We start from the raw sequence: 63,368 nt of genomic DNA, 5'->3' as shown, positions 1-63,368 counted from the left end.
ACAACTCACGTACAAAATACTACGGTTTGAGGTTAATCGTATGGTTTATATTCGTTATATGAGTCATATATGAGTTGATGTTCACAGTTCATATAAATTGCATATATGAGTTGATGTTCACGGTTCATATAAATTGCATAGACCGTGTGTTGTGTAAGACTAACTAGAAGCGACTGACTTGATAGCCCACGCCATTGAAAAAAGGATCGTATAATTGTATATATGAAACTTAAATAATGTTTTCTAATTGGAAATGATATTGCTATGCAGTTGATCTTCTGGTTCAATGACATTGAGTGATAGTTAATGATTGAAATGAGAAACCTAATGATTTCAATTTAAAAAGAGAAAAGAAAAAAAAGAAGATATTGGATTCAAGTTCTACATGTAACAAAAAAATAGAGGGTTTCAAGATATGTTAGGTGGTTTTCTCATCTATGATGAGTTTTCTCGTGACGATGGTCTCATATAGTCATGGAATAGAGATTTGTAATTACCCATTAATGGCCCAAATTTGTAATTCGAATAAAGTATATTACAAATATTATTCTTGAAAATGGTGTTTTGAATTGTTGAGTTTCTTCCCACTTTTCGCCGTAACAAACCACGATATTATCAATTTCCTCCTATATTGATGTGCGGGTTCAAAACAACAAGAACATGACATTTATATACACCCAACAACTTCAAAACAATATTGTAACGACTAGTTTAGACTATAAAGTAAGGAGACGAGTAGATTGTTATGTTAAACTAGCCAAGACGAGTTAGTTACTAATTAACTACTCGTATAGGAATGTTAACAAGGTAAACTACACACGATGAGTTAGCTACCAATAAATTACTCGTATGAGTAATGTAAATCAGGTAAACTTATCAGAACGAATTAATTACTAATAAAATACTCGTATCGGGAATGTAAACAAGGTAAACTAGTCACGACGAGTTAACTACATATGAACTACTCGTTTGCGTAATGTTTACCAGATAAACTTATCGAGACGAGTTAATTACCAATAAAATATTCGTATAATGAATGTAAAGTAGTCGTTGACCAATATCTACTCGTAACGACTAGTTGACCAAACAAACTAACCATTCCGGTTAGTATTTTGTAAAACAAACCAGTTAGATGCATGTGGTAATCAAACTTATCGTCGTGGTTAGTTTAATAAACTACTCGCGACTCTTAAGGTTTTAGAATATGCTCGTCGCGACTAAAGGATATCTTATTTACTCGTGGCCGTTTATTTCGAGGCTTTAAACTTATTTAATCTTTACAAGTAGGTGATTAGTGAAACTGATCGTTACGGTTTGTTTATAAACACGTGACAAGTTTTAATTAGTTATACAAACTACTCGTGGGTAATCATATTCGTCACGACTAGTTTATAATACTTATTTTGAGAATTTGTTGGAAATGACACTTAAAACCTAAAAAAACGTATTCATAAACGCAATTTTCCATTTTTTCATTATGGGATGATGATGTACCGTTAAAGCAAGGTCCTTTTTGGTATTTTAGTAGGCCGCCTTTGGAGAAAGAACGTGGGTGTTGAAAAGGGTGGTAGGTAAATGACGTTAGTGTCCCTGTAAGTAAGTGGCGGAATAAAATTAAAAGGCCAATGCACTTTGAAAAATTTATTATTCCAGAAAGGGTCAATAACACTTGTACATTGCTTTATTAAAGTCGTACTCTTATCTGTAAAAGTATATATGCTTCCTCTTTCAAGCGAAGCAAGAGTGACAACGAGTGGATAAGGTTGATCTCAACGGTCGTATTTTCCTTTTTATATTTTAGCTTTTGTAAATTTAACTTGTCACAATTTTAATTAATACAAAATAATAATCGTTATTAGCCATCACAATTCACAAGCTAGCTCAACTTGGTTAGAAGGTTTTCAAAAGGTTTAGTTCTTAAGAGTATGTTATTTTTTAAGGAGAATATCGTTGTAAGAGAATTCAAACTCGGGTAAAGAAGGATTAATATATGAATTTCTTTTTGTAGATCTGTCGGTTGGACTAACGTCACAAAAATTCATTATTATAATCCCAGTTTTAAATTGTTCAAAATTATAGTTATTATCGTAACATTATTACTACTAAGATAGTTAATCTAGTTTATTAGCTATTGTAGTTATCACTAGTTTATTCTATATTTAATTTTAAGTTTATTTGTAAGTTATTATTACTAGGGCTTAAGTGAATCGTACGTTCATATTTGTTCAGTGAGAAGTTCGTTTATGTTTGTCTATTTAATAAATGAATCGGGCGCGGACAAAAATATTTTGTCCGGTAAGCTTAATGGACGAACACAGACAAACGTCACTTTCGCTCGACAGTAACGTTCGTTTAATAGTATTTTGTATGTTGAAATTTCTTGAAGAGTGAAGAATTTGAAGTTTGTTTCTCATAAAACACTAGAATTTTGTGGATATTGAACACCAACACAATATTTTAATATGTTTATGTGTTTGGTTACTATGTAAAGTGTTAATTGTTTTTGGATATCATGCGGTGTAATGTTTATTAGTGTTTATGTTAAGTATTTTGATATGTTTAATTGTTTATGTTTGTTTGTCCATTAGTATCAGTTAGAGTCCGTTTGCAATATTAATGAACGAACACCGACAAACATAATTCCATAATGAACAGACACAGACATGAATTTCCGTTCGTTAGGGTGTTCATGAACCGTCCGTTTGTACGACAAAAACTTAACGGGTGAACACAGACAAGGTCTCGTCCAGCTCGGTTCAGTCCGCTTACAAACCTAATTATTACATCTCAAGTTTTATGATTATCGTTAGTAAAGTTAGTTCTATTATAAAGGAATATATTTTCGGCACGTGATTATCTATGTCGGTTCAACCTTCGGTCACCATCACTCATAAGACAACCATTGCATAACAACCCGCCCTTTGTATTGTATACATTTGTTCTATCAATCTAACATATAATATAAACATATCATCTATCTATAATATATATAAACGAATACATAAAAATCCTATGTGTCGCGATGTGGTCGCTCTCCCTTTTTTGGAGTTACCAGATTTCCTTGATTTTTAAATGGAGGATTCTTATGCATTTGACCCGAATTAATGGGTATGGGTCTAATCAAACCCATAATTTCTTAAACGGGTTATAACATCTCATTAAATTAAAAACTAATCTCACTAAATATTTGATATAAAAATCCTAAAAAGTAGGGATATACTAAAAATTAATATCTAATTTATTTAAAAAAGATATATATTATTTATAAATAAAAAAACAATTTTATAGTAAAAAAAATAAACGAGTCTTGGGTCTAATCAAACTCATATAGCTTCGGGTTATAATATCTCATTTATTTGTGAAACAATTTATCATCAAATCATATATATTATTAACTTTCATAAAATAAAAAATAAAAAATTCAATAAATAAATAAATATTAGAAACAAATAACCGAATCGACTTTTTACACATGTGTAACTAACGTTTAAACTTGTGTAATTATCAAAAATACTTATTCTCTCTCCTGCTTCATTTTTGAATTAAATTTAATCTCAGCCACATATTTCATATCATTTAATTAAATGTGTGGTTCAAAATTGAGTTATTAAAGTTCTTAAAACTCACTATAGTTCTCAAAATAACCCTCCCCTAATCGGATTATGTTTATACAAAGTTCAACAAAGGAAACAACAGACGAACCCTTTTTTACATTAAACCCCTTACTAACATCCATACAAACATTTTCTAGCTTTTTTTCAATTTTGAGGTCGTTTTCTACAGTTGACATGTTTGTCAACGTCAGTATAAACGGAATCCTTCTTATACTTGAATGACATGTAAATATAAATGAGCGAAATGTGGTCGCTCATCCTCTTTTTGGAGTTACCAGATTTTCTTGATTTTTAAATGGAGGATTCTCATGCATTTGACCCGAATTAATGGGTATGGGTCTAATGAAACCCATAATTTCTTAAACGTGTTATAACATCTCATTAAATTAAAAACTAATCTCATCAAATATTTGATATAAAAATCCTAAAAAGTATGGATATACTAAAAATTAATATCTGATTTATTTAAAAAAGATATATATATTATTTATAAATAAAAAAACAATTTTATAGTAAAAAAAATAAACGGGTCTTGGGTCTAATCAAACTCATATAGCTTCGGGTTATAACATCTCATTTATTTGTGAAACAATTTATCATCAAATCATATATATTATTAACTTTCATAAAATAAAAAATAAAAAATTCAATAAATAAATAAATATTAGAAACAAATAATATAAAACAACCTCCGTAAATAAATGAAACATTTAAAAGCTCTATGTTTGTAATTTACATTTACTCAAGCCATCATATTGTTTTATTTGTAAATGAAAACTTTTCATGCATTTACCTGAATTCACGGTATGGGTCTCATCATACCCAGATAACCTTAAACGAGTTATAACATCTCACTGTTCTAAAAATAAATCTCACCAAGTATTTGATATGCAAATCATATAAAATAGGGATATACTAAATATTTATATCCAATTTTTTATAAAAGATATATTATTTATAATAAGAAACAATTTTATAGTAAAAAAATAAGCGGGTCAATCATGGGTCTCACCAAAACCATAGTTTATAAACGGGTTATAACATGTCAGCTATTTGTGAAACTATTTCATCATCAACCCTAATATATTATTAACTATTTTTATAGTAAATAAAATTAAAATGCAAAAAAAAAATATGAATATTAGACACGTAAGAGAAGCACAACCACCGTAATACGGGGATAAAAACTAGTATAGTATATATTTTGACTTTTGTATATAAACGAGACTTTTTCGTCAGTATATATTTGGTCACTTTCAAGCATCTAAGCAAAACATTAAGTTACTTTCGTTTCTCTCAATCCCCTATAGTAAGTTAGTCACAATAAAGCAAAAATGAACATATAAGAAAAGTGAAGTAAACTTTTGTATATGATTTTAGATTCAAAGGTTGAGAAGACAAATGGGTAAAGGGCAGTAATGAGTCCGTGTGTTTTTTTGTTGCTTCAATGAAAATGCTTTTGTATTAAGCAACTCCCCTTCATTCCAAGAAAATATTGGAGTGGAACTCGTGAGTTCGAACGTTTTAGCTTGGCGAGACATTCAAAATCGGTTGTCTGCAACTAATAATTTAATAAAAAGAAACATATTTTCCGAGCCAAATATTTGCAACTGTTGTATGCCGTCGGTTGAATATGTGGATCACATGTTTACGTCATGTTATATCGATTTGATCGTTTGGCAAAACATAAGTGTCTGGTGTGATATCCCCCATTTTTGCCTTCTCTACCGAGGACATTTTTTATCTCAAAAGTCATGTTCCGGATACCGAGTACAAGGGAAAATTAATTCGTTCCATAATTATGGTTGCGTGTTGGTGCATTTGAAAGGCGCGAAATGACATAATTTTCTCCAATAAACCCATAATGATTAGGAACATCCTCGATGATATAAACATGTTAAGTTTTTCTATGGATTAAAAATAGGGCTAATGTTTGGATAATGATTGTGATAAGTTGAAATGTCTTATATTGTAATTTGTTGTTTTTGTTTGTAAACTTTGCTGCTAGCTCCTTGTTACCAAGAGTTGGTTTTTGTGAGTTTATTGAAAGTGTGTCACACCCCGACCAAAGGCGGCGGAACATGCCGAGGTGTAACGATTGCCCATAAGCGCATGATACTAATTTAAAGCGACAATATTTAACAAACTCATTTCATTTCACAACATTGAAAATGTCACATAACAATATTCAAGAGATAGTCAACAACAAGATATAACAAAATATAGCAAATCAAATATTGTTCATTTTTGCTAATAACTTAAAGGTCTTGACTTTCGTTTCCTCCACAATCATCAAATCAACTTAGATGTAAACTTGTAGCATTTCATAAAATAAAGTTTGTCAACACAAAGGTTGGTGAGCAATTCATAAGTTTGAACAATAGATATATAGTATGAAAAGCCACAAAACTAGTATACGAAACCATAAATAATAGCTAAAAACTTGGATAAAATAGTTATCGCTAACAAGTTAGCGACACCCAACTATAAGGGTTGCCAAATAGTTTAGGATTTTATAGTTATCGTTAATTGCATTACGTTAACGACACCTTGCCATGAGGGGTTGCCAAATGGTCTAGGATTTATAGTTCCACCATCCAAAAGCGATAAACACATAGGCAAATAAGCATAGAACACCAAATAGAGCAATTATTCAAGTAAAGTATACAACAACGTTTGTGGTTTAAGACCTAAGTATAAAACATTTAGTTTAGATAAGATGAAATGTCACCCGCAAAATAAAAGATAGAAACGGGGTATGAAGTTACTCACGTTCAAGTAATAACTTGAAAGATTGATTATTTGGAGATTTGCCGGAAAGACGAGTTAACGTATGAAGCCTAAAATAAAAGAAGTCTTGGATTTAGAAAGGTTGTCTTGAAGATCTTTAAATAAAATAATTGTTGCAAAAAGTAAACAATTTAAAGTTCAAGGTTTAAAATGTAACTATTTAAAAATTTATAATAATAACCCTTTAAAAATATAAGTTTGCTCGAAACCGGGTTAAAGTATCTAACCTCAATATTTACTTAACCCAAGTTAAGTAATAAGGTGAGAAAAATGCTAAATGCAAGTTCCTTTGGGACAAAGTGTCACACCCTCATTCTAGGCCTAGAGGTATGATCCATAGTTGGTACCATGTTTGTAAATAAATCAGAGTAACGGGTTTTAGCGGAAGTCTTTATGAAAAACAAAGGATCGGTAATATAAAATATTTACATTACAAAAGACGAGACAAAAGTCGTTTAATATTTACTTGTTTATATGTTTTACAAAACCATCATATTTTAATATTTACACAAAATTATCCGAGCCATCGGATTCTTGAGCTTCTTCGTCTTGCAAGCTCTAACCTTGGTTACCTGCAAAATGTTATTAAAATACGTCAGCAACGAATGCTGGTGAATATGCTGACGCTAAAATATTTTCTTTACTTAATTACCCCTCGAGACCACGTAAGTCTCGGCCCATCTTGGCTTAGGAATAATCAAGTTAAAACAATCATCATAAACTTGAGTCTCTGCACTAGGTCACCTCAGCGAAACACCGCAACGTTTATGACATAACTTAGGTACCATAAATATACACATGGCCATTCCCCACTCGGACGTAACTTAGGTCCGGCCCATCGTGGCTGGAGGTCGTGACCAAGCGTGGTGCGATGTGCCCACCGCATTCCACATATGTAAGGATCCAGACAAAAGTATACCATAGCTTGAGGGCTGGCTTATACTCTTATTTATAATGTTTTTAGAGACACGTAGCCTCATGTAAAGTTTTACACATAACACGTTTGTTTGTTTGAAAACAAGTTTGTAAAAGTGGGGCGTATTCACCTTTTCAATGGGATCGGCTTCCAACACCGTCCGTTAGTCTTTTCTTCGCTATCTCGCACCTATAGTACGGGTATAACATTCATTATTCGGATACACGATCCGGCATAAGACCTTTAGTCTTATTTATCTCGATGAACCTTTAGTTCATTATTTCTTTTACTCAAAAACCTTTAGTTATAAAGTATTCTTTATAAACCTTTAGTTTATATTTAAAAACCCGACGTTTCTTCTTCTATAAGAAACGTATTTCTTTTATTATTTAAGCATATTCATAATACTTAAATAATATATTCTATAACAAAAGAATAATTATATACTTATATATATACACTCGTATATATATTTATTTTCTTTTCTTTCTTTTCTTTGTTATTTATTTTTTCTTTTTATATTCATCGAGTATAATTTCGACTTAGGCATTAAGCCTTTATAATATTTTAATATTATTTTGGTCGGGCATTTTGCCTACCTTGCTTGGCTTAGAAATACCCTACACACTTGGGCAGCACTTGCCGTTCAATAGATACTCTTTTCTTTTCAACTCCTTCTCCTCACTTGGCGCGCTTATCGAGACACCAATACTTTAGGCACGCACTTCGAGGAAATAACCGGGTCGTCAGGGCAGTACTTCCTTCTTGTTCAGGATGTCGGGGAGTGGCACGGAAATCGAGGTAACTGGCACGAAAAACGAGGTAACGGTACATGGTTATCGAGGTGGATCGTGGGCACGCTTTACGAGGTAGAGAGAGAAGCTAGTGAGAGAGTAAAGTGTGTGTTTTTGGTGTGCAAATGGGAAGAGCCGGAGCTCGCTATTTATAGGGCTGATCTCGGACCCCATCGCGGTACGCGATGGGTCACTTAGCAAGCCCATCGCGTACCGCGATGTAGGCTTGCTGAGTCAGTGCCTAGACCTGCCACGTGTCGACACGTGGTAGGCACCGCTTACACGTGGCGACACGTGGCGGTCGTGATGCCACGTGGTGACACGTGGCGGCAGACGCTGCCACCGTGTGCCACGTGGCACACGTGTTGTAAGACCCCGTTAGTGGTAGTCCTACTTTGGTGTTGGATTTACTCATAGACACAGTTCTACAAATCAGAGTTAATTAAAACTTTCGCGGAATAATATATAACATCAATCATTCGTTACATATATCCATAATTTGTCTTTCAAAACATAACATAAATCATAACATTTAAAACATCATGACAATCTTCGGATGCCAGCCTCTTCAATCCTGCCATGTGTCCATCTCAAACTAGCTGTCTCAATCTGTTAACCTGCGTGCATACTAAAAGTCAGCTACGCTGAGTGAGTTCTAGTTAATCACATAACTTATTTTACATACACATACACGTGCCCGAAGGTACGCATTATATACTTAACCTGTCCATCAATCTCTCATACACATACATAACTATCCTTACGTTATAAAGAGCATTCGCCCTACATACCTCGGATATTATTAGGGTCCGGTACCCTCCATCCTCGGTTATTATTAGGGTCTGGTCACCTTTCATCCTCGGATATTATTAGGGTCCGGTCACCCTTCATCCTCGGATATTATTAGGGTCCGGTACCCTTCATCCTCGGATATTATTAGGGTCCGGTACTCTTTCTTCCATACCTTTTTAACATACTTTTCTATATACATAATCGTAAGTTTCATACATGCATCATTCATTCTTCATCTTACAACATACATATAACATCAACCATTTCCTGGCAATACATGCAATTCCGAAGATCGTTCATGTATCGACAAGAAACCATTCATACATTTCACATAATACATATATGGCATACACTTATCACTTAGGATAAGTGTATTAACTAATCACATCGAGTATGCGCACAACCCCGAAAACATAACAAGGAATGGGGCTCGAAACTCACCTGAAGTCGGTTACGTTCACCGTTAATGGTAATTCCTTTCTTGAGCTGTGCGCGGCTAACTGTATAATATTTACATGTATCAATTAATTATTCTATCTCATATCATATTTCTATCTTTTTTATAACCCACAACGAACAGGGGTCAGGGGCAGCACCCCTGGCAGCGGGGTCTAGGGGCGGCAGCCCCTAGCAGGGTCCAAGGGGCAGAGCGCCTGGCTGGGGTCGAGCTGGCAGGTCAGCTTGGAAAAATTTTATTTCAATTAAATGTCGTAACACATTTTCCATTAAGATTTTGAATCATTAATTAATTTGCTAACTCAAAAGTTCAAGGGCCTAATTATAATTAATTCATTCTTTTATATGTCTAGGGACCATTTTGCCATTTTATTAAACTTCTAATTCGTCCCAGTCCTTTAACGAATGGGGTTCATAACGAATGAACCCATTCGTTACCTTTTAACGAATCAGACCTTATTCATTTGGCCTGGTTAACAAATTGAACCTTATGACGAATTGAACTCTCATAACGAACTGGACCTTATCAGTTCATGGAACGAATTGGACCTTCCAATTCGTTATCTTCTTCTAACGAACTGGCTATATAAATCAAGGGTAATTCGTTACCCTTTTCTCTTAACGAATTGGATACGAATCAGGTCTAGTTCGTTAGGCTTCCTTATGCTAATCAGCTAACGAATCACCCTCCGATTCGCTAAGCTTCCATAGCGAACTAGGGTTAGGTCAGGGAATGTCAGAACATTCCCTGACATGACATTCCTTGTATTAACTTTTCCGGCGCCGTCATTGCCGGAAAGCCGCTGGAAAACCGCGAGCTCACTAGAAAAACGAGTTTTAACTCGTTTTTCACCGTTTTTTCGCCCTGTTCGATCCAGATCTGAGCTAGGGTGATCCCTAAGTTCATCATAGGTTCGGTTTATACCCGATTCCACCCGGATCTCGTGATTTAAACGGTTTAACGGTGTCGGCTCGTCGTTTCGCGACTATATCTAACGGGTTAAGCTCATACAATATTAAACTATTGTTACCTCGGGCCGGTGCTCGGTTTCCTTCTTGGTTTCGGCTAGAGAGAAAAGAGAGAACTAGAGAGAGATCTTAAGTGTATGTTTTGGTGGTGTATGGAATATGTGAGAATGAATGAAAATTGGGTAATTAAGGTTTATATAATTATGGATCATGGGCTTAAGCCCATGGTCTTTCCTTCTTTCTTTCCTAACCCAAGTCCATAACCCATATCCATTTACCCAACACTAGCTCAACGTGTAATCTATTTATCTAAACCGATAACGACCCACTATAAAATAAACGAAATTTATTTTATTATTATAACCAAAAGTAGGATGTTACAAGTCTTCCCTCCTTAAAGAGGTTTCGTCCCTGAAACCTAACTATTACCTAAACAAATTCGGGTAAAACTTGCGCATCTCATCCTCCGCTTCCCAAGTAACATCTGCCCATTACGATGCTTGCATATCACTTTCACTAAAGGTATAACCTTGTGTCGAAGTTGCTTCTCCTTGCGGTCAACTATCTTCATCGGTTGTTCAATATAGTTCAACTGTTCATCAACCTCAATATCCATTAATGGCACATGAGACGTGTCATCAGCTAGGCATTTCCTTAGGTGAGAAACATGGAAGGTTGAATGAATTCCTTCTAACTCTTCCGGCAAATCCAACTTATAAGCCACTTCACCCACACGATCTATAATCTTAAACGGTCCAATGTACCTCGGACTCAACTTCCCCCTCTTTCTAAAACGAATAATTCCTTTCCAAGGCGAGACCTTGAGCATCACATTATCACCAACGTTAAACTCAATCGGTCGTCGCCGCTTATCAGCATACGACTTCTGTCTGTCTTGAGTAGCCTTCATTCTTGCCTTGATCTGATCGAACTTCGAAGAGGTTTCTTGCACAACTTCTAGGCTTCCCATCTATTTCTGACCAATCTCTCCCCAACACACCGGGGTCCTATATCGTCTGCCGTAGAGCATCTCAAACGGTGGCATACCAATACTTGAATGGTAGCTATTGTTATAGGAGAACTCTGCTAGGTGCAAATGATCATCCCAACTTCCTCCAAAGTCTAAAACACAAGCACGTAGCATATCCTCAAGGGTTTGGATCGTCCTTTCAGACTGTCCATCGGTTTAAGGATGATACGTCGTACTGATGTTCAATCTCTTTCCCATAGCTTCATGGAACTTCTTCCAAAACCTCGAAGTGAATCGAGTATCTCTATCAGACACGATTGATAACGGCACTCCATGCGTGGCCACAACCTCTTTTATGAACAAATTTGCTAACGTTTCTGACGAGATGGCCTCTCGTAAGGGCAGAAAGTGAGCACTCTTGGTCAAACGGTCCACAATCACCCAGATGGTATCATATTGCTTAGCTGTTGTAACACTCGTCAATTTCAGGTTAACTCCGTTAATCCGAACTCCGTTAATTCAAACTTAAGATCACACGAACTGTAACGCATATCTCATTACATTTAAATTAGGGTTTTAAATGACGCATGACAATCACTACACAAGTAGTCTTTCGGAATTGCACCGAAACACACACGAGTCGACTCAAACCATTGGTGAACAAACGAAAAATATCAAAACAATAATTATTTGATATTTATGTGCTAAGTCTATGTGTTACTTGATATTTATATGTAAGACATTAATTCAAGAAACAAAAGTCTATTGTTTATACTAGAAATTGATTTACTAGAAGTTAAGGGGGCTAAGTGTAACAAATTAATAATTATAATCAGATATTAACTAACCCTAATCCCCTACCCCCTACATACGATCGTTTCCCCCTCCCTCTCTTCCTCTTGGCAGCCGTGACCTACACACACACACATACAATCTCTTTTCAAGTTTCTTTGAAGGAATCAAGGTGCTAGCTAGGTAAATTATATCCTATCTAGTCTATTTCATTGATTTAATTGCATGATTAAACCTGCAATCATAAACCCTAGGTGCTAAAAATGTTGTTTGTTGATGAACTAGGGTTTACATGCATGATTGTTAGTCATAGATTAATTGTATGTTGAGTTTTGATGAAAACTTATGCTGGACAGATTATTGAATTCGTGTTTGGACGACTGTAACTCGATGTTAATATTATGTTTTGATGCGATTGTTGATTCTATAATATACTAGGTCGAGTCTAGTTTCTGAGAAGTCCTAGTTTGTAATTTTTGGACGTATAAAAGTTTGTTTTTATTATTTTACAAAACTGTTGTGCAAGGCTGATTTGGGAGACCTGCTGTTAGGCTGTTTTGCGACTAAAATATCTCATAAACTACAAGACCAAATGGATTGGTTCCACTTCTGGAAGAAAATAAATTGAGTTAGAAACCTAACCCAGTTGGTCTTGCATTAATTGGATTTTTCATTTAACGGGAATAACAAATAACATTCTGTTACGCATGATAATGATTGTTGTGTGTTTGCTGTGATGTTTTGATCTTTGTGATAAAACCATATATGATAAAAATATAATAAAAATAGGTATAGAAACCTAACTCACGTGTGCTTTTGTGATGATTTTTGGTGATTTATTTGACTTGTTAGAATTTATTAATAAGAGTAATCTTGTCTAGTGAAAATCTGCATGGATAATTTAGCTGCTGTATTATTTAAATTGTCATGAAAAGTGCATAACCGATCGATGTTTGCTAAGTTTTGACCAAATTGCCCTTGTGGGGGATAATTGCTAGTAATGTACAATTTTAATACTTGACACTTAAGTAGTTGTTCACACATGTAACGTATCACCAACGTGTTTGTCGAGTCGCACTTATTTCACAAACGAAACACGAAACGCATCTCATACATAATTTGTATGTGCTGAGTCTAGGGACTCACTCGTAGTTTAAATACTTAGAAAATCTCGTTTTTGTTTTTAGAAAACTAGTGAGGATTTTCTGTGATGCACACCTTTTTCTCGGATCTTTTTGGTTATCTTCGCAAACAGTGAGTTTCACGTCCCCTTTTTACTCTTTTTAAACGCTTTTATTTGGGGGAGATAACATACTCCAACACTGTAGATTTTGTTTAGTTTTTATATATCACTTGTAAGGCTAAGTGGCAAACAAACCAACCAAAGTTCTTCATAACATCGAACCGGTTAATATTTGGATAATAGCGAGTCACTGTTGGGTAGTACTACTGGGTTTGACAAACCCCACCCAACTCTAAACTCGACTGTAGATCGAGTGGGTGTAATTTTGGCTAACACATTACCAGGGTCGTGGTTGACATGGTGGCAAGGCAATTGATAAACAGTCAGCTTCGGTGTCGAACACTTAGTAATACTTGTTGATAGGTTAGCTACCTATTGATATATAAATTGACTTAACACTATCTGGTAACGCAAACGCAAACGCAAAACGTAAACGCAAACGCAAACGCTTTATTTATATAAACTTATGAACTCACCAACCCTGTGTTGACACTTTTAGTATGTTATTCTCAGGTAGCCGAGACGGGCGCGCGGTTTAGGACATGCATTCGCTAAACATCATTGTTTTAAAAACTGCTTTTAATTTCTGTCTTGACAACTTGTGTTTTTAAGTCGTCCTGTGTGGCGCAACTGTTTTGGTTTACGATTTACGCTTCCGCATTTTTACTTAAGACTTTATGTCTTGGCTGTTTGAAAACTTTATTTTTGGTGTTTGATTATAACTAATGATTCTGATCATGTTAGTTCACACTCTCTGACGGTAAAACTCCGTTAGTGGATTTTGAGGGTGTGACAGCTTTACGGGGTAGCTTAGTTATGAAATCCATGGTGATGTGTTCCCATTTCCATTCGGGTATTTCAAGCGGTTGCATCTTTCCATAAGGTTTCTGATGTTCGGCTTTGACCTGTAAACAAGTTAAGCACTTACTGACATAATCTACTACATCATTCTTCGTTCCTGGCCACCAGTAGTCCCTCTTCAAATCTTGGTACATCTTAGTAGCTCCTGGGTGAATCGAATATCTTGATTTATGAGCTTCATCTAAGATTCGACCTTTGAGATCTCCATGGCGTGGGATCCACATACGGTCAAACCTAGCCTTAACACCATGAGTGTTTTCCATCAACTCGTCTTTCTGACCGAAAATCCTTTCTTTCTTCACTAGCCCTTCATCTACCAACACTTCAGACTATACTTTGATGATTTCATCAAACAGACTTGAATTCATAATCAACTGGTATGACTTCATCTCGGTTGGCGCGAGGCGATACGGAGCTTTGGCGATTGGAACAGTACCAGGAATGAGATCGACTCTAAACTCTACTTCACGATCGGAAGGAATGCCGGGGAGTTCGTCAGAAAATACATCGGCATAATCGGAAACAACAGGAACGTCTTTGAGTTCTTTGGGTTTGGATTCCTCAGTGACGTAGGCCATGAATGCTAAGCATCCTTGATTTAAACATTTGTTAGCCCTTATCACGGAGATTAGGGTAACTTGGCCAGCGTCCTTATCCCCTTCAATTCGAATAGTTCGTTTATCCGGGGCTTGAAGTTCAACAGTCTTGCTATTGCAAAGGATACGAGCATGGTTGTCGGATAACCAATCCATACCCAATACAATATCAAAACCAGCAAGAGTCATGTGTAGCAGTGAAAGAGGTAAAACATAACCGGCTAACAAGATTTTTCCGTTTTCTAAAGCTTCGGTAATTTTAACAGTTTCGCTGTTAGCGGTCTCGACTCTTAGAGTTTTATTGAGTTTGATTAAAGGTTCGTTTAATAGACTACAAAACTTATAATCTATAAAACTTAAGTTGGCACCCGAATCAAACAAGACTCTAGCATAAGCGTTGTTAACAAGGAACGCACCGGTGATGGTTTCCGGCATGTCGGCCGCTTTCTTTGTGTCTAAGACAAAGACCCTTGCATTGTCCGTCTTGGGCTCATTCTTCTGACCGCTACCACCCGCACCACTAGTCGCGGGTTTGTTCTTGGGACAATCAAAACTAAGATGTCCCATCTCCTTACAATTATAGCATGTCATCTTCTTCTTCCAACAATCGGCCGTAGCGTGGCCAGTTCTATTACATGATTCACAGACTCGTGAAGCAAGGTTGCATCTACCTCTATGATATTTCTTACAAGTTTTGCATTGAGGGATGCCGAGGTTGGAGCTAGATCTTCGTTGATCTTTACCCTTGAAACGGGTATCTCCACCTTTCCTTGCGTCATGTGTCGTTACCACCTTTCTGTCTTCCTCTTTATTGCGGATCATTCCGCCCATCAAGTACCCAGCCAACTCCATCGCGGAGTCAGCGGTTTGTGGTAAGTGCGATCTCACCATATCAAGAATCTCTCGTGGCAATCCCCATATGTAACGCGTGACTTTGCTGGACTCGGGGTAACCAGCTGGGGAACCAAATGACAGTATTCATGAAATTTTGTATTGTACTCACGAAGGTTTGTTCCAACAACCTTGTGAGCCAAGAACTTGGTTTGAATTTGATCTGTCTCGTGCATCGGACAGAACTTCGACATTAATAATTCCTTGAACTCGTTCCAAGTCAAACTATACATCACCTCCCTACCTCTACTCATCATCAGCGTGTTCCACCACTCGAGTGCTTCGCCTTTGAACATCAAGGCGGAGTATTGGATCTTCTCTTCATTTGAACACTTGCTCGTAATCACAATCGTTTCCATCTCTTCAAGCCACCTCACCGTATTGATGGCTCCCTTGTCACCGTGAAATTCTTTCGGTCCGTAGTACTTAAAGTCTTTAAAGGAACATCCTCCTATCTTGAGTTTCTTAAATTCTTTACGAACCCCTACATCAGCGTTTGATTCATGTTCGCTCTCTTCCCCTCGTGAAGGTCGAGTACGAGGTTTGGAAACACATTTTCGAAAAGGATTTTCAGATTGTGAGTGTTTTGTTTGAGAATGTCTTGTTTGAGATCTAGATATTGATTCTTCTCAAACCGCATTTTTAACCATTTGTTGGATTTGTTTCAGATATTTATCGGGAATTGGTTCCTCTTTCTTGGGACCTTTTCCTTTCACTTTGCGTCTCTCGGCTTCCTTTCGGGAAAGCTCTCGATTATCACTCTGTCGAGACATATTTTTATCTTTTATTCTTTTTATCTGAAATTTTAACACATTTCTTTTCTTAATATACAAGTTTATTTATTTCACATTCATATACATATCATAAACGATATGTATATTAGTTTACAACAACTCCTATCCTTATTACATCGTATATTACACATAACATACAACTATTTTACACATATAAACTTTATTTTCTTGAACACACCATCTTCATTTTCTTAATCCTTCATAAACTTCTTCACAACTTTGGTGAGCTTGTTGCGTTTGCGAAGAATCTTGTCTCCCATCTTCTTCTTTTTCTTCTCATCCACAGCAATCTTTTTCCTAAGGTCATCAGTTTCGTGCAAGGCTCGGTCCAAATGCTCCTCCTGGGATTGAGGCATGTCAGTCGGGTACCCATATCTTGGAGGTGGGTCGCGGTAACCCATCATCACAGTATCGTAGTAGTTCTTAGGATTAGGGTATGGAGTTTTCCGTCTCATCAGATTGGTAATTGAAGAAAGCATTTTCAGCCTCATTTTGTTCTTGTATTTCTTTTGCTTGCTCTTCAAGAGATGGAATCTCACCTTGGTATGGTGGGAAGCTTGATGACGCCTTACCTTTGAGTTCCTGGAGAAATTTCATGTATGGATCCACAGAACCATAGCTTGGGGTGGAGTGTTGCTCTTCTTCCGGTGTGGTTACTTCATTTGGATTGTCCGGATATTCTTCCTCGGGGTCGGTTTCCTCTTCCCATTCCTCTTCCGATTCTTCTTCTGGTTCCTCTTCTGGTTCCTCCTTGGTCATTGCCGGCATATGTATCTTCTCATATGGCATCGTCACTCTTATCTTGGGTTTGTGAGAGGGTCCTTCCTTGTTGACATGGGAATTAGCAGTATCCATAGTTGAAGTGCCGGTATGCCACCTTCGTTGATCGGAGTGGCATTGCATCCAGTCGGATGAAGAAGATTTCGGTTCCTCCTTGATTGGTAAGTTAGAGAGGAAAGTGTATGAAGGATGAGGATTTGGTGGTAATTGTGTTGAACTTCCGGATGGATGATAGGTGGGAATTTCAGAAGGATGGTATGTCGGTATTTCGGATGGTTGGTACATCAGAAGGCTTGATGGATGATAGCTTGAATGCCTTGGGGGTTGGTATACTTCATGTGGAGTGTTGTCTAAGTGATAGATTGGACTTGGATTGGGGTTTTGGTTATGCTCTTCGTTGAAGAATGATTCAAAGTAATCTTTGCTCATGATGCCTCTTGGAAACTTGTAGTATTTCCTTGCTTTTCTTATTTTATTATCATAATACTTCATTAAATTCTGGTAAGACATCTTGATGGGTAGTTTAGATTGTGGAGAGGGAAAGAAAAGGTTACCAACCAATCTTATCCCTATTCAAATATACAAATAAATATTTCATATGCTTGGATCGAAGCTTGGGTATTGTTTTATGATATCCAATTCGCTAAGATCGATGGCTCTGATACCAACCTGTCACACCCCCATTCTAGGCCTAGGGGTATGATCCATAGTTGGTACCATGTTTGTAAATAAATCAGAGTAACGGGTTTTAGCGGAAGTCTTTATGAAAAACAAGGATCGGTAATATAAAATATTTACATTACAAAAGACGAGACAAAAGTCGTTTAATATTTACTTGTTTATATGTTTTACAAAACCATCATATTTTAATATTTACACAAAATTATCCGAGCCATCGGATTCTTGAGCTTCTTCGTCTTGCAAGCTCTAACCTTGGTTACCTGCAAAATGTTATTAAAATACGTCAGCAACGAATGCTGGTGAATATGCTGACGCTAAAATATTTTCTTTACTTAATTACCCCTCGAGACCACGTAAGTCTCGGCCCATCTTGGCTTAGGAATAATCAAGTTAAAACAATCATCATAAACTTGAGTCTCTGCACTAGGTCACCTCAGCGAAACACCGCAACGTTTATGACATAACTTAGGTACCATAAATATACACATGGCCATTCCCCACTCGGACGTAACTTAGGTCCGGCTCATCGTGGCTGGAGGTCGTGACCAAGCGTGGTGCGATGTGCCCACCGCATTCCACATATGTAAGGATCCAGACAAACGTATACCATGGCTTGAGGGCTGGCTTATACTCTTATTTATAATGTTTTTAGAGACATGTAGCCTCATGTAAAGTTTTACACATAACATGTTTGTTTGTTTGAAAACAAGTTTGTAAAAGTGGGGTGTATTCACCTTTTCAATGGGATCGGCTTCCAACACCGTCCGTTAGTCTTTTCTTCGCTATCTCGCACCTATAGTACGAGTATAACATTCATTAGTCGGATACACGATCCGGCTTAAGACATTTAGTCTTATTTATCTCGATGAACCTTTAGTTCATTATTTCTTTTACTTTAAAACCTTTAGTTATAAAGTATTCTTTATAAACCTTTAGTTTATATTTAAAAACCCGACGTTTCTTCTTCTTTAAGAAACGTATTTCTTTTATTATTTAAGCATATTCATAATACTTAAATAGTATATTCTATAACAAAGAATAATTATATACTTATATATATATACACTCATATATATATTTATTTTCTTTTCTTTCTTTTATTTGTTATTTATTTTCTCTTTTTATATTCATCGAGTATAATTCCGACTTAGGCATTAAGCCTTTATAATATTTTAATATTATTTTGGTCGGGCATTATGCCTACCTTGCTTGGCTTAGAAATACCCTACACACTTGGGCAGCACTTCGACGCCGTTCAATCGATACTCTTTTCTTTTCAACTCCTTCGCCTCATCTATCTTCGGTCTCCCTCTCTTCTTTTTCGTTTTTCCGGCGACCGGAATTCCGGCCGCCATGGTCGCTCCGTCCTCAGCCCTCTCTCTGCTCTCCGTCTCCCTCTCTCATTCATTCCGGTCTCTCTCTCTGCCCCGTCTCTCCCTCTCTCTCTATCCCTGTCTCTCTCTCTCTGCCTCACTCTCTCCCACGGCCTCTCTCTTTCTCTCACGGCCTCTCTCTCTCTCTCTCTGGTGGAACATTCTGCGACGACCGTTCTCGGCTCCGACATTTGTTCTCGGCCAAACATCATGGTAAGGAAATTTATAGTTTTAATCGTTTTTGTGTTTAACTCTTAACTAGTAATCGAGTCGCGAGTTCATTTTCCCCCTAAACCGACTTTGGAGAGTATTTTGTTGGGATTATTATTATAAACCTCATCACTAATTATTATTATTAACTAGATTATTATTATTATCATTATTATTATTAACTAGATTATTATTATTTTAATTATTATTATTATTAACAAGATAATTATTAGTATTATCAATATTATTATTAACAAGATTATTATTATTATTATTATTGTGGTTACTTATTATTATTACTATTTTATCAACAGCACTTTAAATTTATACCAAGATTTTATTCTTTAACTATTATTATTAGTATTATTAATAATAATTATTGTTATAATTATTATACGATATTAGTATTATTAGTAATAGTTATTGTTATTATCATTAATTTATATCTATATATATATATATATATATAACGTGTTATAAATTATTATTATCATTACTATCCTTATTATTAATAATATTATTATAAACTTTAATATCAATTCATTTTTATAAAACCAAACTCTTGATTTAGACCCGTCTTGTTTCTATTTAATATTGGTTTAGTTATTTAAAAGCCCAAATAAAATAAAATTATTTTATTTTAAATTATTAATTAAGTACGAGTCCCTAATCATTAACAAACTAACCGGTAACCCGATTAGCAACCGAACCTTCTCGTCCAATGTTTCAATGTAATTTCAACTAAAGTTCAAGTTCATTAATATATTACATTATTTATTTTTAGCTAAGGTGTTTATCGTTTCAAGTTGGATTCGTTCGTTTTGTTCACAAGCTTTCTATATGTCCATCATTAATTAGTTCTCAATTCATCAATCGATGTGAGTACTTTCATACCCCTTTTCCATCTTCCGTTTTGGGGTGACATTTCATACTTATTAAACTAAATGTTTTATTTACTTGAGTCTTTAAACCCACAAACGTGATTGTACTATACTTAATAAATGCTCGATTTTGTGTTATATGCTTACATGCTTAAATGTTTATTGCTTTGGCGGGTAGCCACACTTGAATGCTAAACTTTGAATGCTAAGGCAGGTTGGCCTCACAAAATCCAATCTATTTGGCATCCCCTTATAGACGGTATCGCGATCCGAATCGAAATCCCGAGTCCATTTGGTATTCTCTTATGGAGGGTGTCGTTAAGGTATTCTTATTAACGATAACTATTTTAGCATGAGGCGGGTAGCCTCATGGACACTATGATCCGAGTATACTTGGTTGTTACCATTTAGAAAGGGTTCGAACTATTTATCTTTTGCATATCTAAATTGTTGCTATTATTTATTGTTTTGTATACAAGTTTTGTGACTTTTTATTACTATATACTTATATGTTCAAACTTATGAATTGCTCACCAGCCTTTGTGTTGACAAACTTTATTTTATGAAATGTTACAGGTTTGACTTTTGTTGACATGAGGATTTGACGAAAACATTACCAATACCATTAGGATATTAGTAAAACGAACAATATAATTGTTACTTGTATTCAACTTGTTTGTGTGGATGAGACGTGTTGTTTATTTGATTTGTTTAAATAAAATGAGTTAAATAAATATTGTCACTTTAAATAGTGTCTTGTGTATTTGTTCAATCACGTTGCACCCCGGCATGTTCCGCCGCCTTTGGTCGGGGTGTGACACTACAACTAAAAGGTCAACAACAAGTCTTTTTAAAAAAAGTTCGGTTTGGTTTCCATCTCACAATGAGTTCATAGATGGTCTCCACATACCCAAAACTTGTAAATGTGACTAACAAACTAAAATGAGCAGAAGTTAGGCATAAATGATATGTATAAATAAGTTATGTGTGTGTATATAGATATCAAGAACACGAAGTCCTCCATGAAGCCTTGCCTTATGACGTTCGAAACTTAACCAACCGGAGTTGATGAAGTAACTAACAAAGGAAACAAGGGGTGTGTATTATATATATGTTGTACCACCATATTCAAGAGTTAGTAATGTTAGATGAACAAGTTAGAATTAAAGATAAAACTCAGTTTGACTTTTAGAAGTCAAACCTTCAAGAACACAATGAAAATAACCTTAAAATCTTTGAATTTGAGAGAGAATTTGGAGTTGTAGCAGAGATTAATGGATGGAAAGGGTGGTGTATATATAGGGTAAGTTGAAATGGTCAAGAATAAATGTTCTTGCATGAAAATGGGGTGTTTTGGTCATATGTTTACATAAAAATAACCAAAAAAACGAGTTGCTGATCTGGGTGTTCGTCGCGCCCCGCGACCGGAATAGGGGTCCCCCGTCGCGCCCCGTGACGGGGTTATTTTCCAGATTTTTAATATTTTCAAAAATGGCAGTTTTGGCCCCCGAAGTTCGTTTTAAGTGATTTTTAAGCATTTTAAAGACCGAAATGAATGTTTTCAAGACCCAACAGGTGTAAAACAATATTGTAACATAAAATCCATCATTTTTATTATATCAAAGGTTTCGGTTTACAAAACGGGTCGGTTTACATCAATAAAGTTTACAAAACAAATACGAATCGAGACCCGAATTTGACGAATGTCACAAGGTGGTTAAAAGAAGTGAAAAATAAATACCAAAGTTTTAAATAAATTGTTATGAAAATCGATTACACATTGTAAGGTTATGGCCTATGGGGTGTGCCTCGTGAGTGTGAGTGCGGAGATGCCATGTTGGCTCACACTCACCAGTACACCGCGCTTCGTGTGGTGAGTGGAGCGTAAGCAACCTCTTAACGAGTGCGGCATCATCCATTGATACAATATATTTGTTTTTTAGTCAATTAGATATAACAAATATGTATTTTTTTAATAAGTACATATAAAATATGTTTGATAAGATCGGCTAATTTATGCACAATAAATCAACAAGCTGGAACAAAATGGAGAAGACCCTATCTGCAAGATTTAAATAGTTAGCAATAAACGATATTATGATTTTTTTTATAAAAACAATCAAATCAACAAACTGGCATATATTCTTCAATTACGTACTCGCAATAAAATATATTAATAAACATAACGGTAATATAAGTATCTTACTATTCTAATAAATAACTACTATTATATGCCACTTGTCACACTCTCATTAATTCTCATATTTTTAACTCATTTTATTAAATATGGATACTACATGGGTCATAAATAACTACTACTATATGCCCATTTTATTTGTTATTCAAACATTCTATTCTTTTAAGTGACTTTCAATATACTTTTTTAAGTGACTTTAAATTATAAATGTCATCACTTAATTTTAATCAATATCTAAAATTAATTTTAATCTGCTTAACTTATTTTTCGGGTCTGTGTTATCTATCTATTATTATAAAAGACTACAATTTTTACTACTTGTCAATACAATAGCCTTCCTCATCTTTTTTTTCAACCAATTTCATACATGGTTCCTATCTTTTAAGTCATTTCAATATATGACATTAAAATTAGGTTTTTCCCAACTAAATCCATTACTACATATAATAAGTAATCTCCATATGTATTGACAAGAGACGATTAGTGAATTTTGAAGTGTTAACTAAAATGCTTATTATGGTTTATATTCAAAATAATAAACAATAAACATTCTATTCATAATATGCGGAAACAATCGACTTTGATAAATTCTGATAACGTCAGTGGCTAAGGCTTAGTCTTTGATACCTAAAAATACATATGATTTTAAAACTATAAATTTTCGAGTTGACCCGAAACCTAGAATTCGGACCCAATAAGCAACCCGAATTACTTCGGTTCATGTTCGGGTTAGTATTTTATTGGGTTCGAGTTTCTCGGGTCGGGTTAGTTTGGGTTCAGGCACGGGTTTTTCTTGGGTTGGGTTTCATGTTATAGGTAAAAGTGGCAGCCCTACTTTCAACGATTATAAGTAAGAATCACTACCTTCACTTTATGCAACTTTAAATCTTCTAATACTTCTAATATTCTTCTAACTCGGAATAATCACTATTATTTGAATATGGTTTTAATATTAGTATGTATTTTTCATTTTCCTGACAATTACATTCATATGAAATAAACAAATCATTTTGTTATTTTAAGTTTTCGGTTGTTATGTTGCTTGATTATACAATTTTTAATTGTAAAATATAAAGTCAATTAAAAATTTGTCATAAACAGAATATTAATGACAATAAATTTATCATGATCAATCATTTTTAAATTGTAAAGATATTAAGGATAATTATATCATCAAAGTTCAGGTATATGGTTTTTGGCAATTAAAAAACATGTATTTTTCATTTTCCTGGCAATTACATTCATATGAAATAAACAAATCATTTTGTTATATTTAAATTTTCGGTTGTAATATTGGTTGATTATACAATTTTTAATTGTAAAATATAAAGTTAATTAAAAATTTGTCATACACAGAATATTAATAACAACAACAAATTTATCATACTCAATCAATTTCAAATTGTAAAGATACTAAGGATGATTATATCATCAAAGTTCAGGTATATAGTTTTTGGGATAATCATGTTTTTATATAAACATGAGCAGATGTTCTCAAATAACACCATATTATTAATTAAAAGCTATGATATTTTATGTGTATCAATATTTTTTTTATTAGTATCATGAATATATATTATCGTTTATCTAGAGTTGTATGTACTTGGAGAACCTTTTTTTGTCATACGGACAACTATATATGGTTATATCAAGAGTTATAAGCAGATCTATATGTTACTTTATTAATAGTTACAAGCAGACATGAACTAAAAATTTTGATTTTTGATAAAAAAAATGTATACTTGCTAATACAATCACAAATGTAGTGTAAAAGGAAGTTTTACCTATTTGTAACATATATGTGTAATATTAGTTATGTAATTTCTGTAATTTTAATTTAATTGTAATTGTATTAACAATATATGATCAATTTGTTGACTGTATTTCACTTAATAATCAAAGTTTAAATTTTTCAACAATTAACCGTGTAATACACGGGCCTCAAACTAGTTATGAATAAATGAGACATTCAAATCAAAATATAAAAAGCAGGTTGAAAACAACGAGAACCGTACGATAAAGTTATATTTTTTTGCCATACGTATGCTAATTGCATAACCGCCTACCCATAATCTCATGTAAATTATCAAATCACTATGTACAAATGCTTTCTGTAGTTCGTAGTTGTTAACATAAATTTAGTTTCAAAATGAATCTGTCCCTATCCCTATGAGTACATACCAATATTAGGTGAAACAGCATTTGTAAATAAAAAGGTATAAATGAGAAAATAAATGTTGTCTAAACGTAGAGTTAAAAGTAATTTGAAAGTATGGTAATATTAAACTTTGAACCATGTGTCATTTTAGGATTAGATAACCTTAAATTCCAAAACCAGGAACAATAAGTTTTTTCTTATTTGTTTCCCAACTTCAAATGTTATAGGAACTTCAAATGTTATAGGGTGTTTAGTTGAGTTTTTGTAACTTGCTTATTTGTTATTATGAAGAGCAAAAACAGTTTGAAAAAACTTCATTTTAAAGCTTTTCAACACACATCAATTTCCGTTATCAAACAACCTTTTGTTTTCATAAAGCAAATAAGCAATTTTCAGAAGCTCATCCAAACACCCACCTCATAAAAAAATTCTCTAATAATTTGATTAAATGTAACTCAAATAATTCCATTCAAACTTAAACGGGTCAAAATTAGCACTATAGAGAATAAATTATTTTAAGTTGTCAACCGAGTATATGTATTGCACATTTTTATGTTTTTTTAATAAGCTCTAAACTTCAAGCTAATGTAATGTGTATTTGTATTTTGTTATTTTTTTTATTTAAGTTTGGATGTATTTGGATAGTATTTATTGATTTTGTGCAACTTCAGAATAAATATATTTTTTATGTGGATGTTATATTCATTTCAATAAGCATATTAGTTTCGTTGCAAAACAACTAAATGATTTTAGAATTATTATCCGGCCCCACACTTGATATATAATATTTAACTTCTTACTTGACTCATTCTAATTCTTGCTACCATCACAATCTAACTTAGGTTATTTTAAGATAAATTGTGTTAAGTCCTAACGAGGCAAAACTGTAAAACTAAACATGAGCCAAACCGTTAGTAACGGTTTCATTTTAAAATTTTAACGTTTCAAATTTAGTTATAAATAATACAAAACCATTACTAACGGCTTGACTCATGGTTTAACCTAAAAACAAGACAGTGAATGACCCTAGGCTTTGCCTTAATTTAGTAGATATTAAAATCTATATTTGTAACTTTTGCATCTCTTTTAAAATCCAAATCTCTTGTAGGATCTGTAAATGCATCAATGACTTTATTTAGTCTGGCGCGAAACGAGTTAAACTTGGTCAGATTGTTCTCTCGAGTTCTTAGTATCGCCATAAAAGATATATGCAAAATGTGCTTTGCAAAAAAATATATTTAATAATAATATATTTATTAATAATATTAACTATGAAGTACTATTCGTTTGATACGTTTTATTACTTTTTTCATATTTTTTTATTATACTCATTAAATTTAGCTTACCTCGAATCAATCGGTAATGTAAGCCGGTCGAAAAAGTAGAATGAATCATATATGTTGATTTAGGTTATATTATATGTTCTACTTTTTTCTTGATTTTGATTGATTAATTTGCTATTTTTATAATATGCTCAGAACGTGAAGAACTTAAAATTAAAGATTGTAGCCATTCTTCGAGAACTAAAATAATGTAAGAAAATGAAATCAAAAGATACAAAGTGGATATTTGCATGTATTTTATACAATTTAATATCATATATCCGTTGCAAGAACAAAACAATAAAAATGATGACATGAAATATATGTAGAGATATATACGGTAAAGTTACATATAAAAACTATAAATGTTGTATACAAAGAAATATTTAGAGATTTAGAAATTTCTATATAAAACTATATATATAAAAAAGTTAAAATAAAATTAAAAAATTTCATAAGAACGATAAAAAGAACATAAAATTTTGAAATTAGAAAACTATGTGAGTTTATCTAAAAAACTACTGTGAACTATATATTTATATAAACAATTTAACACATTATTTGTGTTTTATATTGTTTTGTTGTTGAATAAATTTATTTATTCTAACCCGTGTTGCACACGGGCTTCTAACCTAGTTTGGAAATATGGTAATATTAAACTTTGAACCATGTGTCATTTTAGGATTAGATAACCTTTAATTCCAAAACCGGGAACAATAAGCTTTTTCTTATTTGTTTCCCAACTTCAGATGTTACAGGGTGTTTCGTTGAGTTTTGTTTACTTGTTTTTATGGAAAGCAAAAGCAGTTTGAAAAAACTTCATTTTAAAGCTTTTCAACACACATCAATTTCTGTTACCAAACATCCTTTTGTTTTCATAAAGCAAATAAGCAATTTTCAGAAGCTCGTTCAAACACCCACAACTCATTTCCTTTTAATCGTGTTATATATGAGAAGCATATCCCTAATTTTGTAACATTAACTTCATATTTTGTATTTTTGGTTCTTACTTTGGGTCCAACACCTTGATTTTTTTTATCACAATGCCTAACTTGTTGAATGGTCTCTCGACCCTTGGTTCTCTTACCAATCTTCATGAGATCGAACGTCTTCATTGATGTTGACTTTTGATTAATACAACTTAGCTATACTAAATTACTTGTCAAAAAAAACATATGAGATAGATACATGAAGTCATCATGAACTTACTCATTACAAGATAATTTTCTTTCTCTTTATTGTTTATTGTAATATAGTGTGTGCGATAATATCACATGTAACATAAAAAATTCGTACCCTTATTATAGAGAAAATGTCATGTTTGAGAATCTTTTGTACTCCATGTTTTATTTCGTTCAATGAACGAAATGTTAAAAAAAAAACACCCCACATTGGTTTAATTGGAGAAAATATTCAAGTAACAATAAAGATAACATATCATGGCATGTCTCAAGGATGGGTGAGCCATTACTTAGCTGCATGTTAGATGCAACAATCTAGGTTGAGCACTAATTCACCCCATGATAAGGCAACAGCCAATAGTTGTTGACTTGTGCCATGAAGAAGAGCCACCTGTTAATAACCTTTGTATTTAAGCACAAGGTGTAAATATCACAAACTTCTTTTCTTATTTTATTTTTTTTCCTAAATGAAGTGAAAAGGCATACAAACCAAACACAAATGCTTGGTCGTAGTCATGCTTGGATGGAATGAGCATTCAAGACTCTCGAGGTTGGACGGACGTGTCTCTTTTTGACCGGAATGATTGTTAGTTCTGGTGATAAGATTTGTGATGTTTGATCTAAGATATTTGGAATCAAGATACGGATAGAATTGTTGGCTTTTTCAATAACTTTCTCGGCTACAAATGGACTCATAAGCAATAAGGATGACGTTCCATGTTACAATTGCAAAATTTATCAGTTTATAATTGCAAAATGATAAAAATTTATGTTTTTCCCAAGGTCATACATTTTTAGCTTACCATTATAACCAAAAAAACGGGATGAAACTTTATGATTATCTTTTTAGTAAACAATACGCATGTATACACCCAAGTTGCATTTGTTTAAGAGGCTACAAAACCATATTTTTCATGAAAAATGATGGTTCGTAGTTCACACACGCATAACAAAAATGTGAAATTAGTGAATAATGATTTTATCTGTGCTATATTAATAACATGTTTGATTTAAATCAACATAATAGTCTATAAAAATATTCATTTTTTACACACTATCAAGGCCAACCCGAACACAAGTCTTAATTTTAACTTAGGGGTGTTTGGGATTCCTTATTTTACCTCCTTATAACTTTTTATTAAATTAATAAGTTACAATATTGTAACTTATGAAACATTTTCTCTTATAATATGAACAATCCCAAACACCTTAGTCATTTTTAAAAAGTTAATAAGTTATAAGTTTGTGTCCCAAACACCCCCTCATATTCGTACCTATTAAGCGTATTCGGTACATAGCATCATGACCCGTGGTATTTGGTATAAACGGGTATGGGTCATACCGATAGAGGTATACTGGAAAAAATTAAAATTAAAATATTTCTATAAAAAAATCAGTGTATTATTGTTTCGAAAGTCGATATATTTCTTCCCGGATCAATCAAACAACTCATCAGCTTCGGTTACTTAAATCAGTCGGTACGACGTGATCACAACTCCGATCACCTATTTATTTCAATCTCACCGAAACCCAGGTGATCACAGCAGCAGGAAGATGACTGTGCCGGTGGTCAAATTCCCATTATTCGTATGCGTACGGGTTCTAGGTCTACTTGTGGCTTCATTGGTTCTCATTTGGAATACTCGCTACCGTGGAGGATTAGCTCTCATTTCAGAAGACAAAAACCTCATCTTTAATGTAATTTCATTAATCTTTTATTCAATTGAAATACCTGCTGCATGTAATTAGGGTTTTGTTTTTATATCTAATTGTAACAGAGGGATTAGGGACAGGCACCAAGTTTTTAAGAAAATCGGGATCCGGAGTACTGATACCGAACCGTGTATTTTTGGTACCGGTACCGAGTTTTTGAGAAATTCAGGATCAGGGTTTTCGGGATCCGTACTGGTATGGTACGGAGATCATCCCTAATAGGGATTAAGAGTCTTCATTAGTTGTTAAAAGAAAATGTTGCATACTGTTTGAGGAATTTGTGATTTATAACAACTTTTGTTGGATAAGTTGCTTAATCCTTTACGTTAAACTTGTAAAACACCCATATTTTTAAGATAACTTTCCAACTTGATTTAGTGCGGAATTAGGGCCCGGAATTTCTTTTCTTTAATTTGTACCATCCAAACTATCGTTAGGCTGGTTGTTGTGGAGGGGCTTTAAAGCACCACGTCACGTTAAAGCCCCACCCCTTTAACACCATATCGTGCTTTAGAAATTGTGGTCCCCACCACTTGTTGAAGATATTCCTTTGCTGCCCGGTAATGCATTGAAGCCCCTCTCGATTTAATCCATGCCACATCACTTATTCACTTTGCAGCCCACGACGACCCGTCTCATGATAATCTTTCAAAATCGTGATCCAATAGTAGTTTACTAAAAAGATAATCATTAATGTCAAGTTGTATTGTCTTTGTATTAGCCTTCATCGGGAAAATTCGAGTCATAATATCTTATTAACTTTATAAGTATTTTTCTCATACAAGCTGCTTTTACTACAGGTTCATCCTGTTCTAATGATACTTGGTCTTGTTCTGCTGAACGGGGAAGGTGACTGAATATTGACGTTATTATATATATATATCATTGTTGGTTCTTCAAGCTTTATATAGCTCCTGGAGTGTTCTTTAACCGTATTCTAATTTCTAGTTCTTGATGGATGCAGCCATGTTGGCATACAAAACAGTATCAGGAACAAAAAGTTACAAAAAACTCATCCATCTTTCGATCCAGTTTCTTGCATTTTGCTTTGGGATGATCGGTTTATGGGCTGCTTGGAAGTTCCACAATGATAAAGGCATCGACAATTTCTACAGCTTGCATTCATGGTTGGGCTTGGCCTGTTTATCCTTATTCACCGTTCAGGTTCTCATTTTTTCTTTATTATTTACTTTGTTCATAGAAAGTCAACTATTAAGCCACAAATGTTTGAACTTTTAGTGGGGAGCTGGATTTGCAACATTCTGGTATCCAGGCGGTTCTAGAAACAGCAGGGCTGCATTGCTGCCATGGCATGTGTTCTTTGGAGTCTACATTTATGTGCTTGCGGTTGCTGCTTGTGCTACTGGCCTTTTAGAAAAAGCTACATTTCTTCAAACCAACAACACAATTTCACGTTATTCTGCAGAAGCGATGTTAGTGAATATTTTGGGTGTGTTGATTGTTATCTTGGGCGGTTTTGTTATTCTTGGCGTCATATCACCGCCAAATGGCAAAGGCGACGTTCTCAGAGGCTCAATAGAGTAAACACGAGTCGCATTTTATCCAGTTTCCAGAGTTGTTACCGAGAGGCAAAGCTAGTTATGTAAAAGTACTGATCCAATAGTAATCATTACGGGATATTATAAGTGTTTTTTGATTGTGTAAGGAAATTGTGTTGCAATCATCTTTGGGTAATTTTCTTGTGTATTCCGTATGTTGTTATTGGATCAAAGTTAGATTAGTCGTATTTTAACACTTCAAAGATTATAATTTCAAGCCAAATTCCTCTAGAGTGAGGTGGACAGTCTGATTGTGTCCCTCCTTGGAGATAACGCTGTCCGCCTCACTCTAGAGGAATTCTGAGTGAAATCATAAGCATCCCAGGAATACTTTCAGCCTGCACTGGTCCAGGTTTCACTATAAAACTACAAGATTCCACTAATGATCAAAATCAATTTTAACTGAATAAGATTATGCTATAAAAGTTCATCAGAAACAAACCTTGCCAGTTTTTATCAGAGCAAGATCATCCATGGTTAAAGTTTCCCCATTTAGGTTTCACCGGTTGATGAGCCGTGGCACGTGTAATGGGTCAACTGGTCAAAATATTATCTAAACATGAAACAAGGTTGAACATATCTCACAAGTTATGCCTTTGTTTTCCGTTTAAAGTGTTTCAAGAAATGTACGTGCTATGCCTCTGTGTTATCAGGTGACTTTCAGAACAAGAAAGATTCATGTGAGCAACCATGCACTAAAATTATATGTCAATGTGTACACAGAAAACAAATGTAAACAGATTTGAAACAATTGGATTGAAATGAAATCATTTTAGATTTGGCCCGCTACAATACTTCATGTTTTCTTGTTGGTAGTATTGAAAATCTTCTTTTTTGCTTACAGAAAATAAAATGCGTTTGTAAATGTGGCCAAATACAGGTTTCTTGCTCCGGTTGGATTTCTCACTTGTGGGTTCGGCTTGTTTAAGTGGTTTCAATTTGCACCTTTACTTCGGCTTGGTATCTTAAACTGTACCCTCAGTTGTGCTAGCAGACGCGAACATGTAGTGCAGCCCAAGCAACAAGTTTCGGACCGAACCCAGCCACCAGGTCAGAAGAAACAAGTGAGGACTGAGGAGTGCTCCACCCTCATAAATTATTCAACTTTAACATTCCAACACCCGACTTCAGACATCGATATCTCATTCATCTTATGTCCGTTTTGAACACGGTTTGGTTTGTTGCGAAGCTTTCACAACATAGGTAGCAAACTAAATATTTGGCAATTATAATAATCCCAGTTACATATGATTTAACTATGTCCAAAATATGAAAACTACATTTTTGGGCAAAGATGTTAGCTTGATCAAATCTTTATTTGTGCAGTTGCTACTGTTTTAGAATTATTAACTCTTTATACTGTGATTTTTGTGTAATCATTAAAGAATGATATGGTTTGCAAAAAACAGTTGAAGTACAATCCGGATTCTATACAATATTTCGTGGTATGGGTTGGCGAACCAAGATTTTAAAAGGGTCAAGCTCGGGCTCGAGTCATTGGGGTCACCGAAGGGCAGTATCATATCGTGAGAGAGATGTAAGTGACGGAGTTTGGGAGGACCCGCATAGTAGGTTGAGGGGACAATCTGAGTGTACGCCTCTGTTGTCCGTGGTTCTCCCATACAGTTCAAACGATCACATGATACGAGAGCAAACCATGAACATTTTAATTTAGAATACTTTTTTTTATGTAAAAAAACCAAAGCTTCAAATGTTGGATAACAAAAGTTTAATAGCTATGACTATTACCCAAAGTCCCAAAGCACACCTCTTGATTTCCTTTTTGATTGGCACATATTTGTTGATTATTAACTATTAAATCTACATTCAATGCTACAGTTTGAGTTTATCTACGATTTTTAACTGGTAGGTTCACAAAGGTTTACAACATTTTAAAACTTTTGATGTGTTGGCTTGGTAAACGTAAGTAAGATCAAACAAAGTTACCACTATTGTAGATGTAAAAATTATCGCCGTTGCCGGGGATCTAACCCGGGTCAACCAGGTGACAGGCGGGAATACTTACCACTATACTACAACGACTATGTTACAATTAAAAGTTAAGTCAATTATTATTTATAACAAGGAATTGCGTTTTCTAACACCATATCCATATTATCTCAAAACATAGTTATCACATGTTTACTTTGAAAATAAACCGGCTCGCCTTTACAAAACTTTGGTGGATATCAGATCGTTAAGCTTTCTTTGAATCAAAAGCTGATTTTCTTTCAAAAATATTGATTGAAAAGATTAGTATAGTTTCAATTGTAATTGTTGCTTTGTTGTTTTGTTTGATTCCTAGTGTCTTGCTAGTTTGTTCTTAATAAAATTTTCCGTTCAAAAAAGAGAAAAAAACATGTTCACTTTGTTCAATGATCAGTAACTCAAATCATTTTTTGGTTTTCCTTTCAAATTGCGAGAAACTTTGTTTGACTTATTCTTAATTTGATTATTCAATTTATTCCAACGCATGATTGTTTGATATTAATCAATCTTTATAATTTGGGGGTTCAAAGCTAATTTCTTTGACTTATCTTTTTTATGTATTGTTTGACCTAACTAATGCAAGCATTAAAATGTTGGATAGATGTTTGTTATATTGATTTGGATTCGAGTATATATAATGTTACGAACTTAGTCACATATCAAATTGGATGCTAATTTCATTGCAAATTGCTTTCATTTTTGCAACAGTTTAATATTTGTACTTTAAGGTTAAACTAGTTTTTACTTTTTGCTATGTGTGAGATTTACTAGATATGGTTGTTAATATAATAATATAATTTTACAACTTATTTTCATTTTTTATCTAGACATTTATAGTTTTACACCTACCAAACCATATTTTGACAAGGATGGTTTGACTCAACTTACCACCCTCATACATGAAAAATTTTTCGATGTAATTGACAACCACCTCAAAGTTCTTAATGATTAGAAAACAAGTGTTACAAATCCTATCAAACGTATTGGCAAATCGGCTCAAAGTGTGATGAGGGAGGTGATGTGGGTTCGCTATCCTGACTGCAGGGGCGTAGCTAGAGGTGCACAAAAAACCCGAACCTGGAACCGGACCCGAAATAAATACCCGGAACCGGTTTTTCTAATACCCGGGTTTTTAATACCCGAACCCGAACCCGACCCTACCCGTAGGGTACGGATAGGGTATGCATTTTGGCACTAAAACCCGAACCCGAACCGGACCCGATTTGTACCAGGTAATACCCGAACCCGGAACCAAGGTTTTCCAATACCCGAAACCGGGTATTTCAAATACCCGATGTATACCCAAAAAATACCTTAAAAATACCCGAATAATACCCCTAAAAAGTGTAACCTTTTAAAAAAAATCCAATCTATATAAAAAAAATACCGGAAAAAAACCCGAAAAACCCGTAAATAGAGTTTTTTCAATACCCAATAGGTATTCAAATACCCTGTTCTATACCCGACCCGCACCCGATGCATAGGGTATGATTTTTAGAGACAATACCCGACCCGAACCCTACCCGATTATTACCAATACCCGGTCATACCCGTACCCAGTTCTATACCCAAACCCGTGTATTTAGAAAACCCGATTTGTGCACCTCTAGGCGTAGCTACTAACAAGTGCGGGGTGTCCCCCGTCCCCTGTGAAATTTTTTTTAGTGTTAATATACCGAAAATTCTTGACCGATCCCTGTAAAATTTTGGCACCGACCCCCGTGAAACTTTGAAGCCGTACCCTGTATAATTTCGAGACGACCCCCATGAGATTTTGAGACTTATAACCCTAACAAAAAATACAATGACAATTTTATAAATATCTATAATATATATAAACGAAAACATAAAAATCCTACGTGTCGCGATGTGGTCGCTCCCCCTTTTTTTGGAGTCACCAGATTTGCTTGATTTTAAAATGGAGGTTTCTCATTCATTTGACCCGAATTCATGGATATGGGGTCTTACCAAACCCAGATATTCCTTAAACGGGTTATAATATCTCATTAAATTAAAAATTATTCTCACCAAATTATTGATGTAAAAATCCTATAAAATAGGATATACTAAAAATTAATATCTTATTTATTATGAATTATGTATTTATGGTGACTCTCCACTATTATATTGTGACTCTCCATGTACTTAACTTATCTATGTGTTTATTGTGTAATCAATGTAATGAGCCTATAAATAAAGAGCTCATACTCCATATTAAATATCAATAAGAACTCATTCTCCAATCTTCTCTATATTGCTAATAGGTTTATAATACGTTATCAGCACGACTCTTGAAAGTTTAATCCACATTATCATACGGTGAGTATGCATATCTTGAGATGTGTTAGAGATTTTATTGTTTCCATATAATATGTTATATAATGATATTATTTAGATAAGTTAACAATTTAACTAAATGATTTTGATGCGTGTGATAATAATTTTAGTTTGGTGAATGATAATTGGTGAAACCACTATAAACTGTTTCAATATTTATCTAGATTCAATTGATCAAATACATAATTTCATAACATCTTTTATATTAATTAATTAAATCGAAGTTAATGATCATTATTTATAAACCTCATGAAAAGTCTAACGAAAGATACTTTTGAATATTTTTTATGGATGATTTAGATAGCATTATATCCATTCGTTAATTAGCTTACAATAGATTTTTGAATGTCTTTTTTCATTCCTTTCTTAAATAATTCGCATTCACTTATTTAATTTCGAATTTTACGTACATGTTTGAATTTGATCTATGTCAATTTTTTTTTGATACAATCTCATTGTCATCATACATGCTAGAATAATTTTGTTAGAATGATGCATTATTATTATTTTTACGTGACCCATTTGTGTTTTTTTACACAAAACCGATGGTATATATTGTCATCATATTGCTATGTTTCTCTTTCATAATAATCAAAATTGTAACCAATGGTGTTCCGACATTGACGTGAATATAACTTGAATTTTTAGCTTTGGACATTACCGGAAAGAATTATTTGTCATGGGTGTTGGATGCGGAAATACATTTAAATGCCAACAATATTGGTGACACAATTAAAGAAGGTAATACAGCATCCACCCAAGATAAGGCAAAGGCGATGATTTTTCTTCGCCATCATATCCACGCCGGCTTAAAAACCGAGTACTTAACGGTTAAGGATCCACTTGACTTGTGGACCAAATTAACAGAAAGATATGACCACCAAAAAACAGTAATATTACCAAGAGCTCGTTATGATTGGGTCAACTTAAGGTTTCAAGACTTTCAATCAATAAGCGAGTACAACTCGGCTATGTTTAGAATAACCTCACAATTGATTTTATGTGGGCAAAATATTACTGATGAGGATATGATGGAAAAAACATTCTCCACATTTCACGCATCGAATGTGATATTGCAGCAGCAATATCGTGAAAGGGGTTTTACAAAATATTGTGACCTTATTTCATATTTACTTGTGGCCGAACAAAACAACGAACTCTTAATGAAAAATCATGAGACCCGACCGGTTGGCACCACCCCATTCCCTGAAGCGAATGTGGCAGCATATAATGATAAAAGTGGAAGTCGTGGTCGTGGTTACCATCGGGGTTGGGGTCGTGGTCGTGGTTGTGGTCGTGGACATGGATATAACCGGGGAAGTTATCATGGTGTTCAATTTAAGAACACAAGATCCCATCATAAAGGGCAAGAACATAGAAAGAAGCCCAAGTATGAAAGTGATAAAAAGACAAATGTAACCACATCAAATGCATGTCACCGATGTGGAAGTAATAACCATTGGGCACGTACTTGTCGTACACCAAAACACTTGGTGACGCTCTACCACCAATCAGTCAAAAATAAAGGAAAAGGAATGGAAACAAACTTTGCATATGGCAACATTGATATCCCCAATGGTCACAATGAGCATACTAATACAACTGCTCTTGATGTGGATGATTTCATTATTGATCCAATCGATATGAATTCCGGTGATATCATGGATGATACACCCAAGTTTGATGCTTCCAATTTCCATTACATATGAATGATTGGACTATAATAAATGTTTTTCTTTATGTTATGTCTGGATGTTTTGGTTTTCTTTATGTTATGTCTAGGCATTTATTTTGAAATAATATTTTCATTTTAAGAATATGGGATATTTTGGACTTGTTGTGTTTGAAACGCATAAGCCATTTAATTTATGAGATTTTTTTTGTTATTGTTTTGAAGTGTATGGAGCATTTAAAACGTCCTATTAATGATGAAGACATATGTCTAATCGATAGTGCAACCACGCATACAATTTTCAAGAAAAGACATTTTTTCTCCAATTTAATTATAAAAGAGGCAAACGTTGGTACTATATCGGGTAGTTCAAAATTAATTGAAGGCTTTGGAGAAGCAAATGTTGTATTTCCTGGTGGAACACGTTTCAAATTTAATAATGCATTGTTTGCCCCATTGTCTCAAAGAAATTTAATAAGTTTTAAAGATATTCGTCTAAATGGATATCATCTTGAGACAACATGTGAGGAACATGATGAGTATCTTCAAATCACAAGTACGATTTCGGGTGAGAAACATGTATTGGAAAAGTTACCCGCACTTGCCTCCGGTTTGTACTATACTAAAATTAATATAATTGAATCAAATATGGTCATAAACCAGAAGTTTATGGACCGGGAAAATTTTATTATTTGGCATGATCGGTTAGGCCATCCCGGATCAATTATGATGCGAAAAATTATTGAAAATACATGCGGGCATCCTTTGAAAACACAAAAGGTTCTTCAGCCTAAGGACATTACATGTGCTGCATGCTCGCAAGGAAAATTAATTACTCGTCCATCACCGGCTAAGGTGGGGACCGAATCTCTTAGTTTTTTAGAAAGAATACATGGTGATATATGTGGGCCTATAAATCCCCCTAGTGGACCACTTAGATACTTTATGGTCCTAATTGATGCATCAACTAGATGGTCTCATATGTGCTTATTATCAAGTCGTAATATGGCATTTGCACGACTACTTGCTCAATTAATAAGGTTAATAGCACATTTCCCCGATTACCCCATTAAGAAAATTCGGTTAGACAATGCTGGTGAATTTACATCCCAAACATTTAATGATTATTGCATGTCTATTGGGATAAGTGTGGAGCATCCTGTACCTCATGTCCACACACAAAATGGGCTTATTAAGCGACTTCAAATGATTGCAAGACCAATGATTATGAAATCAAAATTACCAGTTACTGCTTGGGGGCATGCAATTTTACATGCAACAACACTAATTCGAATCAGACCAACAAGTTACCATACTTCCTCCCCATTAAAGATGGTTTCTGGTCAGGAACCAAATATCTCCCATTTAAGGATTTTTAGTTGTATATGTTCCAATAGCTCCACCACAACGTACAAAGATGGGACCTCAAAGGAGGTTAGGAATATATGTCGGGTATGAGTCATCATCTATTATTAAGTATTTAGAGCCAACAATAGGAGATTTGTTTACGGCTCGTTTTGCTGATTGTCATTTTGATGAATCAGCATTCCCAAAATTGGGGGGAGATGAAAAGCAGCTAAAAGGTGATATATGTTGGAATGAATTATCATTATCTCATTTGGATCCTCGAACTAAACAGTGTGAACATGAAGTTCAAAGAATAATTCATTTACAAAGATTAGCAAATCAATTACCAGATGCATTTACTGACCCAAAGAGAGTGACTAAGTCACATATACCAGCTGCTAATGCTCCAATTAAAATCAGTGTTACAGAAGGACCACCACATATTGGTAATGAATCTAATGCACGCCAAAAACGTGACAGACCAATTGGTTCCAAAGACAAAAAACCTCGAAGGAAAAAAGGAGCAAATAATGGGCATAGTCAAATCGAGATAGCAGTAATGCCAGAAAAAGAGTCTCCTAAAGAGACACTAGACATGATGGTTCAAGACGAACATAAGGTACCTGAAAATGAAGAGATCTCAATAAACTATATCATGTCTAGGAAAGTATGGAACCGAAACCAAGTCGACGTCGATGACACCTTTTCATATAATGTAGCGCTAGAAATAACGGAAAACAATGAGGATCATGAACCAATATCTGTTGATGAATGTAAATAGAGACATGATTGGCCAAAATGGAAAGACGCAATTGAAGCAGAATTAAATTCCCTCACGAAACGGGAAGTCTTTGGTCCTGTAGTTCAAACACCTGAAGGTGTAAATGTTGTTGGTTATAAATGGGGTTTTGTGCGAAAACGTAATGAAAAGAATGAGATTACACGCTACAAAGCACGATTGGTAGCACAAGGATTTTCGCAAAGACCTGGAATTGATTATGAGGAGACGTATTCTCCTGTGATAGATGCAACGACTTTTCGTTATCTTGTTAGTCTGGTAATACAACAAGGGATTGATATGCGTCTAATGGATGTTGTGACAGCTTACCTTTATAGCTCACTTGATACAGAAATTTACATGAAACTACCTGCAGGATTCAAACTACCAGAATAATGTAAATCAAGTTCTCGAGAACATCTTTCAATTAAACTAAACAAGTCATTATATGGGCTAAAACAATCTGGGCGTATGTGGTATAATCGCCTTAGTGAGTATTTGTTGAAAGAAGGTTACAAAAATGATTCTGTTTGTCCATGCATTTTTACAAAAAAATCAGAATCTGAATTTGTTATAATTGCCGTATATGTTGATGATTTGAATATAATTGGATCTCCTAAGGAGCTCCAAAAGGCAATCGAGTATTTGAAAAAAGAGTTTGAAATGAAAGACCTTGGAAAGACAAAGTTTTGTCTTGGGTTACAAATAGAACATCTTAAAGGTGGGATACTTATGCATCAAGAAACTTACATAAAAAAATTACTCAAAAAGTTTTACATGGACAAATCACATCCACTGAGCACTCCAATGGTTGTAAGTTCGCTTGATGTAGAAAAGGACCCATTCCGACCACCAGGAGACGAAGAAGAAATTCTTGGTCCAGAAGTACTGTATCTGAGTGCAATTGGTGCATTAATGTTCCTTGCGAGCCATACACGACCAGATATATCATTTTCATTAAATTTGTTGGCAAGGTATAGTTCATGCCCAACAAGGAGACATTGGAATGGGGTAAAACAAATATTTCGATATCTCCAAGGAACTAAAGATATAGGATTGTATTTTACTAACCGATCAAAAACAAGCTTGGTTGGTTTTGCAGATGCAGGGTATTTGTCAGATCCTCATACTGGCCGATCCCAACAGGATATTTATTCACACACGCAGGCACTGCAATTTCATGGCGTTCCGTGAAGCAAACAATCACAACCACTTCATCTAACCATGCAGAATTATTAGCAATCCATGAAGCTAGTCGAGAATGTGTTTGGTTGAGAACTATAATACAACACATTCGTGGATCTTGTGGTATTTCTTCTGCTGACGAGGGACCAACAGTTTTATATGAAGACAACGCAGCATGCATTGCACAACTCAAGGAAGGATACATCAAAGGAGACAGAACCAAACATATCTCGCCAAAGTTCCTTTTTACATATGATCTACAAAAGAATGGGGATATTATCGTTCAACAAATTCGTTCTAGCGAGAATTTGACAGACTTGTTTACTAAATCACTCCCGACCTCAACATTCAAAAAATTAGTTCATGGGATCGGGATGCGTCGACTCAAGGAGCTAAAATCATCAGGGGGAGAATAATATGCGTTGCACTCTTTTCCCCTTAGCTATGGTTTTATCATACTGGGTTTTCCTAGCAAGGTTTTTAACGAGGCAACATAAACAAGCGTATTTCAGCATGTGGATAGTCAATGGGGAGTATTATGAATTATGTATTTATGATGACTCTCCACTATTATATTGTGACTCTCCATGTACTTAACTTATCTATGTGTTTATTGTGTAATCATGTAATGAGCCTATAAATAGAGAGCTCATACTCCATATTAAAATATCAATAAGAACTCATTCTCCAATCTTCTCTATATTGCTAATAGGTTTATAATATTATTTATTTTAAAAAAGATATATATATTATTTAAATTAAAAACCAATTTTATAGTAAAAAAAATAAACGGGTCTTGGGTCTCATCAAACCATAAGTATATTATTAACTTTCATAAATATTATTTATAATTAAAAAACCAATTTTATAGTAAAATAAATAAACGGGTCTTGGGTCTCATCAAAATCATATATCTTTTAAATTGGGTTATAACATCTCATTTATTTGTGAAACAATTTATCACCAAACTATAAGTATATTATTAACTTTCATACAATAAAAAATATAAATACAAAAAATAAATAAATATTAGAACAAACAATATAAACCCCCCCCCCCCCCCGTAATACGGGGATAAAAACTAGTAATTATATAAACGTTATATAAACAATTTTTCCAACTAAATTTGACTTTAATGTTAACAAGTCCATTAGTCCAATATCAAATCCAACTTTTAAGCCCAAAACCCAATTCAAACCCTACTCAATTTTTAGCCCAAAACCCAAAATCCCATTCTAACTTCTAAAATTTATTTCTTTGACTGTCTCTGTTGCCTCACTTCGTCCTTTCGATGGATGATGACTACATTAACATAGTAACGCCAAGAAAAAAAAACAAACATGAAAAATCGCCACTATTATGAGTATGATTGCTTCAATGCGATTCTAGATTTGCAAATCCAAGAGTTTGGGGAACCGTTTTAACGAGGTAACATCCGAATTACTTGTTTCGTTGAGTTGTTTGACTCATTGTGATAATTTTCGAGCATTTTCTATTCCAAAAATATTACGATTAGTCGAGTTGTACCCATATGATTTTGATGAAAGTATAAAAGAAGACTCCCGGTTGAACTCGCGACATACATCGATAATTTGAAAGGAGATAAAAGATTTAAAAACTTGAATGGTTTAGCAAGTTTTGTTCAATTGATGGTTCAAACAAAGAAACACCATTCCTTTGCATTGGTGTATCGTTTATTAAAGTTAGCTTTCGTATTACACGTCACAACCTCAACCGTTGAAAGATCCTTTTCGGCGATGAAGTATGTGAAGTCCGATTTGCGTAATCGAATGGGTGATGAAAATTTAAGCGATAGATGTATTTGTTACATTGAGAAAGACTTGCTTGTCAATGCTATGTAATGGTTAGACTTCAAAAAAAGATAACTCGTAGAGAACAACTTTAATATATTTGTTATCTAATATTTTGTTTCGTAATATTTTATATATATATGACACGACTCGACCCGATTCGACCCGACAGTTGTATTAGTACCGACCATGAAAATTCCCGACCCCTGTGAGAAAATTTTCTGGATCCGCCACTGATCCTGAGGATGACGAGTTGGCGCTTGTGTACCAAGAATACTTTCACAAACTCGGGGTTATCGGAGAATGTCTATACATATACATACATATTGTTTCCCCTTTACAAGTATGAAATAGATAACAAAAAACAAGTGGGAACTATATAGTAATATAGATTACTGTAATTCTGTAAGAGCAACTATCATGTTGCACATCTCTTGGCAACTGAGGTGGATTCACAAAGGATAACTTATGGTCATGATTTATGATGATGCTAGAGCTAGACTAACTGGTTTGTAGGTGCTTATTTATATTTTATTATCTAATATTAATGTTTATTAACAAATAACCTGCACCAAGGGTGTCTTGATAACACCAAGTTATCCATAACTTAAGTCAACTTCAATCAAATCAATCAGTTGTTGATTAGTTTAAAATACACTAATTCTATTACATTTGTTAATATTAGGAAAATAGTGACAGTGTTCAGATTATTGACTTCAATCCACACTTTAGTCCATACAAATTTCAATTTCAACGTGATTCAGTGAAGAGGTATGTTCGTAGTCTTAAATTTAATGTTCTTTAGTAGACTAACTTAATTTTTTCAATAGGATCGCGAATTTGTAAAACAAAGCAAAAGGGGAAGAGCACTTATTCATTGGAACTGGGATGAGGTAATTGATGTTTCGAGTTCCGAGGATGAAAACCAACACGAGGTAATTGAAGTTCCAATTGATGACGAGGAGAATGAAGAAGATGATGCCGGAGACTCAGATTCAAGTTCCCCGTCAAATTCCAAGATTCCAAGAATTAGGGTCCTCAGCCGCAACCTGGTTGTTCGAGTTTGAATGGTTTTTATAATAAGATTCGTAGAATGCATGCATGTTTTGATTAAGTCTATGTTACGCTTTTTAAGCTTGTTATTTCAAGTTTTATCTAAATGTGTGCTACAATTGTGTTGAAATATATACATATATATATAAAGGTTTAAACATGTTACGAGTAGTTAAATGATTGTATTAATTTCATGTCATATATTAATAAATATATTTCTGAGTATTTATATGAATCCTCTTAATCTGAAACATAGATTGACAAATGTCTAAATTCGATGCATCAAAAAATGTGGGCGCTCTTTTGTTCCAACACATTTATATATAAATATGGCATGAAGTAATACACTTATATTTGCAATTCCTGTGAATCCATATCTTCAAAATGTATTGTACCACAACTAAACCGTCGCATATGTTATTGACTTGATGTTAGCATAACAATACTATTTTGGTATTCCTGTCCATCGGACGGGTAAACTGCTAATTACAATTGTAATATTATTGTCTTTCTTATCCTAATCAACACATTTTTATTTCTAAAACATCTTAAGAAACGAACAAAAGAAGTGATTGAGGGTCAATTGAACCCGGTCCAATCAATTTCACCCATGCTAAAAGATCACCGATTTAACCCAAATCGGTTTTGACTTGTTATCCTACCCTCCCAATCCTGCCAACTCTAAGTGTATAAATAATAATTAAACTTGTTATCATAAATGAGTTACAAAATGACATAAAAAGATAAAAGAAGGATACTATATTAACATGTAAACATGCCGGATTCTAAAGGTGTTTTTTCTATAATTTATTATTTGTTCTAGGTATAATATTAAAAAAATAGAGCAACTCACTTTTCATCAGCAGCAACCTACCAAAATGATGTCATTCTCTTTATCACGTTCGAATATCAAATAGTTGCTTTTTGAAAAAAAAATTATATTATATTACCTAAACTAAAATAGCAACAAACAATTTGACGCACTTAGAGTGTGTTTGGTTCATTAAAAAGACATCTTTTTATGATTCATGAAGTCTTTTAATGAGCAAGATTCAGAAACATGTGAATATGAATGATTTGATGTTACTTCTTAATCGGTCAAACTTTTTAATAAAAGATTGCCAAATAATCCCTTAATGATTGTTAAATGACTAAGTTTGTGCATTTGAAAGAAAACAATATATATTTTTCTTAGAAAATTGTATTTGAATAATTTGGAAAATCAGTATTACTACAATTACGATTCATTGGGCTTGGGCTGGGGTTTGGGCAGGGCTTAAAATATAGAACATATACATACCACCTAACCCCTCTTTCCTTTCAATCGATATCTGATTTGCAGGAAAGAACATAACTTAGTAAGAGCATTTTCAATGAGTTCTCAATCTCTATCTTTAAAATCTAACTAAAAACATAATTTCTTTAATTTTTATATCAATTTTTAATAACTTTTCCCAACCCATTCTCCATTACCATCTCTATATTCTTTTTTCTCTTTCTTTCATTTATAATCTTAACTTCTAACTATTTTGTCTTATTATCATTTAAAATATAAATTGATATTGATTTCTAATATATATTTATAGAAGGGTAGTTGGAAATGGAGTATTGTGACGTCACTCTAAATTTGGAGGCTTCCTATATCATTTCACTAAAATTTAGAGATGAAGTTTGGAGATAAAGAATAAGTTAGAGTGATTATTTATATAAAATATTCTTCATGTTTGCAATATTTATATAAAATGGTTGGAGAAAATTAAGAAAATACACATTTTCTAGAGTTCAAATACATATGAGAAAATTTTAAATCCAAATCTGAAATCAATCTTATATAAAAAATTATGCATTACTGCTCAAATCTCAGTTTAAAAAAATTATATATTTTATATTGATTTTAGTTACCTATGATTTTAAAATTTTATTCTAATAGGTCTGCAACTTCAATTTTGATATTTCCTTATTTTATTATCTTTCACCATTAATGTTAATGAATGAATCGAATAGGATTTACATTCAAGAAAAATAAACTTCAATTCACATATTGAAATGACTTAAAATATGAGGATCGATATTGAAAAGTTGAAAAAAAGATGAAGAGAGCTATTAGAGTGACAAGTGGCAAAAACGAGTAGTCATTTATTAGAATAGAAAGATAGTATAGATAGGTTTGTAAATGAACCAAATGAATACGAACAAGGGCATGTTCGTGTTTGTTTGGTTCATTTAACTTTAAACGAACACATATTTTGTGTTTATGTTCGTTTATTTAAAAACTGAACAAGTTCGTGTTTGTTTCTTTAATGTTTAAACGAACATAACTGAATAAAGATAAACAAACATATGAACAAATGTAAATGAACACAAACAAACATGAACACACATAAATGAACACACTTAAATGAATACAATTGAACAAATATAAAACCTTTAAGAGATGACTAATTTAAATAATATTAAATTATTCTCTATTAACACATAAACGAATTTTCTGCTGAACTATGCAATGTTCGGTTCGTTTGCAGGTGTATTTACACATATTTAAACCTATAACCTTACATTTGTAAAGAGAACACTGCAGCACTTGACATAATGAGTTGTAAAGAAAAAATATTTAAACTTCTTTTTTGTTATTTTATTATTATTTTTTCTTACTTTTTATTTATTTTATGCAATTTTTTATTAACTTGTATATTTACCTATCGGGTTAATCAAACACGTTACATATCTTCCGTTTGGTTCCCACGACATTTATCTTTCGTTACAATAATAACAAAATAAACGAAAATGCTTCAATACCCTTTTTGTTTATATTACAAATATATTTTTGTGCTTTCACTTTCGTTTGCTAAAACGAGCATATTGGAACAACAAAGGTTTACACTAGTCGCAACACATGGGTTTGATCTAGCTATTTTGATTATTTTACATGGTGTACGGGTTAGTGTCCCTACTATCTAAAAAAAGTTATTTTTTTTAAACTTACTATTTTTTTCAACTCTTAATAGTCAATTTTAAATACTCACCTAGTCACCTGCACTCGTTTATTGACTTCTTCGGGTTGCAAATTTGGTGCCAACTCACTTTCTTTTAACACTTTACAACATAGTCTAACATTGCAAATCCACCATCTCTTAGTTGTTCCTTTAATATCATTACCGACTCCCTTTTTATTTGCCTTTCACGTATGTGGATACGTCAAGACTCAACGTCCTCGAGCACGTGTGTACGTTGGTCATTAAAATATATAACAAAAAATGGGTCTGACTTAGCATGCCTATACACTCGGATACGCCATTCACAATCATTGTCGTTACTTACATATTGCATCAAGCCTTGTTTTTGAAGACACATTAACTTTGTAATCAAAAGACTGAGGCACATTCATTTTGCATAATTCAAACCTTGACGCCTCTTTATCTTTAAAACTGATTTGTATATGAGGATAAGAAATTGATCACGAACTTCACTTTTTTTCCCCAACGTTAGGCATTGTAACAGGACTACGTAACTCCGCAATAGAATACATATTACCAACCGGAGGGTTGAAATCACTAGAGGACGGTTTCGAAAACAAATGAAAATTATCCGATAGGCAAATTTAAATCAAACTTGAAACCTTAGCAGTACGAGTTTTAAATGCATTTCATATATAATTATATGTAACAACGGCTACTGCCACCACCTCCATTACCCACCACCCTAACCCACCACCTCCATCTCCGCCTCACAGCTCCACCGTAACCCTCCCTTTCCGTCTCCGCCTCTCACCCACCACTGCCACTGCCGTTACCCCCCATCTCCACCTCACTGCTCCACCCTTATTTTGCCACCGTCATCACCCATTCTCGGTTTTTGCTTATTTGGTTTTCTAGCATTTCATTTTCTGGGCGATTTGTTTTGAATGACATTAGTTTGGAGGTTTCGCTAGTAATGCCCGCCAGGTGTTTGATTAAATGCCAACACCAAATTTTATTTTAATTTCCTTTGTTTTCAAAAGCAAAAAAAGTTTTAATTTCTTAAGTGATTTATGAGGGCATGTGGTGGAGAGCCTGGTCCTAGCTCGGGCACGGGGATTTGGCGTTGCCCCTTTAAAAATTTTCATGTTTGCAAAGATGTTATCCCGGGATACAAGGGGTACTCTAGGTTACTCATGCATTTTCAGCGGGATCACTTCAATGTAAAGGAAATGAGAGATCAGTTAAAGGAGCGTCTTGCTTCGGACTTGGAACTCTACAATGACGTTGTCGAAACCTTGCGCTTGCTTAAGAACTGGTTATGCGGGGAGTGCATGGCCCTGCATGCCTTGAATAGGCCTTGTCTGCACGGAAAAGAAGTTGTTAAATGCACCCCACGTGCAGGAGGCGACTTTGATTTTATTGTGGGGATCCCTCAACCCCGCGATTCACAGGTGGAACTTGGGAGTGGTCAGTCTGAGACGTTTGTGGTAGATGTCGCTCTCCTTGAGCGCGTCCTCACCATTTCTATTGCCACTGTCAAGAGTATCCCGCCCTCGTGTCGCATGGCTTTTGCCCAGGCTTTGTCAGGGGGGCTCCGTAAAGTGGTGGATGCCCCTAGGTCTATTGAGGCTTGGGTTAAACTTTTGTTGTTGCCTCGTTGCACGTTACGTGTTGTCAAACCGGCTACTAGGCAAGAACGAAGGTCCGGTAACAGGAAATCGCTTCAATGTAGCTCCATTATGCGGGCTTTGGCTGTTTGGAAAGATGGGGCAGGTTTAGAAGAGTTGGTGCTACCGCTCCTTGAACTTCCAGTGATGTGGGATTGCCAACATAAAGAAGAGGGAGGGGCAATATCAAGCAGTGCCTCCGGAAGGTAGCGGACGACCATTATACAGCGGCGATCAAAGTCCTGTGTTCATCCGGGGTCGCGCCTGCCGGGGGGATACTTTGAGAGCATTGATTGATAAACATCCTGTGGTGGACCCCCCGACCATGCCCTCCGTCGTGCCATCGGAACCAGCCTTGCAGGTGGACGGTGATTGTGTGTTGGAATGTATTAAAACCTTTCCGAAAGGTACATCTTGTGGGAGGGATGGTTTGCGGGCCCAACATATTTTAGACGCTTTCTGTGGCCAGGGGTCTCCGACCGCCTCCGGGTTCTTAAAGGCCATCACTGATGTTGTCAACTTGTGGCTTGGGGGGCTTTGTCCAAAAGTTCTAGCGGAGTTCATTGCTTCGGCACCGTTGACCTCCCTGTTGAAGCCTGACAATGGAATTAGACCCATCGCAGTGGGGGCCATTTGGAGAAGATTGGTGTCGAAAGTCGCTATGAGTAAAATAGGGAAAAAGGTTGCTGCTTATCTAGGGAATTTCCAATTCGGGGTTGGGATCCCTAATGGGGCAGAAGCGGTATTGCATAGTGCTAACAGATTTTTGAGCGTGTTTCATTCTGACGGGTCCCTGGCTATGCTCACTGTTGATTTTTCTAACGCCTTCAACGAGGTGGATCAGACGACCCTTCTCAGGGAAGTTAGCTGCATATGTCCATCCATCTTCCCATGGGTCCAGTTTTTATATGCCCGCCCCGCCCGTTTATATGTGGGGGATACTCATATTGGGGCTTTTACTGGGGTGCAGCAAGGGGACCCCCTTGGCCCTCTTCTTTTTGTGTTGGTCCTTCATCCGCTCATCCTTAGGGTGCAGGGGACCTGTCCCTTGCCCTTCCATGCTTGGTATTTAGACGATGGCACTATTATTGGTAAGGCTGAGGAGGTCGCTAGAGCGTTGGGCATTATTCGCTCAGAGGGGGCGTCTATAGGGCTTAGGCTTAATATTCGAAAAACAGAGGTTTTTTGGCCGTCATGTGATGATTCGAATAAAGTGTCAGGTTTATTCCCTGGAGAGATTAACATGCCTGCGATGGGAGTTAAACTCTTGGGGGGAGCGGTTAGTCGGGATGTAGGGTTTATTCGGTCTTTGGCAACTAAAAGAGCTTTGAGGGCGGTTGAACTTATGAAACGCCTGCCGGACCTGAGGGACCCCCAAAGTGAGCTCCTTTTGTTACGCTCGTGCATGGGGGTTGCTAAGTTAGTGTTTGGGCTCCAGACCTGTCAACCTGAACATGTCAAAGAGGCTGTGTCCATCTTTGATGCGGGCCTGTGGGGGGCAATTGAAGATATTGTTGTGTGTGGAGGACCGCATTTTGGGGACCTCCAGTGGAGGTTGGCTTCCTTCCCTATGCGTTGCGGAGGCTTAGGAATTTTCTCGGCTGAGGATGTCTCCGCATATGCATTTGTGGCTTCCAGGTCTCAGTCGTGGAAATTGCAAGACCACGTCCTGCGAAACGCTGGTGTTACAGGGGTAGATCCTGACTACTCTTTTGCACTTGGTAATATTGAAACAACTCTCCCAAACCTTGATATAGGCGGTTTTACTGATAAGGAGACCGCCCCCAAGAAACCTCAACAAACCTTGGCGAGTGCTCTTTATGGTAAACACGTACATGATTTGGAGGAGCGATTCGATATGACCCCGAGACAAAAGGCAGTTTTAGCTTGTCTCAAGGGGGCTCATGCCCAGGATTTTTTGACTGTTGTGCCCATTGAAGGTCTTAGGCAACGGATGTCGGCAGTTGAATACAGAGCCATCCTTAAATACCGGCTTATGATTCCCCCTTTTCCTCCAGATGAATTATGCCCCATTTGTAAAAAAAGCTTGTTTGGATAGATTCGGTGAGCACACCCTTCACTGTAAGGAATTGCCGGGATTCAAGTATCGTCATGACTGGGTTAGAGATGTGTTATGGGATGTGCTTAGACGTGCGGGGATCTCAGCCAAGAAAGAGGCACCTGTTAACTTTTTGACTGATCCGCGTGAGGGAAGATCTACCCTGCGTCCTGCGGATGTTCTTGTGTTTGGTTGGGCAGGGGGTAAGCATGCGTGTGTTGACCTCATTGGGGTGTCCCCGTTGGTGGGGCTGAGAGACAGTGGCTTCGTACCGGGACAGGCGGTTTTGAGAGCGGAGTCTAGGAAGGTTGCTAAGCATGAGACATTGTGTTTGGAGAATCAGCACGTGTTCATTCCATTTGCCTTCGACACTTTTGGATCCCTAGCTCCCGAGGCGGTTCGCTTCTTGGAGCGGGTGCAGAAGGTGGTCCACAGTGACTCGCAGAGCCCGAGGAACCAAGGATTTATATTTAGTAGAATAGGCTTTGCGATTCAAAAGGGGATAGCGGCGCAGCTTGTTGCTCGCTTACCCATTATCCAGGTGTAGTTCGGTTTGTGTTATATATAAAAGGATCAATATTTTAAGTTAAAAAAAATCAAAATGGTAATTATGATCTTTTTGTAGTTAGTTTGGTGGTTCAAAACCACAACCTATAACATGTATCTTGCTACTCGAGGCACCACAATCGTTTATCTTGCTGAGTGAACCACCACTTGAACAAGGTTTCTTTCCCGTGGAACCAATTGAAACGCGTTTTTAATATAATGAACCAACACCCGCTTCTTGTACCACATACATCTTTAAAATTTCATGTGAAATTTGTTGAGCCATATCTAGAAAAAAGAAAAGGAAATGCAATGGTCACTTATTATTATTGTAGAGACAAGGCATCATACATATTAGGTGAATTCTGCCTTACCAATGTTCAACTACAACTTGCAGTTTCAAAAACAAACTCATACGCCCGAATCTAGTAGAAAGACATGTCAGGTTACATCTGTCAGGTTTATCAAACAAATCATCCAACCCGAGACCCAAGAAGGCTTTGTGCCAGTTAACAACAATCATGCAAATTTTCAATCCTGGAGGTTAGGGATCAAGCCCCAGCACCAAACGGTTTACTTTGAGACATGTGATTTGCCTGCCTCAGGCTGGTCAGTGGAGAACACCTAGTGGTGGTGTCTAGCGACATTCATGCAATGTTAAAACTAGTATTGCTAGATAAATAATTAAACTTAATTGCATTATCTAATTAAGAAAATTATAAATCAATTATACTAAACTAACAGCATACTACTTTTTTTGGACCTGTTGCTTTACTCGGTTCGTTGTGGTTCTCTTAATTTTACTCAATTCGAAGAAAAAAAGCCTAAAATATAACCTACATAAGCAAAACTCTAAACAACCAGCTCAAGCACAAACACCTACGAGAACCCATCATTAAACCAACAAACAAAAGATAATTCGAAAAAAGATTTAAGATGAAGATATAAAAAACCACAGAAGTGAGATGGGCATATTGGTTTTGTGGTTTTTGGGACCTTCAAAGCCTCTTGCTCTTTAAAATGCTTGAGAAACGTACACAAGCATTTTAAATTCCTTTGAAGAAAGGAAACCAAGGATTGGTTTCTAATGATTAAATTGTTAACTGGTCACACAAAAAGGGGGTCGGTCTTAATCTTTGAAGACAGGAAACTAAATATTTTTTCCATTTTGATGATCCAGATACCATGAAAAAAATAAAAACAGAGAAAAACGAAGAGTGTACGAGGCCGTGTATTATGTTTTCTAACTTGGAAATCACAAAGCTGAATAATATACATTCACTAATCATTTTTACAAATTTTACACTATAAAAGCATGAAAGGCATTTGTTAGTAAACGTAAGTTACATAATATGTCCAACCACCTTTTTATTAATAATGGGAAAGAAAATATAAATAAGCACCCGAAGGTAGTACTATACCAAGTTAAATAAATTTAAATCCATCAAATCACTACAATATTACAAGTTTAATGATTATAGTACCTCTTCCTTTTTCTTATGTTACCCTTGGCATCGCTTTCAACATTCAAATTCAATCTTTTATTTTTAAATTTAAAATTATAACAAAATTTAATTTATTTTCTCTCTTATGTTCAATTAAATAATATTTTTTATAACTTTATTATTTTTTTCTTTCTCATCTATTCATAACTACTTTCAAAAATATTACAAAATTTATAAGATGCTACACTAACTTTTCAAATATACAGAAAAATATTATATTTTTTCTTTCATTCCCTTACAACACCCTAAACCATTTCATATATTATAAAAACTCTCCTTACAAAATTTGATGAATTGATTGAGAATGCTCTTAGCTTATTCCCCTACTCCAACATATACACAGAAATTAGGACCATTTAGTATCGACATCTGCAAATGTATATGTGTGTTAAAAGAAAAGACATTGAGATCAAGCCTTGACATTCATCTTTTGTCGATCATAATTTCTATCATTAATATGGGTACGGTACAGTTATTTCGGTATGGTATTCGTTTTAGTACGTACAACTTTGTTTTTGTTTTCATTCTTTTTGTTTTTTGTTTTTTTTTCCTTTAACAAATCTCCAATGATCTTAGTACCAGTGCAGGTACGAATGACAAATAAACTGAATTGATACGGGTACAGTTAGATCATATTTATAATTATGGCGTTATTTTTTAAATATAAATATGGAAGTTCCTAATAAAAGGTCTACATATTGTAAACATATACACAAAATACCGATATTGTTGTATCCATACTCGTAAGTAGATGTGCACAAACCGGTTTATAACTCAAAACCGGTTTGGATTGAAACTGGTTCGGTCTGGTCAACAAAAGTCAAAACAGTTTACGATCGGTTTTTTGTTCGGGTTCAAACCGGTTTCTAGACAGGTTACGACCGGTTTCAGTTCGGGTTTTAATCGATTTCGGTTCGGGTTTTGATAGGTTTTTCCCGGTTTCGGTTTGGTCTACCGGTTTGGAACCGGTTTTAGTTAATAAAATTACAAACTGTTCCGAACCTACAGTTTCAATAAGTTCCAACCGGTTTCTACATAATCGGTTTCAAACCGTTTCGGTTTCGATTCGATTTTTGGTTCAGTTAAATGGTTTATTTTATTTGCCACCTCTACTTGTAAGTACTGAATACCGAAATCCTAAATTGTTAGTCCCGGAATAAACTAAATCGGTACGAGTGCGAATATGTATGAGTATTCGGGAAAAAATTATCATTCGTGGTTACAATATAAGATATTCACTTTGTAAGAATCCGATTATTTTAACTTAATTAAATAATTATCATTAGATTTTAATCATATAACTAATAATTTTAAAGAATCGGACCGGAATTAAAACTGGAATAATCTGTCATGATTCATGAACGCATGATACCTAAAGAACATTTCTTTGCGTGAGAATATTCCCGTGTTCTTCATAATATTTTCCCAATTATTTGTTTTTCAGATTTTATAATTGTTACATTATTAATTTTTGGAAAAATATATTAGCATTACAAAGTTTCAAAGAAGCTCCGAAAATTCTTGGCTAGTTCCATAAAATCATAATTTTATTCTTAATCTTTAAATATAAAAAAGGCATCATCCGAATTTTTTTTTCCTTTTATTACACCGACTATCTACTCTAAAATCTAACTTATAATTTCTTTCACATATCTTAATCTTAAATATATATAAACGAAACCTTCTTACATTCTCTCAAAACACCAGATTTGCTTTATTTGTAAATGAAGACTTCTCATGCATTTGACCCAAATTCACGGGTATAGGTCTCACCAAACCCAGATAGCCCTTAAAAGAGGTTATTACATCAAGATATTCACGGGTATTATGTTTCAGTAACTTATTTGACTATTGTTTTAGCATTGGTGTTCCTAATTTGTGGTGGATGAGGTAAATTTCATGAAGATAGTTGGAATCCTACAATAAACATAATGGAATTGAGATATTAATGAGAGAGATGTACCTATTGCAACTTGTATCGATGAACACAGGGACACCAATTGCTTCAATTTGAACAAGAAATCTTTGATTTTGGTGTTCGATTTGCTTTAGAGTGAAAGGAGACGATAGAGAGGGCTGAGTATTTGCTTTAGAGTGAATCAATTGCCTTTCGTTTGCTTCGATTTGTCTAGAGAGAGTCGATAAACCCTAGAAGATGAGCGGGAGAAGCGATGAGAGCAGGGGAAAGTAAAATGCACTTGAGATAGGTAGGGCTAGAGTAGCTTTTCATATTTGAAAAGTTACTGTAGCATACTTTTATTATTTAGAGTTAAGGTATGTGAATAGGGTATAAGATGGAGTGAATAACTATAGGATTTTTTTAAAGGAACATGCTAGGAAGACCCAAACAAAATTAAAAAAACACAACCTATCCGTCGGGATAGGTTTATCCACTGGGGATAGGTCTCAAAAGTCGTTCTTTTTTATCTTTTATTTTTGTTTTTCATTTATTTTTTTGTCCTTTTGTTGTCTTTTGTTTTATTTTGTTCGTTTTTGCTTTTGTATTAGTAATTTAAAAAAAATATATTTTTTAATATTTTTAGTTTTCAACAATAAGCTATACTTAATTATCTCGATTTTAAAATTGCAACGAAATAACATAAATAAAACGATATTTATATATACATATTAAATCCATTGCAACGAGTTCGTACACAAACTAATTGTAAAAATCAATCTAAAGTGCAGCACCACCTGCGTCGTCGTCTCGTCTGCGTGTGGACGGCATATCCCCCGCATCATCATCTTGTCGTTCTAGCGTCGTTATAACATCTCAGATTTTTCGTATTTGTATTTTTTTATTGTCACACCCCCGTCTAGGGCCTAGGAGCGTGAGCCAACAGTTGGTATCGTAGTTGTAAATAAACCAGAGTTGCGTTAATTTGCGGAAGACTTATAAAACTTTAAGGATCGAAAGTGTTATTTATATGTACATTCAAAAGACGGGAATATAAAATACCCGCTTGAGTTGTTTAACAAAAGATGTTACTTGTTTATGTTTTACAAACCACCATATATATTAAGTTTACAAAATAAATCCGAGCCATCGGATATCATAGTACTTCGTCATTCCAAGCTCTAACTTTGCTCACCTGCAAAATGTAAGAAAATACGTCAGCAACGAATGCTGGTGAATGATGACCGTCGTTTGAGTCAATCAAAAACCTAATTATTCTAAATAGTTAGAGCAAGTAGGGTATCGTATCACAAGGAGTATGTGGTCAATGCAATTCGTGTAACAGATTTAATATTATGAGGTAACAAGTTTTAGTGCTGATCGCACAAGCAATAGTTTAAATTAAGAGAACTAAGCAACGAACAAATAAACGAGTATTAAGCAGTAAACAAGCAAACCACACCCGGGAATTCAAGTAAGCAACCAAACAGTACCTCATGCAACTTAACAAATTGATTATCAACGATTAACTGAAAACTGATCAACCAGACAAAACCTTAGACGCCAACAATTACTTTACACACGGCACTGGTTATCAAACAGTCCTTGCCAGTATGACTCGATTAAGGGTAATTGCACATTTTATCGTATTCAATATAACCAAACAGTTATATGACTAATTATCTAGCAACTGGTAACAGATCGTTCAGACCAACGTAAACCTAAACCGACCGAACACACAGAAATACTAAACATCAATAATCATATATCAATCTTCAATAATCAAAACATAAGTATTCTTAATCACAAGAGAAAAACTGTAAAGAGTTACAAACTATACATCCCGGGTGCGATTCTAGGAGATTAGCGAGCCTAGACATCATTGAATCTTCGATACGGATGATAGGAATCATATGTAGGATCTTCACACGAGCTAGGAGAGTGGAAATCGCCTATATGAACTGCTGGAATCGTCTCTTGGTCGTCAAAAACGAAGTTAGGGTTTTCTTGTTGATGAAACTGATGTTATAAACCAAAATCCCGTCTGCACACCCGTCGCGGTACGCGAAGGGTCTTATGAGGGTCGATCGCGTACCGCGATGGACCCAAAAGTCAACATATTTTTTAACTCCCATCGCGGTACGCGATGGGTTCTTCAGCAGGCCCATCGCGTACCGCGATGGGACCCTGTTACAGCAATCTTCTTTTTATTTCTCGTTTTGCGTGCTGGACATCCCGGGTCTTCATTCCGTGTCACAATAGGTCCATACTGAGTACTTTAACGCCTATGACCTGAAATCCAATTAAACACGTATGAAGTATCGATAGTTCTAGAATAAACAGCTAAAACTAAATAATAAACGAACTAAAACGCATACAAATTAACCGGCCATCACATCCCCACACTTATCTTTTGCTTGCCCTCAAGCAAAACTCTAAAGCAAACATCGACCTCCATCATAGGTATGTAGATTATCAACATTAATTCTAGTAAGGTTTAAGGTCATACCCAGTTTTCCAGACTAACACTGTTTTTAGATTGATATCTCACAAATACGGTTAAATGCTATAATAAAAACTATAGAGCCGCCCAGACAGGTGTACTTTGTTTCCGGTTAAGGCACACATGCTCATACCACTCGTAATATAACATCTCTCCTCTCGGTTTAATATCTGGACTAGCAAAAGATGTGCCAGTATCGCTCAGCTCTCGATATCACTCATAAGTACATATTAATCCACCAAGCTGCTTTGGCATAAATGCAAATCAAGAGGTCTTTAAAAGGGTTGTAACGGGGCCAGGTGTAAGGGTATGGAAGGGAAATATTTAAGTAGCTAAAACGATCCGACCCGGCTTATTACAAAACATCTAAATAAATGAAACTATTGTACAACTAATTGACTGATTATATACATCTAAATAAGCAAACTATCAACATACTGAACATCTAAATAAGCAAACTACAGTACTGATTTCACAAATTATTTTTTTTTGACATAAATGAATTTCAACGAATGAACTACAGAATACATAACTGAATATAAACAGGCATCTTTTTGTCTTTTTCTCAGAATTTTTTTTTTGTTTTTTTAAGCATAATAACGTGATGCTTAATAATGGAACAAATACAAATATAAAAACAAAAACAAATACAATTACAGATACAAATAAACCTAGTAAGCCGGATCGTCTCGTAACATAATGTCGGGGTTAAACAAACGAAAAATAAGTCCAAGAAATGTTTTCTAAGGGACCCAACCCCCCGCCCCTCACATTAACCTCACCTCATATGTGTAATAAATAGGCCCCAACCACCCAGTACCCATTCTCGTACTCATCCAGACGAGGCTTAACCTAATTGCCTCTATCACTTTTGCATTTTGCCAACTGTGATCCCTTAAGCCATGAATATCAGTGAAAGCACTCAAATGACATGTGTGTACTATATATTATATGTGTATTATATATATTTGGGTCAACTCACACACGTACCGGAGGAATAGGGTTGACGATATAAACATGTGTACCTGTCCCCATGACTCGTTATTCCCGCGTAAACGACCCCATTTTCAACTTATCGTTATAAAAACATTTGTGAGTAAGACTAATGAGACGCTGAAAAACCAACCATGACCAGAAACCTATGACTTGGCATTAATGGCAATAATTAACAGTTAACAACTTTGGTTTCTGAACACTCTTCGAGGTACTATCGGGCTAAAAATTTTCAAATTTCCCCCATCCCCACACTTGAGGTTTACATTGTCCTCAATGTAAGAATACTTAACATTGTCCTCAAAGTTAAAGATGATAGAACGATTAATGAACATTTGAGGGACGGGGTTTAAATTGACTTTTTGACTATTAAGCAATTTAAAAATTTCGGGGCTCATGTGAGGCAGTTCTACTAACAATTATACAATTACATTTTTTACGTTTAAAGCAATAAAAACAAAATAAATTATGAAACTGAAATCACCTGATATGAACATGACTGGAGAAGGACCAGTCGGCTCGTGAACTCTCGTAACACTCGTATACTCTCGTCTCATCCAATTACCATACTGACAATCGAACCTGCAAAATCTCGAGACGTGTAGAAGCAAGCTTCTCACAAGTGTAAGACATAGGTCTTTTAAGAGTTTCAAAAATGAATAATTGTTAATTTTATTAAAACAATTACCGAGCCAAATTAATTCGTTTCATAATAAATTCTATTAAATTAGTTAAAAACGTTAAAAGACCTAACTCACTTTCGTAGGAATCACGATTGCATTTAGCGTATGCAACAAGCCCTGTAAACCCCCCAGTAACCCGGGAGGACGAGTGGGGTCTTGTGAGGGTTTATAGTGAACTACACCCACAAAGTTCGGTTACAACAAAATATACAGATAAAATCAAACATAGTAGCAATCAAAAGATATATGAACATATAAGCCCAACCAGTTACCCAAACATGATTCCCCAAAATATAATATAATAATATACAGACCATGATACTAATAAAAACAAAATAAAGTGAAAAAGGGTAAACAAAAACTACTGTGTTGGTGGATCATCAGCCGCCTCGTCCTGCGGTTCCACTGGCGGGTCCACCGCAATGATCAACGACTGTGGGAGCGGTACCTGCGAAGAAACAAACAATAATCGAAAGTAGTCATCATGGCGGGCCAGGTGGGCCCGCGTCTCCTCCCGATGTGCCAGAATGGTCTCTAAAATCTGCTACTGCTGCTGCTGATAAATCATATCCAATGTGACTGGCTGTTGCGGCTGTGAATATGATGATGCAGATGCCTGTCTCAACGGATGCTGCTGCTGAGGTCGCTCAATGTGTGGAGTCGGACGACACTGGCGGCGTGTCGGAATACCCCTCTGAAGCGAAACAGTAGCCTCTGATCCCTCAGGTGGTGGTGCCTGTGGACCCCGTCGGACCGGGACTAAAGCTGGTGGATCATGCTTCTCAAGTATCCCGACCCAACGGGCCTCCTTGAGTCTGAAAACGCATATATCTGGCCCCCGCGTAAAGTATCTCGTCGGATAACGCTCAAAAACCCCAAGTCGCTCGGCGATCCTCGTAATATAAGGCCCCAACGGTAAGCGTGCCGAGGATCCCTGAAGTCTGCTACCCCGAGCGAATGACATGAGCAGGAGCATCGCCACATTGGCTGGTCGCTGGCCAAGAATATAATATAAACACAGCAGATCTAAGTTGCTGCACTTCTCGTGGCCCGAATGTCGGCCGACGAGAGTACAAGCAACGATCCTGTGAATGTAGCGATGGACGGGGTCCCGAATAGACGAATCCACAACAGAACTGGAGTGGGCCCCGTCGGTGATCTCCGCCCAATACTGGCCGAGCTGGGCCTCCGTGAGCCAGTGCTCACGGGGGTCCTGAGCATGTATCGTGTAACCACGTATGCTCTGGAGGAAGGCATGCGCCTGAACCTCGTCGGCCGTATAAAATCCAGTGGCCACGGCGAAGTATGGGACGGACATCTCGTACAGCTGTCGTCCTAGCGAAAATGATACTGCGCGTGGCTCACTGAACTTCGTGGGCGTGAAGTCAAATGTCGAATAAAACTCACGTGTGAACTCGACATACGGAATCGAGTCATACATAAGCGCATCTGCCCACGGAGTAGTCAATAAATCATGTACCTGGTCGTAAATCCCCAACTGACGCAGCAATGTCCAATCAAATGAACGGTGGTGAAGAAGCTGCATCTGTCGGATCCGCTGTAGTCTCGTATACTCGTCTATAGTCACGTAAAATCGGAGAACCTGATGCGGAATGCGTGCATCCCCCATAATGTATGTTGGCTCAATGCCCTCTACAATCTGCACCTCGTCACTATCGTAGCGGATGACACGAGGGTCAGCCCTCCGCCTCTTGCGGCGTGTGCGTGAGGACTCTGGTGCATCAGCCATATCTGCAAACTCAAGCAAACAAGTTAAATATGTTAATATGGCGACGACCGTATAGCATTTCGGTCGCGGTCGTCCCATATAATAAAATAATATTTAAAATATTAATAAAATATTGAAATAAAAATAAATAAAGACGAAAAATTCGGGGACACCCTGTGCGTATTTCTATAAACCAGATTAACCCGCCCGAATGGAGATTGAGTACGGGCGGGTAATCAATTAACAATCAAGCAAATTGTCAAGGTATCCTTGAGACTCGATTAACAAAACATAAACAAATGTGACTCGACACAACTCGATTAACCACACCCAACCAAACAAAACAAAAGACAAACTAACATACTTGACACAACTGTCTCGAAAAATGTGCAAAGCAATAACTGATATGTCGATTCAGGTTTTGAATAAAAATAACGAACAAACACTATCATTTATTTATAATAAAAAAATGATTTTTTAAATGCGAAATTCAAAACCCGACTCGTCATATTAAACAATGTCGATTAATCAACCGAATAACCAACCCGAACAACCCGGCAACCATAATCCCAAAGTAACCACTAATAATCTGCCCATAACCCGATAACTCAACCATGTTCATAATTTCCATATCAATCCGAAAATCCCATCACATACTTTAACAAACTAACACACGAACTCAACTTCTAAACCTAACATCAATGTCGATCCCATAAACCGATTTCTCAAACCCAACCATCCCGCAATTACAAGTCAATCAACCGACTTAAAATAATATAATAATAATAAAAACACTTACCTCGATGTCAGATCGAAAAGTCAAAAAGAGGGATAATAATAGCGGAGACGGCGGTGGTAGGGTGGCAGTGGGGTGGGTAACAGTGGGTGGTGGTTCAGGTGAAGGGAGACGGCGGTGATGGTGGTTGTACTGTGGTATCGGTAGGGGACAGATGGCAGTGTGTTGGGTGCGGTGGTAGTGGAGGTACGGCGGGGAGGAAGGAAGACGGCGGGGGGCGGTGGTTAGGTAGTGCGGCCGTGTGGTGGTGTGGGTGAGTGGTGGCGGATTGACAGTGGTGGAGAGGTGGATGGTGTGCGACGGCAGGTGTTTGTGGGGATTGGAAGTGGTGGCAGGGAGAGGGAGGAACGCCGGAGAAGAAGGAAAGAAGGAAGAAAGAAGAAGAAGATGATTATAAAGGTCCCGGGTCGGCGGAGCCCCATGACCCATCACGTACCGCGATGGGTTAAAAAGGGACCGAGCGCGTACCGCCGCCAAAATCAGGGAAAATTAGGGTTTAACCCATCGCGGTACGCGATGGGGTCTAATGCCAAGCCCATCGCGTACCGCGATGGGTCCAGAAGTCATATTTGAATGTTTTCGAATACGCACCTGTTTTGGCATCCCGACATCACCCTGGACACGTTCAAAACTGAAAATACCTTTACATACCTGGATTGACGTGTACTACACCAATGCTTACCAAACTTCTCTAATTTCCCATTCTTCAACAAGCTTCCCCACACTTGGCGTTTACTGAACAAAACTCGAGACGACAATAAGTACAAGACTCAATAAAATAAAATGGATAGACACTTACAAACCCCGGGTTGCCTCCCGTAAGCGCTGAATTTAAAGTCTATAGCTCGACAATGCTTCGAACTCAGTTATCTTCATAAACCGGTGAAGTTACAATAAAATTCACCGATTCCTTATCCAGCTCGTGTATGTCCTTCATCTCCAAATATGGATTCAATCTATAGCCATTTACCATTTGCCTCAGATGATCATCAAAATCTTCAATCTCGTACTGACTATGATTTCCGACCCTTACAATCAAATATGGGTCCGTCCACTTACTTTTCAACTTACCCGGGAAGAGTTTCATCCTCGTATTGTACAACCACACTCGTTGACCAACTTCAAAATTCTTCAACCGGATATTAGCATCATGAACTTTCTTCATTTTCGCCTTGTAAGCGGACGCGCAATCGTATGCCTCGTCTCTCAATTCCTCAATCTCGCACAAAGCCAATTTTCTTGCTTTACCTGCATCATCATAATCCATGTTAACCTGTTTATTAGCCCAAAACGCTCTTTGTGCAATTTCAACCGGTAAATGGCAATCCTTTTTATACACAAGTCTATAAGGAGTTGTAACACCATGAAAATTTCGAGTTCAAAAGTATCAACTTTCCAAAGTCTAGGGACTAAAATTGCCAAATTCCAAACTTGAGGGTTTAAAATGAAAATTTTAATTTCCTGACCCATCGCGTACCGCGATGGGTGCCTGACACATTGTGACACATGTGCCACGTGGCACATAGTGGCACTAGGTGCTGCACATGTCACCACGTGGCAACATTACCGACACGTGTCGCCACGTGGAGCGGCGACTGCCACGTGTCGACACTTGGCAGGCCTATATGGGTGACTCACCTGGGCTACATCGCGGTACGCGATGGGTGCCCAGAAGGCCATCGCGTACCGCGATGGGATCCGATTTTTCGTCTATAAATAGCAAGGTCCGGGTTCTCATTTTCCACACACCAAACTGAGTTCTCAACTCTCTCTCTAACATCTCACTAAAATACCAAGTTCGTATAAACAATTCACCGTGATTAGCGTTCCCCGAGTCCTTGTTTGTGTATCGTTTCCTTGAAAGTTTATACCACCCTCTACCCACATACAACCAAGATGGTGTTGGTTCTTGAAGCTCGAGTTCACGAGTGTTGAAGATTTGGCTTAGGCCTTAAATCGAGGTTATACTCGATACCTCGATAAAAGAAAAGAAAAGAAAACATAACAAAGAAATGAATGAAAAAGTGAATGTTGAATATGTGATAACATATATATGTGTGTAAGTATATATGTATATATTCTATGTTATGAAAATATTATTTAATGAATAAAGAGTATTCTTAAATAATAAAAGATTACGTTTCTTGGAGAAGAAGAAACTTCGGGTTTTGAATATAAACTAAAGGTTTATAATTTACTTTTAAACAAGAGGTTTTCAAGTAATAAGAATTGAACTAGAGGTTCAATCGAGGATTGAGATATAAGACTAAAGGTCTTAAGCCGGATCGTGTATCCGACTAACAAATATTTATACTCGTAACTATAGGTTCGAGATAAAGTAAGGGAAAGACCCTTGGACGGTGAGTGAAGCCGATCTTAAAGAGATAAGGTGAATACGCCCCCAAACTTTTAAACTTGTTTTCAAAAGAGTCAACTTGTTATATGAAATTGTTTACAAGGAACTATGTGTTCCTAAAATCGTTATAACTATGGGTATAAACCTAGCCCTCAGGCTGTGGTATACATATGTTTGGATCCTTACATAGGTGGTACTATGCGATGTATGGGCATGATCGCACCACCCTTGGTCGTAGGACGCTCTCCTGCAGGGAGTACGACCGTATGTGTATATTTACGGGTACTTAATGAAGTCAAACGTTGCGGTATTTGTGAGGTGACCTAGTGTAGAGGCTCTAGTTTATAATGTGTTATTTGACTTGGTTATTCCTAAGCTGCGTTGGGCCGAGGCAGGTGTAGCCTCGAGGGGTAATTAAGTAAAAGAAAGTATTTTTGCGTCAGCGTGTTCACCAGCATTCGTTGCTGACGTATTACATTTTGCAGGTGAACAAGATTAGCACTTGGAATGTCGAAGTGCTATTGATATATCCTATGGCTCGGATTTCTTTTGTAAACTTAAATATACGGTGGTTTGTAAAACATAAACAAGTAATCTTTTGTACAACTTAACGGGTGTAATTATAACCCCATCTTTTGATTGTAAATATAAATATTACATTTTCGATCCTAAAGTTATTAGTCTTCCGCTAATTAAACGCAACTCTGATTTATTTACAATTATGATACCAACTTATGAGTCATACTCCTAGGCCCTAGACGGGGGTGTGACAGGTTGGTATCAGAGCCATCGATCTTAGCGAATTGGGTATCATAAAACAATACCCAAGCTTCGATTCAAGTATAGGGATTAATTGTTTGTGTTTTAGGGATAAGATAGGCTGGTAACCTTTCTTTCCCACTCTACATTCTAAGCTACCCCTAATATTAGATGTCGTTCAAAGCTCATATCGAAGAATTTGTACGCAAGGCA

The 63,368-nt window shown here is 35.8% G+C and overlaps 2 protein-coding genes across 2 annotated transcripts; both read left to right on the top strand.

Annotated features, from left to right (window-relative positions):
• The first annotated feature begins 28,716 nt into the window (after positions 1-28,716).
• LOC143545139 (transmembrane ascorbate ferrireductase 2-like) lies at positions 28,717-30,658 on the top strand. The gene is made up of 4 exons (XM_077037075.1): positions 28,717-28,959; positions 29,775-29,823; positions 29,939-30,138; positions 30,214-30,658. The coding sequence occupies exons 1-4, from the start codon at positions 28,816-28,818 to the stop codon at positions 30,517-30,519; spliced, it is 699 nt and encodes a 232-aa protein (XP_076893190.1). The 5' UTR covers positions 28,717-28,815; the 3' UTR covers positions 30,520-30,658.
• Positions 30,659-31,980: 1,322 nt separating this feature from the next.
• Positions 31,981-36,568, top strand: LOC143545131 (uncharacterized). Its single transcript, XM_077037067.1, has 2 exons — positions 31,981-32,125; positions 35,508-36,568. Exons 1-2 carry the CDS (start codon positions 31,981-31,983, stop codon positions 36,566-36,568), a joined length of 1,206 nt encoding a protein of 401 aa, XP_076893182.1.
• Positions 36,569-63,368: the final 26,800 nt, after the last annotated feature.

Source organism: Bidens hawaiensis, unplaced genomic scaffold, assembly GCF_021521415.1.
Source record: "Bidens hawaiensis isolate Kalapana, Puna unplaced genomic scaffold, B.hawaiensis_p1.1 tig00013865_1, whole genome shotgun sequence".
In the NCBI taxonomy this organism is placed as follows: domain Eukaryota; kingdom Viridiplantae; phylum Streptophyta; class Magnoliopsida; order Asterales; family Asteraceae; genus Bidens; species Bidens hawaiensis.
Note: the sequence above shows the minus strand (reverse complement) of the source record. Positions and strands in the feature narration are given on the sequence as shown.

What these genes read in the sequence shown, in the direction of transcription:
- LOC143545131 (XM_077037067.1), top strand. Translation starts at nt 31,981, where the DNA reads ATGGGTTGGCGAACCAAGATTTTAAAAGGGTCAAGCTCGGGCTCGAGT. An exon ending in GTTGAGGGGACAATCTGAGT is followed by an intron (nt 32,126 to 35,507) that starts GTACGCCTCTGT and finishes TTGAATTTTTAG; the next exon opens with CTTTGGACATTACCGGAAAG.
- LOC143545139 (XM_077037075.1), top strand. Translation starts at nt 28,816, where the DNA reads ATGACTGTGCCGGTGGTCAAATTCCCATTATTCGTATGCGTACGGGTT. An exon ending in TGTTCTGCTGAACGGGGAAG is followed by an intron (nt 29,824 to 29,938) that starts GTGACTGAATAT and finishes TGATGGATGCAG; the next exon opens with CCATGTTGGCATACAAAACA. An exon ending in TATCCTTATTCACCGTTCAG is followed by an intron (nt 30,139 to 30,213) that starts GTTCTCATTTTT and finishes TTGAACTTTTAG; the next exon opens with TGGGGAGCTGGATTTGCAAC.